Below are 66,903 nucleotides of genomic sequence, written 5' to 3' on the forward strand. Positions count from 1 at the left end.
TGAAAGCCTGGTAAATAAAAGCAAGAGTTGAATAAGCTTACTTCAACTTCATGTCCTCATGTCTAAGGGATGGTTATTTATTTATTGTGCATCCACTGACCAGTATCCATTAATGCCTCAAAGTCTGGCTATGTATTAGTATTACCTCGTAGGTTTCATCTATGCATTGAATACGACCGACCTTAAATTATGATTTATGAACTATTTAATTGTTTTCTTTTTCATTTTGTAATAAAATTAAAAAAAAAAAGAAAGAAGAGTGGAAATATAAGAGGGTGGCATTGATTTATGAACTATGCATTGAATACAACCAACGTTCCAAATTTAGATATCTATCGTATCGTATCTTTTAATATATAATACAAGATACAGGAGAAAATCTAAAGTATTATACTTTTTCCATCATAAATAGGGCTGTATCAGGGGTGTACCGGCAACGTATCGATGAAAAAATATATACAAAAAATGAAAAAAAAATAAAGTTTTTTCCCTAACACCCCAAAACAACTTAAAAACTCCAAACCTCATTCCGACAGTGCTAGATATATAAAAAAAAAAAAAAAAACATACAAAAAACAAGTGTGAATCATAATATCTTGTGATGTTTTTTTTTTGTTTGAATGATTGAAAATGTTTAAATCTATGTTGATGTACATCACAATACTTTTGTGTTATGAGTAGATCTACAAAAATTTTATGAAAAGATTTGCGAAAAATATAAAATAACAAAAAAATGAAAATATATTTTTTATCTGCCTATAAAGACTTAATATGTTTTAGATTTATGGATTATCTATCATATCCATTAAGCAATTAAAATTTCTTATTTAACAAATTTTATTTTTTATATTTTAGAATTAAAAAATAAATCATAATTAATTATATTTTATGATCTAATCACAATTATTAAATATATTATAGATCTATGGATAATCTATCATATTCATAAAGTAATTGAAATTTCGTCTTTAATAGTTATTTTTTTATATATTCTACAATTTTTCTTATTTTTTGTAATTTTTTGAAAATAAAAAATAAATTTTAATTATTTAAATAAAAATAGTTATTAATTATATTTATACTTAAAAGTCATGCCAATGCATGATTTATGATTGGATAGGATAGCCGGGTTTTTTCCATCATTTAAAACTTAAGAATTATAATTTATAAATTATAGTTAAACATAGGGTTTTTAATGAAATTATAATTGACTACGATGTATTTCTTCATAAAACCATTAAAATATATTAATTTAATAAACGTATACCTCATTGACTTATATTTAGTGTTATTATTATATTTTATATTTTATTAAAGTATTTATAATATTTTCATGTGTATCTTAATTTTTCATGCGTATCCAAGGTGTATCCCAATATGTCTCTTAAAATTGCCTTTTAGATGCACTTATCGTTTCTGATACTTTGAACCTTATCTCCAACATAAGCCACAAAAACAATCAGAGTCGAGATAAGGAAAAGAAACCATCTACCTCTACTGTTTCGAAAACCTCTAGTAGTCTTGGAGCCTCTTCTAACTTTTTTACACCACCATCAAGATATAAGCCCCTGATTTCATTTGATTTCCTAGAGTTTGATATACTAGGCCTATAAACGGATCGAATTCAAACTGAATCAAGTTATATTCAAATTTGAAACTAATTATAATTCATAATATTTGAATTCAATTCGATATCTGATGGATATCTGAAACTCAAATTCGATTTGGTTGGAATTTGACCAAATAAAATTTTCAAGCTTCTATGAAGCAGAACCCAAAAATAGATTGTTCTAACTTTTAGAGAAAAGATATAGAGAGAGAGAGAGAGGAAAAAATGGCTGTTGGATTAGATTTTTGAGTTTCTAATTACCTGAGAAAGGGAAAGTGGAAAGAATTCCCTTTTTGAACCAGAGTTTTGGATTAAGAACCCCATTTCTACAATTTGAAAAGCGCCTTGATGTCAGAATAGGTGTGTCAGTGCGAGTGTACGACAGCAATGGTTGATGACTAGTTCTGAACGGCTAGACTGCTGGAATGGTGGTTGCTTTTTTTGAGTTGGGCGGCGAAGAACTAGCGAATTGGTGAATGATTGATGAAGACTCAAGAGAGACTAGTTGTGGTGTTTGTTTTGGTTGGGCAATGACAAAGGGTTAGGGACTTGGGCGGCGTTCAGTAGTGTATTCATCTTTGGGATGGACCATTTCAGTCCATGCCACGGGATGAATATGCAGTTTGGTTGGGCATGGATGGGACCACTCTATACTATATCGTGGATCGGTCCTGTCTATACCCAAAATATCGGCAATGGGTATTGATGAAGGAAGATTTAGCCCGACCTCGTAATCACTCAACACGTGGTAAAGGCAAACAGCTCAGCACAACAGCGCACCCAGTGCGCAAGCACCAAAGGGAGGAAACCAGCAGTTCGAACTCCCTACTAGGAGCCTGAACTCCCTATGAGGAGCCCAATCTCCCTACTAAGAGCTCGAACTCCCTACGAGGAGCCCAAAACTCCCTACGATGAGCCCGAACTCTCCCTTCGGCCCCGAGCCACACAAGGCAATGACCCGAACTAGCCCGCCTCATGGCAGTTCGGGAAACTCCCCTATCCGAACTCAAGACCACCTCGCTCGCCACTCCAACACTTCGCCTCCAGGACGCCGAATTGACCAAACGTACCATACCTGACACCGAGGAGGTCCGTATCCAAGGGCAGCGCACCTGACTAACTTGGGATCTGACGCTTGACAGCCACACTTCAACGGTCACCTGCCACCACCACCCGCCACCGTCATCGCCAGTCGTAGAGACGGCTCCGACAAAAGGGAGCAGTGGCGGTTCTATCCATTAGAGGGGATGACACCCGAACTGGCAGGAGCCCAGAGGCAATCATACCCGACCTGACAGAAGCTTAGGAGTGAGTGCACGAGGTGGTTATAAAAGGCTCCCAACCCCCCAAGAACAAGGTACGTGAACTTTGCGCCATCTGGTTTTATCTTGCCTAAAAATTCTAACTTGAGCTTCGGAGCATTCATACCGGGTTCCCCCCGGAGCTTCCTCATCTTCTCTGTTTCAGGCTCCCTGTAGCTCCGTTCAGAGGCAAGGTCGTTGATAGATAGGACCAGCCGGATTGCGCATCATCAGGTATTTATCGTGGAAGGAATCTATCCACAATCTATTTTTTATATTGTGTTTTACATTCACAATCGAAAACCTACATTTTACCGTTAACCTCTCCACCACCGAAGTGCTCTGCCACTCTGCTCTGTCGCAAAAGGAGGTATCCTCCACCGAAGTGCTCCTCCAGGCTTTCTCTATCGTTTCTTTTTCCTTCGTTTTCTGTTGTTGATATTGATTTTGGTAGTGTTACTCCCTTTTTTTCCACTGCCGTTTCTTTTTCTTTCCAATTCTTCATCTTCTCTTGCGGTTCTTCTCCCAAACACCCCCACCGAAATATAACTTCAAATCTCCAAGTTCTGAAACCTTTTTGTCTAGAGGCACAATCAATAACGCTTTTCCAATTCTAGAAGTCGGAGTCGAATCCTTTGAACTCTTATTCGAAGGACAACCCTTTACAAATCACCGGTTCTACACATTAGTAGAGAAACTACTAATATAATGATTTGTGATATGGATTACCAGGCATGATCCATCACATTAGTAGAGAAACTACAGTCTATGGATAGATGTTGTTTTTCCTTGATAAGAGGGAAAAAGGTAACGGGAATTATGAATGAGGTCGGGGAAGGCTAAGAAAAACCTAGATTTCAGAAGTGAGAAAAAGATTTGATAGATCTCGTGTTTTATTTTCATTATTTAACAGAAGATATGTCCCTAGATTGTACTGAATGGAGGAAGTGGACTTTTGCCACTTACACCACTTAGGTGAGATCCAACATGAGTTGTGGTAGACAAGGTGAGGAATTTCCATTTCAGGAGAAATTTTAATTCTTCAAAATGAGAAGTTTCATCAGAAATTCTGAAATAGAGGAGAAACATTAGGGAAAATGGAATGCTTTCTAAAACTTAAAAATTTGTTAACATGTGCAAATTAAATACTTAAAAACTAACACCAAATAGTAGTCAAGGCAAGTATCTTTGCTGAAGGGTAAATAGAAGATAAAAATAATATTTTTTATTTTTTAATTATTTATTACTATTTTTGTTTAAATTAATATTTTTTTAATTAATATTCAATTGTCAAAGCCTTTTTTCAATTTATTTATCATATAAATTATAAAAGTTAGACATTTATAATCAACTATATAGATTACGTCATAAATTGTATATGCGATATGTGGAATCGAAAAGTGTGGCATGGATTGGTCCACACCACACCTACAGAATGCCACTATGGCTGTGGACTGGTCCAATCCATACAGTCTGTCCACAATTCAGAACAGTTGTAAATTGTAGTGTGGTGTGGACTAGTACACACAACCCAATTTCTCATCCACACTACAGAACACCCCCTTAGTGTTTTGGGGATTTTAGAGAGACAAATGAGAGGGTAGAGGTAGGGTGAATCGAATGTCGATTGTCAAATGACTTAGTCAAGCTGGGTAATCGGTAATCCTAACTCCTAATTGATTTTACCTCTATATCCTCATTAATTAAAGAAATTGTTATTTATATTATATCATAATCAATTCGGATATATAACGGATCGAATCAATATATATATATATATATATATATATATATCTGAATCCGATCTGATTACTTAATAAACCAAAAAGTATATCCAAAATTGATTGAATATTCAAGTTATACTATCCAAATTCGATTTGGTTATGCTAAATCTCGGATTCGAATTCAGACTTTCAAATACCGTTTACACCCCTATGAGATACCCCTTAAATAATAAACAAACTGAAACCCATCTTCACTATCAACAAAAAGTCTATCACCTTCTCTCGAACTAGGGCTGTCAAATAGACCAGATTTGACCCAATCCGATCTAGTCCAATACGAGTCCATTACAAATGGACCAGGTCCAATGTAATCCAATGAATACTTTAGACCATTTTGGACTGGTCCAATTTAATGTCTGAACTGTCTAATGTGTTCAAATTAATTTTAATTTAGATTGATTCTAACCCAAACCTGGTCCATTGATACCTGCGTTCTTAGTAGACCAGATATTGTTGAAATCTTACATCCCCCAATCCAATATAAATCTATTATGGATGAACCAGGTCCAATCCAAATCCATAAATAATTTTGAACTATTAAATCTGGCTGTCTAATCCGTTTAAATTGATTTTAATTTAGACGAGATTGAATCCAAAACCGCTTCATTAACACCCCTACTTTAAACTCAATCATTAACAAAATATAATGTATTTTTTCTCAGCCAATCCATACCATGATTTGTTAGAGCAATTTGGCATAGGATGCTATTGCTCCAACTTAGGCTTAGTTTGGAAGAAGTATAAATGCAAATATATAGAGTGCAAAACCTTATATTTTATATTATTTTGTATGTATTTATATTGTACATATTTGCATTTGTAGCCTTTCCAAATTGAGGAAAAATTTGCGAACCCCTTTTGGTTCAATACTTACAGCTGTTGAATGAATTGATGTTAGCTTTCAATTCATTTAATTTGATCTTTGAAAGTTGAAAGTATCTCGAAGTTGTCATAATCTTACAAGCATGGGTCAATTCCTTCATTGCCAAAATTTTATCTGGACGAGTTCATTTTATTAAAAAAAAGCCTGAAATAACCATTTTTACAACAATCCAGGATGGCTCAAACTTTTAGATATGGAAATTGTGTTATAAAATTATCAGATAAAAGAAAAGAATCATTTCATGTTACTTTGACAAATCAGACTTAATGACAGGTCGGTCAATTCAATTGTTGTTAGCTAATATTTATGCCATGCATGTACTTAAAAATCCATCATCCCACTATGTTCTCCTCTCTGACTGTGGCGTATTTGTGACTTTGGACTCTCTTTTTAATTATTTGTCTCTACTTTCCTTAGCCCTTTACCAAGAAAGTAGTCCATTCCATCTATTGTTTTCGTAAACTTAAGGCATTGCTTTTGACTTAAACACTAATGCATATATAAGATATATAGAATGGTAGGTTAGTGGTACAAGAGTTGAGTTGACTTGACCATTTCATTCACAAGGACAAGGTGGCATGAGAAGTTCTTGACCAATAAAATTACGAAATAAATAGTTAATTAAGTTATGTTTCGTTTGATTTTGATTTGATAAAAAATAAGAGAAGTAGAAAATTGAGAGAAAGTTCTTAAAACTTTAGTTTGGCTTGGAAGGAGTACAATTGTACAAATACATACAAAATACAAGGTTTTGTCCTCTACATATTTGCATTCCAATGGTGAATCGTATGGCATCTATTGTTTGAATTAATATAAAGATTGTAAGAAGATTATTGACTACATTCAAATCCTACATGCATATATATGCTGCTTCCGTAATTTAACATCTTGCTAATTAATTATGACTTAAGAACCAAGTGATGGGCAAACTCAGTCTTTTAGCTTTGCAATGGAATCCTAATCTGGAATTCCCCCCAATTCTGGTCCAATTTGAGGGAAGTGCTCAGTCCCATCAGTTCCTTGTAATAGGAAAAAGATGCCCATTCTTGCAAAACACTGATACATTATGTATCATAGAAAGAGTTGGCATCAAGTAACTTACCAACTTTTTAAACACTAATGGTGAAATCTATGAGGCTCTATTTGCTTGAATGAATGACTTAAATCAATTACTTTTGGCCAATATAGTTATTTTCCAATTTTTCTTTTCATATCAATTGTTACCGCAAACCCAAAATTTTGTGAGATAGGATTAGCTTGTATGCAATAGCTGTTCAGCAGGCTGTGAGACTGATATAATGCTCCACACCAGTCTTTTAATACATAGAACCCACAAGCATTCAACCTCTCACTGTGGGTTCTATGTATTTTATCACTGACATGAAACCTTATCTACACAGCTAACGCGTTCTGTAAATCCACAGTAGAATTTTATAGCCAAGGAAGGCATGTTAAGCAAAATTTGGGTCATCTTTGCAAAGGATACAACCCAAGCCCAAAGCGAGAGTCCTTTACAAAATTTTAGGCCCAAGCCTAGTTGACTTCTGATTTCTCACCTTATTGTAGTAGTTCTGATCATTGGGCCGGATGCCATAACACCAATGCATTTAGTCCATGCCCATCGGAAACTATGGCCTGGTCAGAATTAAGTCCAAACTTGAGTTCTGAGGCTGACTCCGGCTCAAACTAACACAAACATGTAAAGCATATAGGATATATCCAGTATTATGTGTTATTAACTGATATATTAGATATTTTTAAGATATTTTCAAGACGTAACAAACGTTAAATACAAAGGTCTTGTGACACAGGGGCCTGGGGACTGTACTACAGACTTTAACTGGACTTGGGTCCACCACATTGAGCTGAATTAGAAATCTGTAGTATGTAGGGCGGACAAGCCCAAGACTCGCACTATTTTTTTGGTAAATGGCCCATACTCACCCTTATTCGTAAGCTAAAATGAAACGATATTGGCAGTTTGGCACCAAGAAAGCAAATTTTGCATATATTGGGTCCATTTGGTTTACAGTCAATCAGAATTGGAATTGGAATAGTCTATTCTCATAATCTGTTTGATTCATACAAAAATTTGAATGAGAATTAGAATCAATTGTAATACGATTTCATTTCCAAAGGTGAGGGAGGGAATGGTCATTCCAATTCCAATTCCAGACCCCTATTCATGAAAACCAAACAGGCCCATTGTTCTTTGACTTTGACTTCCAATTTAAGATTCTAAGCATTTATTTCTTTAAGATTAAAAGCATATAATCAACTATCAAAATTCACATTTAAAATTGGTGTCGATACAAGAAAAATGCTAAGTTTTAAGAGAATCCACTTACGGTGTATTTCAAATATTTGTTGTATGTAAAAAATCAATTTTCCAATCAATCATATTAAAGATGCTGCATGATCTATTTGCTTTTCATTGGTTCACGTTTTGCGATATATACTTATTATTAAAGACTTTAACAATGTCAAAGATTCAACTGTATCATGTCACTTATTAATTAGTTTTGAGTGTTTTTTTTCATTGTGCAATTCATGCACCATAAATTTTCCCTAAGACCTAACGACCCAAAGTGAAAGGAAGAAATTAGAATAAACTCCAGATCTTCTACTCACATGACACTACAGTTATACATTGGGAACATCTCCCATGAATGGTAACATGTAAATACTGAAGATGTTCCCAGTGTATGGCTATAGTATTATGTGGGTAGATGTGGGTAGGATTCTTGTAGGCAAGAGATTCAGAATCTATTCTAATATCTTCCTTTCACTTTGGATTGTTAGGTCTTAAGCAAAATTTATGGCGCATAAACTGCACGATGAAGAAAAACACTCAAACTAATGATAAAGTGATATGATACACTTGAATCTTTGACATTGTCAAAGTCTTTATGATTTCATTCAAGAAAGAACAGAAGAAATCATCAAAAGCATTCAACAAATGGAAGTTGTATATGCCTACCGTCATATTGTGGATTTTCTTTTTTTTAATTTGCACGTTACATATATCTCTTAGGCCATGTTTACTTTGCAGGAATAGAGATCTGGAATTGGAATCCAAATGGGCTATTCCAATTTCAACTGTTTGGTTGGGTGGAATCAAAATCACATTTCCATTCCTAGTAGAATGGCATTCCCCCATTTGAGGGAATGACCATTCCCTCCCCCTCATCCCTTGGGAATGAAATCCCATTCCTGTTGGTTCCAATTAATTTTCATTCTCATTCCTATCTCAACCAAATAAGTTATAGGAATAGACCATTCTGATTCCAATTTCAAAAGATTTGGATTCTTATTCCTATTCTAAATGCAAAGCAAATGGGCCCTTAATTCCTAATACCTAATAAAATTTATTAATTGACTCAATAGTTGATATGTTTTACAAGCATTATCTTAGGACAAAGTGACATCTCATTGATGCAGAGTATTAACTCCTTTTTTTTTTGACATATACCACCAACTCCTTTTAAATTTAGAGGCTCACTCTTTTAGTTAAGTTCTATTTCGAATTAAACGATTGTATGGAGTGGGCAGATGCATCTCAATCCTGTATTGAAATGTCCTTTGAATAATAAATTTATTTTCAACATTTTAGGCCACATTTGTATGCTTTCTCTTATTAATACTATTAAACGAGTAGCACATGCATTTCAGAAGAAGAGAGAGATGAATGGACTAAGATTTTGTGATGGTTGGTTCTATGGCAAGGCAAATATATGGTAAAGATATCAACTAGAAAACAAATAATAATAATAATGATTTGAACATTAAATTTAATGATTTTAAGTATCAAAGAAAATTATATTGGATTTAGGGATCTTGAATGGATTCAAACTTAATCTGTTTAATTAAGCACTTAAAATAGTAATTTGCTTTGAAGGGTCCAGAGTAAACCAGCAAATAGTCAATCAGTTATTTTGATGGGAGCATCTCACATACATCATGATGAAGAAAGATTTGGCCCGACCTCGCAATCACTTCACGTGGCAAAAGCAAATAGCTCGACACTTAAAACAGTGCACCCAAGGCGCAAGCACCAAAGGGAAGAAACCAGCAGTCCGAACTCCCTTCGATGAGCCTGAACTCCCTACGAGGAGCCCGACCTCCCTACGAGAAGCCCGACCTCCCTATGAGGAGCTCGACCTCCCTACTAAGACCTCAAACTCCCTACGAGGAGCCCGACCTCCCTACGAGGAGCCCGAACTCTCCCTTAGGCCCCGAGCCACACAAGGCAGTGACCCGAACTGGCCCGCCTCATGGCAGTTCGGGACACTCCCCTATCCGAGCTCAAGACTTCACCTCGTTCGCCACTCCAGCACTTCGCCTCCGAGACGCCAAACTGAACAAATGTACCATACCTGACACTGAGGAGGACCGTATACAAGGGCGACACATCTGACTGACTTGGGATCTGACGCTTGACAGCCGCACTTCAACGGTCACCTACCACCGCCACCTGCCACCGTCATCACCAGTCGTAGAGACGGCTCCGACAAAAGGGAGCAGTGGCGGTTCTGACCAGTAGAGGGGATGACACCCGAGCTGGCAGGAGACCAGAGGTAATCATACCCGACCTGATAGAAACTTAGGAGTGAGTGCACGAGGTGGCTATAAAAGGCTCCCTACCCCCAAGAACAAGGTATGCAAACTTTGCGCTATCTGGTTTTATCTTGCCTTTGAAGGATTCTAACTTGAGCTTCGGAGCCTCCACACCGAGTTCCCCCCAAAGCTTCCTCATCTTCTCCGTTTCAGGTTCCCCGCAATTCCGTTCAGAGGCAAGGTCATTGACAGCTAAGACCGGCCGGATTGCGCACCATCAATTGGCGTCGTCTATGGGAAATCGCTTCAAAAAGCCTCCCTCCAAACTCTCATAACCAATTTTCTTCAAAAAACCCAACACTCATGGCTTCTTCCAGCAACGCCGGACGTGGCATGGAGACAAACACCACCAGGGAACAACTTCAAGTCCCCATGGTGTGCATCGAACAATTCACCATCCTCCTTTCGGTGGATGAGATCCCCAGCATGAATGCGCCACAATTAGTGGCGCCCGTAAACCTTCCTGCCATGAGCATCCCCTTTCCTCCCCCTATCGAGACAACCTTTACTGAACCAACTGTTGTCCCCCTGGCAACCAGCCAAAACCGGTTGGACGACCTGATGTAGTGCATGCGGGCAATGCAAGCCCAAATGCAACAGCTCCATCAGCACCAAGTACTGCACAACATCTCCCAGTATCACTATCAACAACAGTTCCCCCAACTGCCGCTGAACCAACCACTACTTCCACCTCGGCACCCTGCTCCGAGGCCGGTTAAGGCCTCCCCACAGGATGGACGCCCCCACCAGGGAAAAGCCTCCCGGCCCCAGAACCCCCCTAACAGCCAGGCCTCGTCCCCAGGCAGAAGAGAGAGAAAAATCACCCCCGCCTCGCAGCTCGCAAGCAGGTCAGGAACCTCGCCCGCAAGGTTGACACCGCGGCGAGGAACCTTGCCCGCAAGGTCGGCACCTCGACACTCCAGGCCCGAGTTCCCGCTCACGGAAAACCGATTCAGCGCCCTGGCAGCAGACTACGAGCATTCCGGGCCCATCGAGCTCGGAAACACTTAGGCCAGCAGTGCCAGTACTAGGCCCACTCAACAACGAAGGCGCCTGCGATGTCGCCGAACTGCCACCCGTGTCCTGCCAGAGCTCAAAGGCAAGGAAGAGACGAGCTCGAATGAGGTAGGAGCTGCCCCGATTCTCTTAGTTCCTTCCCCCCTCACATCGGAACTTCTGGCGGTCCCCTAGCCCAGAGATTTCAAGCTCCCACCTTTGGACAAGTATGATGGGTCCTTCGACCCCAACGACCACGTTAACGCTTTTCAGTCCCAAATGCACCTCGCCAGAGCCAGTGAATCGTGCATGTGCATGGCCTTCACCACCACCTTCAGGGGGGTAGCCCGCACTTGGTACAGGAACCTGGCCCCCGGGTCGATAAGATGCTGGGCCCAGTTCGTGCAGGTCTTCACCGCACACTTTGTCACCAACAAGCGGTGCCCCATAACAGAGGAAAGCATCTTCGGAGTAGTCTAGAGGGAAGGAGAATCCATCCGGGGCTACATCAAGCGGTTCAATGAAGCATGCTTACAGATACCGCGATTAGACCCCGCGGTGCAGTTCACGGCGGCCAAGAGAGGAGTAACGCACAAAGAGTTCAAATGGCACATGGTAGCTAACCAGCCCGCAACCGTGGCCGAATTCCTCAAGCTCGCGGATAAGTTCATGAGAACAGAGGAAGAAATCAACCAACGAACCGAAAGCGGGAACGAGAAAAGAAAGAGGGAAGGCGAGCCCTCCAACCCAGTCGATAGAAAAAATCTGGCCCGGGAGCCGAAGCCAAACCAGTCATTCCGAGCTCCCCTAGCAGTTCAGACGGATTACACGCCGTTAAACACGAGGCGGACCGAGATCTTAATGACGATCAAGGACGCCCCATACGTAAAGTGGCCACCTCGCCTAAAGGGAAATCCGAACGAGAGAAATAAGATATTGTACTGTAGTTTCCATAGAGACCATGGTCATAGTACCGAACAGTGTAATAATCTCCGGGACGAGATAGAGGGATTCATCCATCGCGTATACTTAAGGAATTTTGTACAGCACGACAATAATAACAATAAGGCAGGTCGGCAAGGGGAGCACGGAAAGGATGCCCCCGAATCTAGTAGCAGACCAGCCGAACCGTTGCAGCAACAGCCTCTGGAAGAGAGGCCAGTTCGGGGAACCATCCATGTAATTGTGGGAGGTTCTGTGGTAGGAGGGTGTACTTCGGCAGCGGCCCGGACGTCATTTCGCGAAGCGACCCTCGAGGAACATAACCCCCCAAAAAGACCAAAAACTGAAGAGCCGATCTTCTTCACGGAAGACGATGCGCGAGGGGTCCACTACCCCCACGATGACGCGCTTGTCATTAAACTAAGGATCAACGACTACGAGGTCAGGCGTGTACTCGTAGATTCGGGCCTGACTTCCTCTCCGCTGAAACCCACCAGAGGAGCGAGCTGAAGCCTGCGAACACTCCTCTGGTGGGTTTCAGCGGAGAGGAAGTCAGGCCCCTCGGAAAAATAACAGTACCTGTGGAAATCGGCACATGGCCTTGTGCGGTCAGACTCAACCATGATTTCCTGGTGGTCGCGACCCCTTCCCCATACAATGCCATAATAGGGCGGCCAATTACGCATATCCTGCGGGCAGTGGTCTCCACATACTATTTGGCAATGAAGTTCCCTACAGACTTCGGTGTGGGGGTAGCGCGGGGTGACCAACTCGAGTCCCACAAGTGTTATGTTGCCGCCCTGAAGGGAAAAACCAAGGTGGCCGACGACCTTGAACTGAAGCGGCCTACGGAGCAAGGCGAGGAACGAGCTTCGCCCACAGAGGAAATAGTCATAGTCCCGACTTCGGCTACAGACCCAGCTCGCACACTACAGATCGGTGCTTCCGTCGAGGAACCACTACGAACCGAACTGGTGAGTCTTTTACTTCAAAATTTAGATATTTTTGCCTGGTCCGCGGCCGACATGCCCGGTATTAACCCCAGCCTAATAACTCACAAACTTAATACTGACCCTGTAGTCAGACCCGTTAGACAGAAGAAACACAACTTAGCCCCAGAGCGTTGGAGAGCGGTCGACGAGGAGGTCGAAAAACTCCTCGCAGCAGATTTCATAAGGGAAGTTCATTACCCGAGCTGGGTAGCCAACCCAGTGCTGGTGAAAAAGGCAAATGGCAAGTGGCGCATGTGCGTCGACTACACCGACCTGAATCGAGCTTGCCCGAAAGATTACTTCCCCCTCCCCAGAATTGACCGCCTAGTGGACGCGACCTCAGGACATGAGTTGCTAAGCTTCCTGGACGCCTACTCGGGCTACAACCAAATCAGGATGGACCAGTTCGATGAGGAAAAAAACAGCTTCATAACCAAGTTCGGCCTGTACTGCTACAAGGTCATGCCCTTCGGATTAAAAAATGCTGGGGCAACCTTCCAAAGACTTGTAAATAGGCTATTTCGGCCCTTGATGGGCACGAAGATAGAATGTTATGTAGACAACATGGTCGTCAAGACACAATTTTCACAGGAATTAATACAAGACTTAGATTCTGTCTTCCAAATCCTGCGTCAATTTAGCATGAAACTGAACCCTAACAAATGTGTCTTCGGTGTCACATCGGGAAAATTCCTAGGGTACATTGTCAACCGGCGCGGTATTGAGGCCAACCCGGACAAGATAAAAGCCATCCTAGATATGAGACCACCCTGGAAAGTAAAAGAAGTTCAGAGGCTAAACGGCCGCATAGCCGTTCTAAGTCGCTTCATGTCCAAATCAGCAGACCGCTACCTGCCCTTCTTCAAAGCAGTCAAAGGCAAAGGGTTCAAATCGACCCGAGGCTGCCAGCTCGCGTTCGACGAGCTAAAAAGCTACCTCGCTAGTGTGCCAACCTTAGCCTGACCCGAGGAGGGCGAGGTCTTAGAACTGTACCTCTCGGCAAGCGACGAGGTGGTCAGTTCGGTACTAATAAAAGAAGCAGACTGGGTCCAACGACCCATCTATTATGTTAGTAAAATTTTGCAGGGAGCAGAGACAAGGTGCCCGCAGATAGAAAAGCTAGCATACGCACTAGTGATAGCAGCTCGGAAACTCCGCTCGTACTTCCAGGCTCACACCGTCATCGTCCTGACTGACAAACCTCTGAGGCAAGTTTTACTCAAGCCCGAGGTTTCCGGTCGACTAATGAAATGGGCCATCGAACTCAGCGAGTACGACCTCCAGTACAAGCCAAGAACTACTATTAAGGCCCAAGCCTTGGCAGATTTTATTGCCGAGTGCACGTTTAGCCTCGAAGCCTCTGAGCCGAGCGAGCCCGAGATCCCCAGTTCGGGCGAACTCGGAGCTCCCAAGACAATAGAGTCCGAACCCCGTGAAGTAGCAGCCAGTGTAGCATCTCTCCTAGTTAGGCCAAACGCGAACTGGGATGAAGAGCCTTGGATCCTTCACGTAGATGGCTCCTCGAACCAGCAGGGCAGCGGGGCTGGAATAGTGCTACGCGGCCCAAACGGAACGAAATTGGAATACGCACTACGCTTTGAGTTCACGGAATCCAACAATGAGGCGGAGTACGAGGCACTGATAGTCGGGCTGAACCTAGCGCACAAGGTCGGAGCAAAGCACATAGTTATCTGTAGTGATTCCTAGCTCGTGGTCAACCAAGTTACAGGCGAATACGAAGCACGCGAGCTCACTACGATTGCATACTTGGCAAAAGTAAAGGAGGCTCTGCTCAACTTCCAGTCACACTTCATCAGGCAAATCCCGAGATCAGAGAACACTGAGGCTGACGCCCTGTCCCGGTTAGCCAGTACGAGTCACAACGCCATGAGAGCCGTGTACATAGAGGACTTACCTCGGCCCAGCATTCTCGATGGGGTAGAAGAGGTCGCTCCCGTTCTTGAAGCAGAGCCGAGCTGGATCGACCCACTCGCGAGCTTCCTGCTAGATGGAACCCTCCCTGTGGACCGCAATGCAGCCAAGAGGGTGCAGTGTCAGGCAGCCAAATACGTCATAATAGACGAACGGTTGTACCGACGATCCTACACGCTCCCCTACCTGCGTTGCTTGCGACCTGCCGAAGCCAAGCTCGTACTCCGCGACACTCATGAAGGTCTATGCGGCGGACACCTGGGGGGCAGAGCCCTCGCTCAAAAGGCACTTCGACAAGGATACTACTGGCCAACGATGAAGGCAGAAGCCGTCGAGCTCGTCAGAAAATGCAACAAGTGTCAGAAGCATGCCAATATCCACCATCAGTCTGTTGCCGACCTCAAGTACCTCACCAGTTCATGGCCCTTTGCACAATGGGGCATCGACCTTCTGGGGCCATTCCCGCCAGCAACAGGTGGGAGAAAGTTCCTAGTGGTGGCAGTAGTTTACTTCACAAAGTGGATAGAAGCTGAACCTCTGGTAACAGTTACAACCCGAAACACACAGAACTTCTTTTGGAAGAACATAGTATGTCGCTTCGGGCTACCTTGGGTACTGATCTCCGACAACGGAAAACAGTTCGAGGATATCAAGTTCCAAGAATGGTGCCAAAATATGGGAATTCGTCAGAACTTCACGTCGGTCGCACACCCGCAGGCAAACGGTCAGACAGAAGTAATGAACAGAGTCATCCTCCGCGGACTGAAAGCACGACTAGACCGAGCTAAAAGGTTGTGGGCGGACGAGCTACCAAGTGTCCTGTGGGCTCACCGAACCACGGAAAAAACCGCTACGGGAGAGACCCCCTTTAACCTCACCTACGGCATCGAAGCGGTAATCCCGACGGAAATCGAAATACCTACACTGCGACTATAAGCATACGACAAACAGAGACGAGTTACGCACCAACCTCGACCTACTGAATGAGGTAAGAGACCTCACGCACATCCGAACAGCGACCTACCAGCAAAAAGTAGCTTGGTACTATAACGCCAGAGTAAAGAAGAGGAGCTTCCGCGTCGGCGACCTGGTTCTCCGTAAGATCATGGTACCCGAACCCGGCGTGGGCAAACTCAGACTAAATTGGGAAGGACCCTACAGAGTAAAGAAAGCACTCGGGGGGGGGGGGCATACAAGCTCGAAACCTTAGAGGGTAAGCAAGTACCCCGAGCATGGAACATCGTCAACCTAAGGCGATACTACCTATAGATCACCAAGCAAAGTGGATAAAATCACCACCAAAACAAGCCGCGCAAGTGCGGTAACCTGGGCAGGAAACAGATCAGACGTATGGTCAGTTTGGCAAATACGCTCCATTCGGGAGAAAGAACAACCAACACTTAACCAAAAGAAAGTCATCCCATTTCAAAGTAAGGTAGTACATTTCAAAAAAAAAAAATTTACAAGCCCGGAGCTACTTCTTCATTATCAGAAGGCACTTCAACGATACCCGAAGGCCCCGCCTCGCCCTCGGAGTCTGGATCACCATCAACAGCATTGGCCATCTCCTAAGTTATGCGCGAAGTGGATATGGCGCTAATGTCGAGCTCGGGGTACGTATTCCGGATCATCCGCCAACAGTTTAAAACCTCTCCTGTATGAATCCACCATCAGATCATCAAAGCCCGGTGAAGCAATGTACTCATCGACAACCTTCTTTTTGGCATCTTCAATACCTTGAGAAAAGATCTGCGTCCTCTCCCTGATGTCCTCCTAAAGGTACTCAACCTAATGCTGCAAATCCAGCCTCAAGTCCTCCATGTGCTTCACCACCACTCCCATAGCCTCGGCATCTCTCTGAGACCTCGCCTGCCTGACCCGTGCAAAACGAGCAGCCTCCTCGGCAGCACGAGCAGCCCCTTCAGCAGCTCGCGAAGTCGTCTCAGCAGCGCGAAGAGCCTCTTCGGCAACTCGCGCCTGCCTCGATCTTCTCTCCACCTGGGCCGCCAAGGCGTGAATAGAAGAGTTCACCTACCAAAAAGAACCGAGTGATCAAAAGAACCAACAAAACGAAAGCCAAAGAGCTTTAAAAAAGGGAGATCACTTACCACCATGGCATGGGAAACGACACGACAGGCTACTTGATGCAGAGGGAGATCAATCCACGCCGCGACCTCCTCGGGGAAAATGGCCTCTTTACTCTTTTGAAGAGCATGGGTCGGTGACAGCACACTCCTGAAATCCCCCGGGGCCCCCGAGCCTGAGGGCCCAACTCGCGTATGAGCAGACCCAGAGTTAGCAGGAGCACCGGAGTATGTAAGAGCCCCTGTGTAAGTAGTCTCAGCATAAGGGACCCCTGCCGGCTCCTGCATTGTTGGAACCATCTCGGGCTCCCTGGGCAGATCTTCTGACGGATAGTCTGGCACCTTGGGCTCCGCATCCCGGGGCAGCTCGGTGCGAGTTCGCTTGGCAACACGCTTCCTCCTCTTCATGCCTTGGAACAAGTGCCTACCACAGGTCCCTCGAGAGTCCATCACACCTGCGAAAAGAAGTTCGCCATTAGTAAAAAGCAAGAAAGATAGCAAGACAGAATCTCTAAGTGAAGATCCTACCCGAGCTCAAGCCGGCCGCAATGAGCTTGGCCTCCGTCAGATACTGTTGACACTTCAGCCCATGCCGCGCCCATTTCCAGAGGCCCTTCGCCGTCTCTTTGTCAAGCGTGACCCCAGAGTCAGGAGCGGTCATCCCCCACCCGGTCTGAAACGGCCACCCCAGCACACTTCGCACCCCGAAATAGTCCCGCTTCCACGTCGGGACCTTGTTGGGGAGTTCATGTAAAAGCTTAAAGCCCGGGTGAGGAGACAGGTAATATGCCCGCCTACGCCCGGGGAGGGGACCCGCTTGCTTCTTAAACATTAAGATTGAAGAGAAGATCTCCAAGTCCAAAGGAAAGCTCTCTTCGCAAAATAAGGAGATTGTCCCCACCAAATTTCGAATGGAGTTCGGGTGAAGCTGGCCGACCGTCACGCCGAAGTCGTTCAAGACTTCGACAAGGAGGGGATGGAAAGGTAATCGCAGCCCCGCGGTGAGCTGCTCCCGGAATATCACGATCTCATCAGGACCGTGTTCCCAAGGAAAGCTACCCGAAGGTATGAAATAAGCGTACTCCCCGGGTAAGTTATAGTAGGTAATAAGGGATTGGAGCCCCTCAGGTGTCATGGTCGAAGGGCCAAACTTGTCTAACATCCGACCCCAACGAGAGGTGGACGCCAAACTACTCGAAGCGCCTCGGCCTACGAGTTCGAACTCTTCCTCGAGCTCTACCTCCGGCTCGCTAGAGCTATCAGGGGATGCAACTCGGTTCGTAGAACCTGCATCAGACCCACTGGAAGGACTATCTGAGCTATCCAAGCTAGACATCGGGGAGTAAGATGGATTCCAGGAAAGTACTCACCCGGAAAAAGGTTGTAGATCACGGGAGCTCGGACGAGCAAAAAAACCTTGAACGCGAACTGAAAAAACCTGGATGCGAGCTGAAACTAGGAGGCAAGCTCGAGAGAAATACAGAAGTGACAGTGACTAGGGTTCCCCCCCCCCCCCCCCCCGCTATTTATACACAGTGATCGAAAAGTGACGGCTTAGATCAAAGCCAATCCGACGGCCCACAGTCGCACTGACCGCACGTCCCCTGAGACCGAGGCGTGATTTGCGCACGTCTTCCTGAAATTGATAGAGCGCCGACGCACTTCTTTTCGAAACTAACGGAATGCCAGCGCACGTCTCCTCACAATAAAAGCGGCAGCGACACATTTTCAAATTTGAAAAGACGCCTGTTGTCGCGTCTCCTAAGTGGTGTGCTTTTTGAAATTTCAAAATAAAGCACGCGTCGTCGCATCTATCAGCGTTCAGGCAGGTCGGCACGTTTCCTGCCTTTTGGGCACTCGAAGAAACCCAAGGAACCCTGACAACGCACCTCGCGCCATCAAAACCAAGATTCAAAGTACATGGCAAATCTACCTGATACCTTGCGAACTCCCCACGCCAGGGCAAGACCCTTAGCACGAGGAGTGGGGGACAATTGATGAAGGAAGATTTGGCCCGACCTCGCAATCACTCCACGTGGCAAAAGCAAATAGCTCGACACTTAAAACAACGCACCTAGGGCGCAAGCACCAAAGAGAAGAAACCAGCCGTCCGAACTCCCTTCGAGGAGCCTGAACTCCCTACGAGGAGCCCGATCTCCCTACGAGGAGCCCGATCTCCCTACGAGGATCCCGACCTCCCTACGAGGAGCCCGACCTCCCTACGAGGAGCCCGACCTCCCTACTAAGACCTCGAACTCCCTACGAGGAGCCCAACCTCCCTACGAGGATCCCGAACTCTCCCTTAGGCCCCGAGCCACACAAGGCAGTGACCCGAACAGGCCCGCCTCATGGTAGTTCGGGACACTCCCCTATCCGAGCTCAAGACTTCACCTCGTTCGCCACTTCAGCACTTCGCTTCCGAGACGCCGAACTGAACAAACGTACCATACCCGACACCGAGGAGGACCGTATACAAGGGCGGCGCATCTGACTGACTTGGGATCTGACGCTTGACAGCCGCACTTCAACGGTCACCTACCACCGCCACCTGCCACCGTCATCACCAGTCGCAGAGATGGCTCCGACAAAAGGGAGCAGTGGCGGTTCTGACCAGCAGAGGGGATGACACTCGAACTGGCAGGAGACTAGAGGTAATCATACCCGACCTGACAGAAGCTTAGGAGTGAGTGCACGGGGTGGCTATAAAAGGCTCCCTACCCCCAAGAACAAGGTATGCAAACTTTGCGCTATCTGGTTTTATCTTGCCTTTGAAGGATTCTAACTTGAGCTTCGGAGCCTCCACACCGGGTTCCCCCCGGAGCTTCCTCATCTTCTCTGTTTCAGGTTCCCCGCAATTCCGTTCAGAGGCAAGGCCATTGACAGCTAAGACCGGCCGGATTGCGCACCATCACATCACAAATGCTAATTGCCTCTGGTTGGAGGTTGAGTGTGTTCTTTTGACTTTATGCCATTTGTAGAGATTTTCTTGAGCTATTTCACTCTTGGTGCTCGTGATTACTGCTTTGCACAGCAAGTTAGTTTGTCTTACAATGTTGCTTTCTATTACTCTTCTTGTAGTCTGTTCTCCTTGTAATTGTAATCTGACCATTTTATTAATGAAACTTTGCCTCTTTGGCTTAAAAAAAATGTTAATTGAAGGAGAAGCACTGTAGAGAGAAAACTGGTTCTTTACAAGTGCAGATCCCATCCACAAGCCAGTCCTGGGCCACTTTTTTTTTTGAAGAAGAAGAAGAAAAAGAGGAAGAAGAAAGGCTGTTTAAAGCAACAATTCATTCATATTTAATCATGGAGTTAGAATACATCTCTTTATTAGCAATGCAATTTTATTTGCATTAATGCAAAGATGAAAATAATGAAAATTCTGGTTAATTTTGTTTTGGGATTTACTTTATTGTGCTTCATGTTCAATTTTATATTACTTGTACTGCAATTTAAAAAATAACATAAAATTTAAAAATAATAAATCAGAATTTGCGCCCAAATCATTGGAAGTACATAAATTTAAACTGCAATCAAACGCAGCATGAACCATGTCCTTGAAAATCTGGAGTGAAGGACTGGGTTGTGGAGGTTGGTTGTAGAAAGAGCAAAGTTGACAAGCAGATGGGCTGGCCCATTAACCATCCTAAGAACCCAATTAATTGAGAAGTGAGAGAACTTCTTGACAGTTGATAGTGGAGCCTGCAAAGCGCAACAACAGAAGTAGTGATGCGTGAAGGAGACAGCAAATGCAAATCGTCCTCCACCTTCCACTCCAGACTCCAACAGACGCTTGATGATTGATTGAGAATCTCCTTCTAACACGAGATAGTAGATGGGTTGGGGCCGCTGGGGCCAGGTCCATCCATAAAATGAAAAAATCATTTATGTAGAATCAAAAGGAACCGCTTATCTTATATTGTGGATTATTGATGTGGATCCGATCAATCATCAATGGATGGTGTTGGGCTTTGGCAATTCACAATTGGCAGGGTTGAAGTGTCGCCGTGTCGGTCGGCTGAGAGACTTGAGGCCCTCCTAGTCCTACACACTTGACACTACATACAAAGTAGAGTACTCCACATCTTCGGAAGTCGTGCACTGAAAACCAAAGGACAATAATCCAACGGTCTATTATTAACGGATGCATATGCCCATCAATCACCCTTACCCCTTTTTCTTTTCTTTTTTTTCAAATTCCATCTTTTACGAGGGCATTTTCGTAAAGAAAATTTCTATCCAACGGTCGCTCTCGCTGATGTTCTCATCATTCTTTCATCTGGACTCAAATAAAACAAAAAAAAAAAGGTAAAACCTCTGAAAGAAAAGAAGAAACGAGAGGAAAGCTTTGGGCAAAAAGTAAAAAGTAAAAACGGTCACCTTCGCTTGAATGATGATCTTATCTTCATCTGCCAAACATATCTTTTATCTTTTTCTAATTCTACGGGAACGGCTACTTGGTAATTTGCTTTTTGCTTCTCCTGTGGATGTTCTGTTGCCATCCCACATGTATATTTTATCAGTCAATCGACCATCGTCGATTTACTACCACCGCCCTTTGATGTAATGTAGTAGACTAGTAGACCTTTTAGGCTTTTACTTGGAAATTGGAGGGCCCACTTTCGGACATTTTACATCATTTTCTTTTCTTCCCTATTTATATTTATATGGTTCCACATCACACTGATACACCATAGAAGCTTTAAGCCTTTAACATACTTCCTATCTCGGCGGTGCTGGTGCCGGTGCCGGTGCGCACTGCTTAGATGTAAGTCATCTTAACTTTAAGGGCTTTACTGGAAAACACATTTTTCGAATTACCACCTAGGATCCAACGTCTCTCCTCTTCCAGTCCTCGCATCAGACAAATTCATAATATCACTGCAGTAGCCAGTAGTGTGGTATATCCACTTTCCAGTATTCCAACAGCTTTCCTTTCTTACTGTCTCGCTGCTCTTACTCTGTATTGCCGCTGCTTTACTTTCCCTCACTTCCACTCCACTATCTCCAACATCATCAACGCTATCATCTCTCTCTATGCTTTCTGTTTCGGGGATACTTTTTTCTTTCTTTTCCTCCCATTTTGTCTTCAAAACAATGACCCTAATAATCTAAACTAGAAGAGGGCCATTCGAATCGGCTACCATTGTTGAGTGTATTCATACTTCTGCTCATTCCCTGAACCTTGCTGTTCAACTGCAATGGACCAACCACCGGAATCCTGCACCCAACTTGTTTCACCCACATCCATTGCCCCAGATTCAGGCACCAAAACTCCACCACCCCAAACCCCAAAATCTGGCACCAATCAAACCCTCGTTTCCCAGAATGCGCAGGACAACAACAAGGGCACCAGTTTCAGGGCCGAGATCGATACGTCTCCGCCGTTCGAGTCCGTAAAGGAGGCCGTTAGCCGCTTTGGTGGTAGCGGTGTTTGGAGACCTCCTCCCAAGCTCATTCAATCTGGGGTATGAGTTTTTTTTTTTATTTATTCCTTAATTAAATATTTCATCTTTGTTTTTACCAAAGTAGAAAAAAGAAGGCACATTGTCATTCCTGCTCTCTTTTTCAATTTTCATCCGTAAAATCTTGAGTATCATGAATTTATAATTTATATTTTGTACTTTTCTCCATTTCTATTTCTGACGTTATTCGGCTGGGGAAGTTTCACATGTTTTAATTTCATTTCTATTTAAGAAACAAACTATTTAGTATGTAATTTGAAGCTTTGTTATGAGCTTATGATAGAGTAAATGTAATTCCCCTTCCTTTTCCAGTTCCAATTGTTTCTTTTTTACATTGCTTAGATATATGGTTCTGCATTATGAGATCTGCGTTTGAATTTACTGAGTTTCTAGAAATATTTAAATAAAAAAAATTTCTCCTTCTAGAGATAGCAGAGAAAAAATGCATGCTACATTCTGCTAATTCCAAGCTTTTAGGCATTCCACTTAGTCTCATCTTAAGGATATGGCTTAGTTGAGTTGTGGATACCCAAGAAGGCCTAGATTGTTATCTCTACTGCGCCTTCATTTTTGTAAGTGTAAACCTGGATATACTATGTATGTTCCTCAGTATCTATGATACTCCTAGTAAGACTGTAGTTATGGTAGACTTGCATATAACAGCACACCTGGCAAAAATGCAGGATGAATGAAGCCCATTACTGTAAAGAACTTTGTTTGCTTCTTATTGTAGAAAATATCCTCATCTTCACAATTTACTTCCACATGTTTTCCTAATTTTATTTGTCTAGATGATCTCTTAATTGGAAATAAATGAGAATGGCATAACAGATAACACACTGATTGTACACCAGTGTACCATAAATACAAGATGGATACCGTTAATTTACTCTTAGCAAATAACTGTTTATAACAAAGAGGACGTTTCTGTCATATGCAGCATGGTCCCGAGGAGGTTGATATAGCAAAAGTAGAGGAACAAGCTGTCCAGTTAGAGAAAGATTTGATTGTCAAAGAGCGGGAAACACTAGAGGTCTTAAAAGAACTGGAATCAACAAAAAGGATTGTTGAGGACTTGAGGTTGCAGCTCCAGAGAGAAACATCCCAAGGAGCTGCAAACCTGGATTCAAATTCAGATAGCAAGAAGATAAATATAGGTGCTGAAGAAAAAGAAAACCAAAATCCAGAAAATGTTTTAGGGATGCATCAGAATCCAGTGGAAGGTGTGAGCCTGCATGCCTCTTCGTCTCCAGGTACAATATTAATGGAATTAAAGCAGGCGAAGGTGAATCTAAACAGGACAACAAGTGATATTGTTGAAATTCGTTCTTCTGTTGAAGAATTCAACAAGAAGATAGAGAATGAAAGAATCTCACTAGAAAAGACTCGCGAGAGGTTGACGTTGAATTCTGCCAAGATATCTTCTCTGGAGGAAGAGTTAAACAGAACAAGGCTCAAATTACAACTGACTAAAGATGCAGAAATTAAGGATGGTTCTGATAACCCAACCGATATTTCAAGGGAGCTCCAACAATTAAATTTGGAGGTTGAGAAGTTTAAGAAGATGGCAGAAACTGCTCAATCTGAAGTTTTGAAAGCAATGTCAGAGATCGAACAGACAAAGACGAGTATAAAAACAGCTGAGATCCGGATGATTGCAGCCAAAAAGATGGAGGAAGCAGCTAGAGCAGCTGAAGCTGTTGCCTTTGCAGAGATCAAGGCTCTAGCAAACAGTGAGAGCTCATCTGGGGTTTTCCAGCAAAATCCTGAAGGAGTAACTCTTTCTTTTGAAGAGTATTCTTCCCTAACCCACAAAGCTCAACAAGCTGAGGTGCGCTCAAAGAAGAAGGTGATAGATGCCATGCTTCGAATAGATGAAGCAAATATATCTAAGATGGAGATATTAAAGAAGGTGGAGCAAGCAGCAGAAGAAGTTAAAATCAGTAAAATGGCTCTTAAAGAGGCTCTGAACAGAGTGGAGGCTGCAAATAGGGGGAAGCTTGCTGTGGAAGAGGCTCTGAGGAAATGGAGATCGGAGCATGGTCAGAAAAGACGCTCAGTATACAACTCTACCAAGTTCAAGAACTCCTACCCATCTTACCATCGCAGAGATTCAAGGCTGCTTGATCTAAATGGACTGAACATGAGTATTGATGGGTCAAAGCCTGTCTTGAGACCAACCTTGTCAATAGGACAAATATTGAGCAGGAAGCTGCTTCTCCCAGAAGAGTTTGAAATGGAGGAGAAAGATAGCATTGAGAAACCAAAGATGTCACTGGGTCAGATGTTAAGTAAAAAAAGTGGTGTTCTATCTCCTCCTTATAAGCCTGTTAAAGAAGGAAATGCTCACAAACAATTTTCTGCCAAGAGGAAGAAGTTTGCTTTTGCCCGGTTTTCACTCCTGTTGACGAAACAAAGTAAGAAAAAAAAGCAGGCACTTAAGTAAACTTACTTGGTCGTTTTATTTGTCCATCAACTCTTTTGTAATTTTTGTCGTTCGTTTATTTCCTTCTAGTTTGGACAAATTATGGTTATTTCTTTATCATCTGTTTGTAAAGATGTTTGATATACTGTTATATTTTCATATATATTTGTCATTTCTCAAAGCTGGTATAGAATGGTGCAATGAGAATGGGTATTCCAATCCTCAATTGAACAGTTTCCTGATGCGCAGCTACATCAAAACTAGTTGTAGACTTGTAGAATTCTATCCCCCCCCTCACACACATACAAAAAAAGGAAAGGAAAACAGAAAATAAAGAAAGGAAAGGAAAGCACTGTGACATAGCCAGTTATCACCTGTTGAATGTCGCTTGACCTTGGGCAGGGGAGGAGCTGAGGAGCTGCTAGTAAATTCCAAGTCCGTAACTGTATGCGATGATGCCAATGTCCGTAGTGTTTTTTTAATCTCACATCGAGATTGGTGTTATGCATGAATGATGACGCCTGTTCAGAGTACCATCTTTAATTAGTGGTAACCTGGGATTCATCATAAGTTGCTCTTAAAAGGTAAATTCTAACTGAATGCTAATATCTATTAACTATGATACCAATCTCATGGAATTTTGATCTCATATTGAGATTGGTGTTGTGCATGAATGATGACGCCTGTTCAGAGTACCATCTTTAATTAGTGGTAACCTGGGATTCATCATAAGTTGCTCTTAAAAGGTAAATTCTAACTGATTGCTAATATCTATTAACTATGATACCAATCTCATGGAATTTTGATCTCATATTGAGATTGGTGTTGTGCATGAATGATGATGCTTGTTATGACTTATGACAGGATTCTTTTACAGAGTAGCAGAGCCAAATCATTAAATTCTACATTCCAGCTTGCAAAAAGCAAAATGAATACCTTCCTTCTCTACCTTGGACACCCTTGGTAAATAGGAATTCAGGTATTGAATTCTATAAATATGAGCTGGTTTTGGTAATATTATCCACAAGTTTTAGAGATGGAGAACAGGAGGTGATTATGGGGTGCTATGTAGTGTGGACCTATGGCATAGATGAATCCACACTACACCACCACAGAAGAATCGTTCTGCCCTGTAAATAAAATGGGTGGACGGTAACCACATTACACCCTTATAGGCGTTCTACATGGTGTGGTTACAGTTCAATCCACACTGTGTTTTGGTTTCATATATCTCACATACAACATGTGAGATAATCTACATTTTTAATCAATAATGAAAAATATGTTGTTTTTTAGGTAATACATATAATAAAAAATAATACAATTTAACTATGGCAATGCAAAATAATGCATTTTATTTATAAGATGAATAATTAAAAAAATACTGAAACCCATTTTATAAAAAGTAATAAAAAAATCTAAAAATTAAGAATAAAATATATGCATATTTGGTAAAATGTATAATCATAAGTATTATATTAATTAATATAAATCACTGTCTTCACCTGTTAATTAGATACTAATAATTGATTAAAAATATGATAAAATCAATAAAATTGATAAATTTTTAACATATTAAAAATATTACAGTGTGGTGTTTTTAACAAAATAGAATAGTGTGGAACAATCATGAGATAGTGTAGATCAGTCCACATTACAGTTCAACCAAACATAAATTTAAGGTATGTCAAGTTTTAAAACGCTATATATCTATGATTCTATAAGTAGGTCACATCATCACATCACGTATATACATGGACCTTACTAGTTTATTCTTTATATGGAAGAGAAGCATCTCGGGCATTTTAGCACACCATAATGAGTAGTGTTGTCCGTAGTTGTTACTTGTTATCTGTATTTACCATGAATATACTGAATATAACCTGTGCAATAAACTGACTAAGCTCATGAGGAACTTGTAAACAGAACAAGCTTTTGCAATTATAAACTACTTACTAGTGACATCCTAAACTAAGACTAATGAATCAAATTCACGACTCGAATGACTAAAATGCTGAATCAAATTTAGCACTTGGTCATTAGTGATTAACCAAGAACTTGATGAATCTCTAATAAAACTACGGAATCCACAGTTTGGTGAACGTAGGGAATTAACAAGTTTAGCGAACCCCAGAACAGAAGGTAGCTGTTAAGATGGTCTATCTGGGTCAATTAATGCTAAATACCGGGGTCATATGGAACAACCAGTGGACGGTCCAATGACAATGTTTGAACTTTAAACCACAGAGAAATTTCCTGGAACTTTCAACAAACAACTCGACTCGTTTCTTGTTCATTCATATTTCTAATTCCTTGTGATGATAAAATAAGTAATGCAACATGCTTCACGAGTGGCACTGTGGCACCAACGATATAAAATGACAGGCTACAAATGTCTAGTGGTTACCCTTTACAGGGACCATAGTCTTTATGTCGGAGGGTCTGAATGTACATGACCTGATGTAGCCAAACTCTTTTTGTCACATCTTTGCCTATTTAGGTCAAAATTCAGGGTAATAAGCCATCAGCCATCCTATGATTCCCAGTTCCCACTTGAGAGAAGCCTGCATCCCCTTAACTTGCCACCTGTCCCATGTTTTAAGAATCAGGGCCCATCCCTATTCTGTATGGGCAGCTGGTAGACCACTTACGCCAAAATTTTAGAATTAGCATGTCTTGGGTTATTATAACCATTCCATTTCCATTTACTAGTTACTGAATCAAAAATTCAAAATTGGATGATGGAAGAAAAAAAAAAGTTGGCTGTGCTTGGACGGTAATTGGCATTTTCCCATTCAGTTCAATGTTGAAGAGGATATTCAAGCTCTGGCTAGCAATTCGAACACTAAGTTAAGCAACGTAGGGCCTGTTTGGTTCACAGGAATAGAGGTCCCGAATCAGAATCGAAATTCCATTTTCATTTCTGTTGGAATGACATTCTTTCATTTGAGGGAATGGTCATTCCCTCCCTCTCTCTTGGGAATAAAAATCCATTCCTGTCAGTTCTGATTCCAATTCTAATTCTAGTCTGAATTAAACAGGTAAGGGGAATAAACCATTTTGATTCCAATTCTAAAGGATTCTGGTTCTGATTCTGATTTCAATTCCGATTCCAATTATGAACCAAATGGACCCTTAATGACAGACTGGTTTGGACCCCAAATTTTAATGGTCTTTTTACTATTTCTTCGGCTTGGAATCAGGTTAAGAGCTCAAAAAACACCCTGATTTAGCCCAAGTATGTATGGAATGATAGACTTCCGATGGGCGATGAAAATTGAAAATAGCAGTATTTATGTGGCCGTTTATGCAAGGCCTAATTGCAGTGGATAAGTCTATCAAAAGATTTGGGGTTTCCTTGGCCTCAAAATGCACTTGTTGCGGGACCCCAAACAAGAAAACTTTAATAATATCTTATCAATTGGTATCCTTGCTTCAAAATCTTGGAACTTCTTTGCTAATGCTTTTGACATCCAAATTCATATCTCCTCAACATGTTCATGACCGAGTTATTGATTGGTGGCACCTGTGTGACAGAAAGTCAGAAATAGTCAAAGAAGCCAAGTTCTCAAATTAGTCCCCTTAATTCTTCTTTGAGAAATTTGTGTGGAGGGCAAAGCTACTACCACTAACCAAGTTACAATTCGCATAGAACAGTGGCTGTTTGAGCTGAATAAATAGGACCCTCCTCGGGTCATTGATAGCTCCTGCACCATGAGTATTCATGTTTTAGCCAAAAACTTAGTCCAGCTTAGGTTAGGGAGATATGGGTTAAATGAACGGCACCCTAACGCACGGGGCTTCATTAAATTGAAATCCCGGTTTAGGGAGTGGAGGAGGCATTATCCGGAATTGTAAAGGAAGATTTTTAAGCTGGATTTCACTCTTTCCATGGCCATTGCACTTCGATACAAGCTCAAGTCAAAGCTCTATATGACGGTCTTCAACTTTGCTTATTGCAAAGTTGGGTGTTGTTGATACGGCCTTCAACTTTGCTGATTTATGAGCAAAATTGGATGTTGATACGGCCTTGAAAGCAATTTTTCAATCCATTAATGATCTACCCAATCATATGAAACAGGTGGTGAATAATGAATTGACTGGTTTATACATTCTCAAAAGCAATCTTTTTTGGATTGGGCTGAATGTGAGGTAGGTGAGGGAGAGAATATACATTCTCGAGTTTGGGGTAAGGCGGGTTATGTCCTCCCTCCCCTGTACGGCTGTACTTTCTCAGGTTTGGGGCATGTTGTCTGTGCTTGGTTTTCTGTAAAATAACGGAAAATAAATTATTTTCTTAAAAATGGCAATAAAAAAATGATCTATGTTCTTACTTTTCTTGAACTTTGGATTAACAAGCTGAAGCTTTTGAGATGTATACCGGTCTCACAAGATTTGAATGAAGAGGAGCACAAATGCACAGTCATGAATCAACCCTCTAATCGAAGAATGATTTACATAAAAATTAAAGAGATGTCATTTTCTTATAACTCACTACTCTTTCTTAACTGGAAAACGTTGGTTTTTGAATGTGACTAAAATCATGTCAAAGTCAAGAAAACAGCTTTACACTCAGAGGGTTAAAAATCGTTTGATTTCACTTTTCTTTGGCAGAGACAGGGCCCATTCTATTAGCGTAGCTTTATCCTTCTTACTGTATGAGTCCCATCTGGTGTATGAATCTTAATTGTTATCTTAGTTGTTCTTTGTTTTGGTTTTCATTGTCCATGTAGGAGTTTGTATCCTAATCGCAAGAGGGAGCTAACTCTATCTCTATATATATCTTGTAATGTTCGATTGAAAAGACATACAGAGAAAGAAAATCTTTTCCTTCAAACTCGAGTGTCTTAGTTTATCACATTCAACCCCATCTATGAGTTCAAAACCTTTCTAAGAAGTATGGTTGAATGGTTTAATTGATTAAGAATGATGAAGGTGAGATTCAACATTTCAACCCCAAGTTTGGAATTTGATCTCCCAATCAACTTTTTAAGTTTTTATTTCAGAGAAAATTACATCTACACCTTTATGTTTTTGGAGAACTACACTGAATTCTCTATTTCTGAATTATGTTCTTGACATTTATGATTTTATTTTTCAAAACAAAAGAATTTCCAAATCAGCAAATTAAAGTGCAAAATCATATTACTTTTGCTGATGTTAATAGTGATAGTATAGGATTTTGGATCGGAAGCTCTTTCACTTAGAGTCAATACCTACCCCCACTATTCTTCTAGTGAGATCAAATTGGCACCGGCGGCCCACAGCACCTCCTACCCGTGTATTGGGAACATCTCTCCATGATAAGTATTCGAGATGCTCCTCATGCATGACGAGATGTGCATGTGGGAGCGCCAATGTGATCTCTCTCTTAGGGATCGGCTCTAGTATTGGTGGACTGCCCATGATGGTACCAGAGGGGAGTCAAAGCCAACATATACATTGGCCCGATGAGTTGGGATCTTCTGCCAACAGAATATATTCCAAGTTCCAACCCCTGCCAACATGATCCGGCATTATACATCTCACCATGAGACTGAGACCCACCATAAAAGTGGGATCTGGCAGGTATGAGATGTGTGGTGTTAGATTGTGTTGATAGGGTGTTGGAACGTATTTTGCTGGCAGGTGATCCGAATTCCCTTGGCCCTTCTTATGCTGTGTGGTGAGTACATATCTGCTCTTCGTGGAGTGCTTCTCACACTAATCTCACATGGTATATTTTAATCACACATTGGGAACATTTCTCATACTTGTATATATATTGTTATTTATGGGAATATGTTCTTAATGCACGGTGAGATGTGTTGTGAGGAGCACTCAATTGGGAGCAAATCCGAATTGACACATATGGTAGGAATTAGCTTTTTATTTGAGAAGAAATATGTGCAACCCTGGTCCATCATTGAAGATGATGATATTGATCTTTTTTGAAGAAGAAATATGTGCCCTTCGTATGCACCTCTTGCTGTGTTATCAAAATTAATACTAGTGTTTTTGAACTGTCGTTGACCTGGACAGTCAAACCAGTTGGCCCGGGAACCATCCAGACAGCCGGTTCTGTTTCACCCTCAACCCATTCCTTGGCCAAAAACCATTGATTTGGTTAGTGATCCACCGACATGAGTGGTTGAACCGTTAATTCATTTGACCCATTTAACGTTTTTGGCCATATTTTTATTTTATTTTATATATTTTTAAAATTTTCAGTTGGAAAGGGCCATCTGTTTGAATCGGATGGTTGAATTGTCGACCCAAAACCAATGACTAGAACAATTCTGGTTCTGGGTCAATTTTAAAACCTTGATTAATACTAATAAATCAGTTTCTCATCCTCTTTCAGGGGTGGGCGTTGAAGATAGCATTATCCCTCCAGCTTAATTTCTAGCATAGTTGTTGAAAGTAATGCAAAGTTTATATTCGACCTTGTGTTAATAGAGCATAGTGAACCACTGGTGCTAATGCTACCAAAGATAGCAGCAGGGGTAATTTCTATGCTTTGGTAGTGGTAAGGCCAAGGGTTCTACCTACAAATAGTCGAAAGACGTTAGAGGCTCAGATATGGTCTTTCAACAGTCAAATTAGCTAAGGGCTCAAGAGGGTCGAGGTCTCAAGAAAGCAAGAGTAGTTAAGTGTAGAGGGTTAGTAAGAATATACCTGAAGTAGTCCCCTAGTCGCAATTGCCCAAGTGTGAGCATGGTGGACGCTTCATAACAACTCCGCACATTGGGTGTTATTAAGCAGGAGGCAATTAAGACGCAAACCATGTGGACGAGCGTTACCTACCATAAATGCATCGATGAGGTGATAAGGGCTTGGCCAAGGCCATAAATCATAATGCCTATCATTAAAGCCCTTCATTAATTTAGGTAGGAAAGAATGATGATGCCCCCAAGAGTTGTAATAAGGTTAGGGGTGGCCACGAGTTGAGTTTTTTTTTTATGAATTATACAAGTTTAGCTTGTAAAAAGTTCGGTTCAACTCGATTTAAATTGAGTATCAAGCTGAGCTTGAACCTAATGAAACTTGACCCGTGAGGTTTATGAGTCTAGTATAATAAATAAATAATTTTTATTATACACACATATTCATATATACATACATACATACATACATATATATAGTTGAACTTGAACTCAAATCTCTAGTTCGAATCGAACTTCCACCCCTAAATAAGATGACTCAAAATCATCAACTAGTAACATCCTAAATTGGTAAAATTCTTGGTCCTCCCTACTTTCATTGTCAACGTTTTTTTGGGAGTAATGTGTAACTCTTTTTAGTTGAGTGGATTTAGCCTAAGGCCTTAAAAGAAAATTAGAAGTTACTTGTCAGCCTCACTAATGAACTCCGGATAGAAGGGAGTAAAACAGTAAATGACGTGACAAAGTATATATGGCAAGTGAGGTCAAGAATATGAACATTTTTCAAAAACAGAATGTTAGGTGATTTTTTCAAGCAAAGTTTTGGCATAACTTCAAATTATAAATGAGCCAAGAAATGTAGCACGAGGCAAAAATAGGAAAAAACAAGGACGAGAGATACAATATAGCGACATGTGGACCAAATCATAAGTCCAAAATAGAACCCGGTCTGAGCCAAGATTGGGCCCAATATATTATAGCAGGAAACTAAGATATGGGGAGAGAGTTATTACCAGCGGGACAAGCAAGAGGGACGAATGAAGCTTCCACTGGTGTGGTCAGTTCCATTTTCGAATTGAGACTTTTAGGCAACAAAATACGTTCCAACCCTCTATCAATATTATCTCACACCGCACATCTTAACTTGAGACTTAAACCCATATCAGATTTGCGGTGTGAGATGATGTTGGTAGAGGGTTGGAATGTGTTATGTTGACAGGTAATCTGGTCACTCCATTTTCGTCCTGTTGTGGCCCGATGGGAGCTGATAAGTATTTGCTTATGCTTGCGACTTTCCCCAACTCCACCGCACCGCAACCCCAGCAAGGGAAGGCTAATACCCTTTTCTCTCCAGCTCTGATTCCTTTCTTCTGGGTAAGGTAATTGTTCTTGCTTCCACTCTTCTCTCCGCGCATCGGACCATGTTCATGTTTGGAATTTGATCTCTCTCTCTCTCTCTCTCTCTAAGTTTTAACAACTAAAGGGTTTTACTTTCTTTATTTACAATTGTTCAGGTATAATCTATTATTTCCATCTGTTTGAATTTGAGTTTTTTTTGGGTTTCTTATTTTGATTTTGATCTATGTGAAAATTATGCCTTAATCTTCCATGTTTTCTCTTCACAGCTATGTTATTTGACTATAGTTATTAGGATGTTTGGATTGATTTGTTGTTTGGGGTATATGAATTCAGGGATTTGTTACGCGTTTCTCTACTTTTAGTTTGATATTCGTGCTATGGAAATTAAAGTTTAGCTTCAAAACTGAACTATTTTGAGTTTTTGTTTCTGCTTTTCCCACAACTAAACTATTGACTAATATGCCTGCGATAGCTGTTTATTATGTATTTCTATAATTTTCTTACCCAAAATTTATATGTTTTTGATTCTGTAAGTTATGGGAAATCATAATGAATTGTACAACAGGATAACCACCAGTGTGTCGGCATAGAAACACATGTATGTCTTTGTTTCGGTGATTCTGTTTTTTCAAATACTTACATGATGGGTGTTCAAGTATGTGAAGTTGGTTAGATCTGGCTGCTGCCGAATACTCTGTTTTGGGTTGTCTCGATGTCTTGAACTGGTTTCCAACCATGTTAGATGCTTGTCATGCAATGCAATTCTCAGATTAAAGATTAAATTAGTTCTCTGATGGGGCAACATATTAGGAAAGGAATAACCACAAACCCATATTAATTGGTATGATCCATGGAAAAGTCTTCAACTAAAATTAACTATTAATATGCCTGTTCTTTTATGATTTTATCCTATTGTAATTTGTTGAATTTGAGTGGCTATTGTCAGTTCTTATCATTTTAAAAGAGCTAAGGACCAGACTCACCTCTAGTTATAATTACATAGAACTATAAGATTTCCTGTCTTTAGCTAATTTGGCTGTGGTGAGATTGTTTAGTTGGGTTACCATTTTTTTTTTTTCAGGCACTGTGAGTGCTATTCACCTATGCTTTTGATCAAATAGAACCGGAAGATTTGTGATATTTATCTAAATTGGCCATGACAAGATTGTTAAGTTTGGTGCTTATTATATATATTTTTTTCAGGCACCATGGTTGTGAGAGGAGGGCTTTTATTTCTTCTTGTATTGGGTATCAGCTGGGTCTATGTTGATGCCAGGGTCCTGGAGATCTCTGATATTTCACAGAGGGAGATGGTCGTCCCTGATGTATATGGTAAGTTTTTAGACTGATTCCAAGCACCATACCCCACCATGTTACTGTTTGAAACTTCTCCTATATTTTCTTCATGAGATTTTAATTTCCTAATACATACATTACCTTGAGCAAAATGGTTTGTCTGTGGTATATAAATGGTTACATAGTTTGATGCTGTAATTTTCTGGCTTCCAGACATTCTCATACCTGCTATGGAAGATTTTTCCCAAATGAATACTTGGGAAAATGAGATCCAGAAACAAATATTTTATTTTAATTGATCTGAGCAAGTGGGGAATCCTCTTAGGCTCCATAGTGCATTGCAACTCTTTGGAGATGTGAAATTGGCTTTTCTTTTATAAATTGATATAGATCATTTTACCTTCTTTTTTTTGACAAAAAGAGTGTTAATACTTTCATGGTTCATGATTTTAGTCAGGCAAATACACTTAAAGGAGCTCAAAAACAAGCTTCAAGCTTTTGATTTGATTCCAAGGAATGAAAGAGTGTGTGATTTGTGTGAACAGTTCACTGCACAGGCATTATACTACCTTGGTGAAAATAAGACCCAATCTGAGGTCATAGACATGCTTCATGTTGCCTGTTCTAGTTTGCACTCTTTCAAACAGCAGGTAACAATGGGAAATTATTTATTTGGTGATATGCCTCTGAGATTCATCTGCTAAACTTTGATTAGTGAATCACCTTTTTCTTTTTTTTTTTTCTTTGATCAATCTGATTAGCGTATCACCTTGTATACTAACTCATGCAAGATTTGACAATATATCATGCATGGTAGCACATAGGCAGGGGGAGGGGCAGGGGCATTGGGAGTGTGGGGTAGCTTATAAGGTTCTTGTGTTGGTTAACTTTTTTGAAGATCTCGTGGTTTATGACCACTTTAGTGAAGTTATCTTTTCCATTGATAAGATATTCTTTTCCTAAATACAGACCAAAAGTTGGGATTTCTTATTGGAGATGGCCATTGCCAGTCTCCTTTTTACTTGGGATATTCTCATCGAAATATTTTAAATGCCTGTTGAGATTAAAATAACCATCTTATTTTATCTTTTTTTTCCTCTTTTGAGACAGTATTGCCTGTTTTTTAAATGCTTAAAACATACAATTTAATATTTATAGGGTTGTTTTAGTTCAAAACTCAAAAGCAGGGAAAATTTTGTTCAGGGACTCTCCTGCACAAAAGGAGCCATGACAGTTGATTGGTTATGGTAAATGCAGCTGAAAATTCCAAGGACCCAATATGTTCCTATATGCCCCATAATCCCACACATGTTAGTAAGCATGACAAGTTTCATGTTGTGAACTTGTGATATTAAATATGACTTAGTTATACCAGTACTTTCAGAAAATGTAGACTTCCATTTTGGTGCTAAGATTGATAATTGGGAATATTTCTAGGTTCCAAAGAAATTGACAAAGTAGGTTCAAAGTCTGCAGGTGCCTTTGGGATTTCTTTCTTTTGTAAAATAGACAGCCTTAGATCAAAATTTGCTCTATATTTATCTTGTTACTGCATTGAACTGTGTTTAGTTTCTTAACTTCCTAAAGAAATTTATTTTGGCAGTGTATCACACTGGTAGACTATTATGGCCCTCTGTTCTTCTTAGAGATTTCTGAGATACAACCTGGAGAGTTCTGCAAGAAAGTGAACCTCTGTAACAAGATGTTAAGTACTCCGAAACAGCATCAAAATAGTTGTTCACTGTGCCATCGTTTTGTGGCAGAAATTTTGGTTAAGTTGAAAGATCCTGGTACTCAGGTTTGTACTTAATCATTTGTTCTACTCTTTTGGTAACATAATGTGGTATATCAGTATAGTTAGACTTAATTTTACAATGTTGCTTACTCTGATATTTATCTGTTTCACCATATGGAACTTTATGTCATGCACAGTTAAGAGCAAAACCAACTGACCATGGACAGACCCAAATATAGGGGCCATTTGGCAAGTCTTTTTGGGAAGATCTTCTAGTAGCTATTGATAATAAAAAAAAAAAGATCTTCTAGTAGCTCTGACAGTCAAAAGACACATTGAGCTTTTGCATGAAGATCTGAGCAGCCCGAAGCTAGTTTGGCTACTGCATGTCTTTCCGTGTGAGAAAGATGCGAAAAGCTCCATCTGGAGCTTTCCGAAACCAGCCCAAAATGGGCTTCTCGCCTTTTTGGCTTACCGACTTTTGGCAGCTAGATCTGTTACGAACCAAATGGAAAAAGACCGCGGCGCGGTCTGCCCGGCTTGTAATCAGCTGAAAGAAGTCAAGCTTAAATGAAATTTAAATTACACCAGTAAACTTGATTGAACTGAACTTCACAAAATTATTTACAGACTATCATTTACCCTTTAGGCTGAGTTTGGAAGGAGTACAAATGCAAATATGTAGAGTGCAAAACCTTATATTTTGTGTTATTTTGTATGTATTTATGCTGTACATATTTGCATTTGTACTGCTTCCAAAGCCTTAAGAATAAGCCAAATTAGTCCTTGCAATCAAGAATTTTCTATTGCTGCATTCAGACTGTTGATATATTGTTAACAGCAGATCAAATCAAACTTAAAAGGCATTAGATGTTTGAATAAACTAATCATAGTATGAAAATGCTGGTCCTGAACTAGTGACACCAGCAGTGAAGAAATTTTGCATCTACAAAAATCATAAAAGAGAAATCCAGATAAAAAAAATTGAGAAAGCCTTTATCATCATATGGATAGCAATGGAAATAGCAGTTTTTTTTCCCCAAATTTCCGTTCTTAAAATAACTTTGAAAACTTGCATACTTAATCTGGGATGCAACTTGGGTGGGAAATATGAAACTTAGGGACTGAGGTCAAGCCCAACCTAAACCAATACACATCTGGGTCTATGATACACTATATTCAGATACCTGAACACACCTAGCATACTAGATTTACTAACAAATTATACTATAAAAATATCTCCACATGTTAGAAATTTAATTAAACTTGGCAAGACATAAGTCTTAAGGGATGGCATCTAGCTTCAAAGTTAGATATAAACACATGATATAAGCATATTAAATGGGATACCTGTCCTATATCTCTGTCCAGAATTTTAACCCCAATGGAATGAAGCCAAGAGCATACTTTGGCCTACATTGAGCTGAGCTTTGATCAGTCCCGGGCTAGTGTTGCATGGAAATGGACATGCGACAAGAACTCTGACTAGGCTGGATGAAAAAGCAAGACTCATGGATATGTCTATAAACAAGTGTAAACTATTAAAATACTCCATATTTATTGAATTTTAACATTATAAACCTACAGAAAGAACTTTTAAAAGGATTATGTTTGTTAATAAAACTTTTGTAGGAAAAATGGCATTCAATGTGTACATTAATTTTTCATTTATGTCAAATAAGCAATGAGAATAGAAGGTGTCCCTCAACAATCTATGAATTGTCAGAGTTTGATGTCTCTGACATGGACCGTTGGGCCCTTTAGGAGAGTTAATGCAACACTGGCTCAGACTACCTGATGCATTAACCCCAGTTCAGCCCAAGTTTTCACTTTTCAGGCCTATGTCCAGCCTGTAGCCTGAAAATTTGGACCCAGGCTTAGGAAAAGATTGTGGTGGGCCGAGTCTGGCCAGGCTTGGGTTAGTTCTACCCTAGCTCTAGTCTAGGTAAATCACATTACAACCTCAATACTATCTTCTCTTATGAGTCACCTTTTTCAAAAAACTCCTAGATAGGGTTCAAATAGCACAAGATACAAACAGAACATGAATGAAAGACTATTAAAAGCTAAGCTTTTGACTTAATCATCAACATCCTAACTTGAACTTACATATGGGCCCCAAAGGCTATATGGTTTCTCTTACAAGAGTGCTGATACAGCATATCACTGGTCCTCCCACTTGAGCCACTAGATGTGCTGACTGACGCTTGTACGTTACTGACAGACCAACCTCAAAGAATCTGAAAAGATGCCAAATATGGTTTTTTTCATTTACTATGTGGTGTTTTCCTAAGTTACTTTATTTCATGAATGTGTCTAATTAACAAAATGTAGCTAAGTTGATAGGACCTGAAAGTCACATCGGTTTTATAGGTAATATTTGAAATAAACAGAAATCTAACAAAGATATTTACCCAGATAAAAGTGTTGTTGATCATAAATAAATGACATTTTGTAACTGACAATCATGAACGATGTCTGACATGGCTTCTTGTACATTTATGATCATGTGATGCTTTTATCAGGGAAGGGCATTGACTGCTAGAATGAACACCTTGTTCAGCCCATGCATTAGTAATGCTCTTGCTAGGGAAGGGCCGAAGGGGTTGAATAGATGCTTTCATTGGGGTTTGGACTCTTACCAGGGTAGTCATCAAAGAATGGTTTCTGTACTTGGGTAGTCTTTTTTGTGGCTGTATTTTGATATTTTCTATTTTCTTGGTCCTTGTACCCAAAGATAGAAGGTTCTTTGTACTTTTTTCTATATTTAGTAAAATGCTTTGATCTTGTTAACTGTGAGAAAAAGGTAAAAATAATCATGTCATGGCCTATCAAAAAAAAAATAATATCATGCTTCTACTGGCATTGTTTCTAAGAGACAACTGGGGTCTTTGTAAATACCTTTGCATAGTATTTAAGGTGTATGCCAGTATCACACACATTTGGAATGCCTTGGGTGTCTACATTTGGATGGCAGGTTTTTCTTTGACGGGTCTCATGATGAACATGTAAAGAAAACAGTTAAGCATTCTGATTTGCAAGTAAACCTATCACCCTTCTCTCCTTACCTGGGCTTGTTCAAAACTGTAAATAACCTGGGGAATAATTGGTTGTCTATCTCAACAAAACCATCTAGTGTATATTTCAAGTCAAGTTTCAACTTTTTGAGGAAAAACTTTCTGAGGATTCCGTTTACCTTTTTCATCCAGTCAGCAGCTTGTATAATAATCTGTGGATGAGGCTCTGTTTGTTTGTAGTGCAATTTCATTTGCATTAGTACAAATTCTTGAGAATGCAAATTCTGGTCCATTTCTACTTTCACTGTGCTTCATGTTTTTCTTTACTTGATCTGTACTCTAAACAAACAAAATAAGGCAAGAGTTGAAGCAAAAATAAGTCAGAATTTACACTCGAATCATTTGCACTCCCATACTTTTTCACCAATGAAAATGAAATTGCACTGCAAACTAGCCAATCCTGAGGGTTCAAAAAGAACATGGACAAACTAGTTTATTAACCTTTTTGTGTTTCAAGGCTATGTAAGCTTTATACTGATGAGAAATCTTTTTTTTTTTTTTTGTGTTATCTCAGTTAGACATAATTGAGATATTTCTAAAGGGATGTGATGCGGTGGAGGGCTATTTAAAGGAGGTAAGTACTATTCAGGAACTCATGTGAAATATCCAGGTGCATTGCTCTTCATTAGTGTATAATTACGAATGTTGTTCCTAGACTATTTAAATGACTTCAAATGCTTCTAGTTTCCATCAAGTTATGGTTACTAAACTGTCAAAATCTACCTTTGGTTTTCAAGATTGATTTTTTTCTATCATTTATTGCTTAAGATAAGCTCCAAAGGGCCACCTCTTTAATCTAGTCTTGTCCAGTTAATGGGCCATTTCTTTAGTTCACCACAAAGCCAAGCCAGTTCCATACTGATAGATAGGCTCTGTAAGCTGTTATTACAATTTGGCATTAGCTGTCCCGAGTCCATTAGGATGTTGCTCATGAATTGTTAAGAATATCTGAGTGACAAGGCAAACCAGAGTGCCAAAATTTGGAGTGTCCTCACAGTGAAACAGTGCACTGAATTACAGAGGTGTGAAAGCATGAAGCAGGAAAGCGACAGATGAATCCATGACTTGATCATGTTATAAATATTTTGAAAGTTGGGTTTTGGTTTTCCCCTCATGTGTCTATTCTTTTTTCAACTATGGCAGTGCAAGAAGCTGGTTTTTGAGTATGCTCCTTTGATCCTGGACAATGCACAGCATATTCTAGAGACAACGGATATATGTACTAAATTCCACGCCTGTCAACCCTCTGTGATTGAGCCAGGAGACATCTTCTATCAACAACACACCCTTATTATCTGAATCTTGAAGTTGACAGCAGGTCCACACAACGGGAAGATTTTCAGTTCTTGGGGAGTAGAATTTATGGGCTTCACTTATTGTTCATAGTAGCATTGTTCTTCCGTGTTAAAAAACAACTGCTAGTTTGTTGTGAGGTATTGCTATTATTGGAAAACTTATTTGCTTGTATCACCATCATTAGAACGGGATAAAATGTCCTTCCAGATCCTTAAATGTGTGAGTTCACTTGTTGGTCTGACCTCAGATTTATTAATCACAATGCCATCTGGTTCTATCAATTGGCTTCATCTCCTATTCTGCTGGTCGATTGTTAACATCAAAAGGAAATTGATATTAAAATATTAAAAAGCATTTAGAAAAATCACAGTTCTCCAAGCTATCTATCTGGGTCTTGGGGGGGTAGACAGAATATACATCTAACCTTTGGCATTTTTTTATACAAAGTGGCCGCTCTTAGAGTTGAAATTGCGTTTCATTGAAACTACCGTTGTCAGTTCAAAATTAGGGGATTGTGAGAGGGGGGAAGTTGGTCAATCGGATTCGCTAAGAAATTCATATTTAATTTTCAGATTAGTGGGGAGTAAAAATTTATTTTTCTAGTGCCATCATGGTTCAAAGTATCGATACGCCTTTGCGTATCGGCAGAGACGTGTCGGTACTTTGATACACATGGAAATATATATATTTTTAGTTTTTTTTTTTCAAAATTTGGTTTTTGAGGAATTAAAAAAAGGGTGGGATCTCGAAACACCTGTACCAAAAGATACCAGATTTTTTGAACCTGGTATCATTTACCCACCATCTCCCAGGTGGATAAGTAATTTTCTTACTTGGGAGAAAGTTGCCAATACTTAAATAAGATAAAAATATCTCTTTTAATAATGGATTTTTATGGTTAAAATGGTTATTATCTTATTGCCTGAGAAATTAAAAAAAAAAACATAGGTAAATGCATTTACTTATCTCGATAAATAACTTACTGAAAAGCCAAACTGAAGGCATAATTGAGTCGTAATGCTTCAAAAAAAGTGAAGCATAGAAACACGTTAGCTTCAAATTAAAAAAAAAAAAAAGATTTTATAACTTATAAAACGAACATATAATAAATTAGGATAGAGTAATAGAACTTAGAAGTATTCATAAAATTAACATATTCTAGACTTTTAGCATTTAATAAAACAACCAACAATGGTTCTTTTTTCCGTATCAAAATCAAATAACTAAATTGTCGGAGGTTTTTGTGGCTTTAGGTCTTTCTGCGCCTCATGCTTGAGACTTTAGGCTTATATCTCTTTCTATCAAAAACTTAAGCCCTTGAGGTAAAACCTCACGGTCTTTTCAAGGCTTAAACATAAAGCAAGGTTGTTCATGCAATCATGCATCTCCTTTCTCCAACCTCCCTTCTTAATTTTTTATTTTTTATTTTTAAATCCATGTAATTAACCATGAAACCAATAAGGAAACAACATAGGCTAAATTATCTCCAACAACCAATAGATAAAGAAATATGACTTTACTTTTCTATTATCTAACCAAGTGGCACCGCTATCCCCCACTTTGTCCTAAATTATCTCTAATTTCTATTTATACTCTCCCCCACTTTTTATCTATATCTATCTAAAGAAAGTTTGAATTAAAAAATTTAAGAATTATTTAAATATTATAACAAAATTATATAATAGATTTAAAATATTTATTAAAACTACAAAAAATAATTATAATGGTATTTAATAATATTTATATTATTAATAATTTTATATTTTGTTCATCACGAAATTATGTACTAATAGTATGAGTTATAATTTTATGGATTATTCAATTAAACTGTTGTTCAAATAATAAAAATTTAACATTAAAAAATATTATCTAAATATTTCAATAACTAAATATCTTAAATAATGAAATATTAAAAATAGCTAAATAATTATATAATATAATATTTAATATTATGTAGTAACTTTAAAATAAATAAAATTAAAATAACGAAACCTTTTAAATACGTTAATAATAATTGTATTTATTGTATTTTTATAACTATTGTATTTTTATTATTAAATTATTTTCAATAATTGTGCATTTTTGCTATAAATTTTCAATAATTATTGGAGATTAAACTATTCTTAGATATTAGACTATTAATTTAAATAAAATTAGGAGTGTTCACAGGCCGGTTCGGTTTGGTTGCAAGTTATTTGGCTAACCAAATCAACTTGGTAAGGTTGGAGAGTTGGTCACCTGAAATTGACTAGCCATTATTGAAACCCGGCCAACTCGGGTTATATCGGTTTGGGTCGATTATTGGTTTGGTTGGTTGAATCAAAAGAGTTAAACTTAAAAGAAAAAAGTAATTTTTATAATTAAATTTAAATTTAAAAAATTATAGTAGTATTATTAAAAAAAATCAATTAATAAAACTAAATCTATGATATAAAATATTTTAGACTAAAAAATATAGGAGTTTTTCCATTTTTTCACACACACACACACACACACACACACACACACATATATATATATATATGTTGGATCAGTTCAGTTTTAGTCAGTTTACAATTGGCCAAACCGAAATTGACCCAACCTACTCGGATTGGAAAATTGCTAGCCAAAGCCGATCGGAAGTATTAAAAAATCAACCAACTTGCATTGAATTGGATCTGATTAATCATTTTGATAAACAATCCTAACTGAAATTAATTATTATTATTTTTGTATTATAAAAAAAATTATTAAAAATAATATATAAAATATAAATAATTATTAATTATTTAAAAATTAAAACATAAAACAATTAAGGTTTGGGGAACCAGAAAATAAACCATAAAGCATAAGCAATCTAGCCCGACCCACATCTTATTTAATCAACTACAAATAAAACTGATGCGGTGAGCGTGGATCGAACACGCGACCTTCAGATCTTCAGTCTGACGCTCTCCCAACTGAGCTATCCCCGCTGGATGGAAGCGTTTGGTAAAGATATATCAAATTCACAAGAATATACAAAAACACAAATTGACAACCATGAGACTGCCCTCGCATAAGATTTATATAGGAAGGTTGTAAGGCCTGAAACCCTCCACATTCTTTGTTGGAGATGTTGGCAGGTAATGTGAATGGAACATGGGTATTTGGGTAGGTAAGGTATGGCCATCGCAAATAAAATAATCCTTGTGAGTTGAGTTCTGAGTTCTAAATATGATGCTCTAGCATTAAGTATAGATTGGCCGTACATGTTTTAGGTGTCTCCGTCCAGTTTATGAACTACATTTATTTAACCTGATAGAAATGCTGGGGTCGAACCTACCGCATTTAAAGTTTTGTTTATCTTCTTAGATAATCCACGAACGGTGGTCTGAACATAAAAGAAGATTGTCTCAACTCTCAACTCAACAACGTTGCGATAGAAGATATATCATGTTCGATGTCATTTTTTGGGGACTTGTATACCTATTTTTGAAAAACCAATAATTAATGTATTAATTGTGGGTACGAATGTATCGATATTTATTGATGTTGAGTTACTATGAATATGAATATATTAAAGATGATCTTCTTACTGACGTACCATACAAACTAAACTACAAAGCCATGGGCACCCTGCTCGCCCATCCAAATGGATTGGAGCAGGACCGGAGAGATTGGGATTTTAAATCAGCAAGGTTGAGTGCAACCAGACTAGTCAGTTGTTTCTATCATGTAGACTTTGAAATTTGGATGAAAAGTGACGAGAGAAGATAGAGATGATGAATTAGTAGTCCCCTCGTCTTCCCTTTTTGGGTAGGCAAAAATTTAGAATGGTATTGTTCTTACCATAACAACAGCTTTGCTAATTGCTGGTGATCCAACAAGCCCCTAGTGTCGGCCTTACCCTCTCATTGAGAACTTTCACACAACAATACTCCTATGCCACGAGGCAAAATGATCTCTCTTTATTTTGACTTGTTCTTCAATTTTAATGTAATACTTCAACAGATAGAGCCTACTGATTTGTGAGCGAAATAATAATAATAATAATAATAATAATAATAATAATAATAATAATAATAATAATAATAATAATAATAATAATAATAATAATAAAAAGAAAGAATCTTGTATATGGTAAGTCATAAAACTGACATGAAGAGAACTTGAGCCTAGATCGAGGACCATCAATATAATAGAGAGTTCAGGTGGCGTTTGGTAGCACGATAAGATATGGTATTCTGCTATGTATGGACGGTAATCTTGTATATGGTAAGCTATAAAATTGACATGAAGAGAACTTGAGTCTAGATCGGGGACCATCTATATAATAAAGAGTTCAAGTGGCGTTTGGCAGTGTGTAAATATCATGGATGGGACCGTTTTAGTCTTATCCATGGTAAGATATGGTGTTTTGCTATGTGTGGACGGTAATCTTGTATATGGTAAGCCATAAAACTAACATGAAAAGAACTTGAGTTTAGATCGAGGACCATCTATATAATAAACAGTTCAGGTGGCGTTTGGTAGTGTGTAAATATCATAGATGAGATCGTTTTGGTTCTGTCCATAGTAAGATATGGTGTTTTGCTATAAAGTAGCATGGACAAGGACGTGTCACACCCCAATTTATCGTTCATAGTATTTTCTCGTGGATGGTCCACACTATGGTATGGACTATTTGTGGGAAGGTTTCAATTTAACACACTTATGCTACACTAGTCCAATTACTCTCATTTTATTTAATATTTTAATAATTTTTAAATTTTTAAATTTTTAAATTTTAATATTTTATCAATAAAATAGTAAAACAAGTCCGATGGTTCTCCTTCTCCACTCTTTTTTTATTATTTAAATATTAATTTTTTAATATTTTATCAATAAAATAATATTTAAAATATAATTTTTGTAATTTTTAAAATAATATTTTTAATTATTTAAAAAATACAATTGTTGCCTACATATTAATTTATTGATGCCTTTTTTTTTAAATTTATTTATCATATAAAATGCAGAAATTAGATATTTATGATTGACTATGTAAATCTTCCATAAAATGTATATGAGATACATAAAATCAAAAAGTGTGGTGTAGACTGGTCCGATCCATACAATCTATCCACAGTTAAAAACAACTGTGGACTATGGTGTGATGTGGATTGGTCTCTGCCAAAGGCGTGATGTGAATTAGTCTACACCCACTAATTTCTCATCCACACTATAGAACACCCCTTTAAACGAATCGTTGTCAAATGTGACTGAAATAGAAGACTTCACCTAACAAACAATCCATAAACTTTTCCATATGTGGGCACAGGCAAGACAGGCTTAGCCTATGAGTCTCTTTTTCTCTTTTATAGCAGGAACACTCAAATTACCCAGTTATAAAACTGAAAAAGCTCTATCTTTTCTCTCCCTTCCCTGGTTCCCTATCCCGCGAATGGCTAACTAAATAAAATATGAAGAACGGCTCAATTTTAGCCCATTTCACCGCGTTACTGCTATGAGTTGAGTTCTGGCTGCTGTGTAATACTGGGCTGGAAGAGCTAAAACTGAGCAGTTTGGGGGGAATGCCTTAACATTTCATGCTGAAAATTTGGCATTTTGGAAACACAATCTGTTTCCTGTTTGATTCTCTGGGTCTCAAAATCCATGAAAACCAAAAACCAATAGTAGGACAGCCCTCCAAAATCCAAATGGGCTCAGAGTAGCTAATTTATGAAGGGTCCATGCCCAGCCCAAAGAATCTCTCCTATGGATGGACTGTCCACATTGGCCTCTGGCAGAAATGCCAGAAAATGCCATCTGATGGAAAAGAGAGAGGAATTCTGACCACGTAGATTTATCAATATCAGCAGTGGAATTTTATAATTTGTTTTTCTTGGAAGTGGGGACGGTGGTTTTACGTATAAACCATTATGTAAAATAAACTGTATTAAGCAGACTCAAGCAAGGTTCAAAATATCAATATGTTTGATACACCGGTAGGGTGTATTGGGTTATATTGGCATTGTCTTTTTTTTTTTTTACTTTTTTTTTATTTTTTTAAAACTGGTTCGGGGGCGGTTTAAAGCTCCTCTACCCCCTGAATCGGCCAGAACCCCGATACACCCTTTATAAAAACGTATTGGAGAACTTCCAAAACGATACATATCAATCAATACAAGTCGATATGTGTCAATACTATGAACCTTGAACCCAAATTTTTCTTCTTTGAAAGAAAAACAAAATTCAAGACTATAGTTTAATAATACCCGTACAGGCTACAGCACAAATACAATGTGAAAAGAGTTTGTATATATTCAAGAACACAAAAATATTAGGTGAAAAATTCAAACAAGTATACATAGTATGGTAGAAAGATCTAATTCATCTTTATTAAAAAAAAAAAAAAAAACAAATGAAAGGTTTAACATGTTAAAAAGTGAATCTAGCTACTACTTTTTTTTTTTGAGTTATAATTTAATCATCATCATCATCTATGCCTTATTCCCATATGGTGATTGAGATTGATTACATGAATCTTATTTTCTCATTTCAAGAGTTTGGCAAAATTTTAATGCTAATTGCCTACTGATAGTATGTGACGAATTCACACTAGCAGAGTATTGGAGTTGCAATTTGATAGGCATGAATAACTTTTGAACGTATGAAGACGTAGAAAATATAATCATATTTGTATAAGCTTTATTAGAAAAACAAAGTATTCTATTTGTTTATTTCATATATTTAAAAGTTCTTATTATTTGTGTGCAAATGTATTTATACAAAAAAATTACATATTTTTCCACAGTGATTTTCCATTCCATTTTTTAATACAGAAACGAATATATAATATTTGTATCATGGGCATAACTACTATGTCTGCAATTTAGAACTTTTGTATTATTGGCAAACGTTCCCTTAATTGTATTTGATTTTGGTGGAAAAATCATCCATCAATGAAAAAGTCAATTGATACGTTTAAAATTTTAATGGACCATTGGAGGTTTTTTGATATAAATAAATAATGTATATGAAAAAGTCAATAGAGTAAATGATTTACATCAGAATTTTATACCGGTCTGTATTTAATGAAAACAAACCAACAATCGTCCGCATTTAAACCAAAATTAAACACAGCCTCTCATTCTTATTTTCAGTGATAACTTTTTTATTTTTTCATTGGATGAAAACTGAGAACTACAAAATAGAACGAATACTATAACGCCATTGGGGAACACCTGGAAAGTCTTACATAAATGACAAAACCTCTATGAAGGAGGACGATCTAGATAGTTATATAGAATTAACCGATTTAAAGCTATATTAGTAAGCATGTCCGCACACCTAGCTTCCTTATAACAGTGAGCAAGTTCAAAACATTGAGATCGACCCATTAGTTGGTTGGTACTTGCTACTTCATTTCCCCACTAATCTAATATCAGTCGCTAAACTTTGTTTGGTATTATAAACTATAAACTACGTTTTCCTTCCCTTTGCACTCTGATATGGGTGAGTTGTTAGATACTTGGATTAGATTTTAGTTAGGAGGAACTGATTTGGACTCAAGTGGTGGGTGGTATTTGTCAATGTAAGATGAACGGTAGCATCATCATGTGTGCATGTATGTTACCCTTATGTATACAATGATATATGTATGACATCATTGAGTAAATTCTATATTAGGCTGCGTTTAGAATCCGTGTAAAAGTACATTGATAATGTTTTATATGACCGTTATTAAGTGATAGTTGTATTTTTAAAAAACGTGATGCAATCAATATAAATATTAAATCAATATAGAATTTTATATTAATTCATGACATAGAATTTCACTCTATTCAAATATACACACAATTGAATCAAAATAAAATTTTACATTAATCATTATTATACATTCCTTCTAAACAATAATAAAATCAAACCAATATAATTATTTACATCGTTCTTCATTTATTCCCGATTCCAAACAGAGCCTTTGACACTTTAACAGGAATGATTAAAGGAGGGAGTAGAAAAAGGCCTTAACACTTTAAAAGGAATGATTAAAGGAGGGAGTGGAAAAGGAAGGTTCTTGGCTTCTTGCCTCCCTTTTGAAGACCAAAGTCTCCTAAAGTAATAAGCAGGTGGGGATAGGGGATGGGGAAGGTTGGGCCCCCATTTGAGGCTTCAACAATTAATGCTGCTCTGCTTTTCTAATTGGGTGCATAGTGCGAGACAGCTGCTTTGCTATCTGTCCTCACCCTCCCCCTGTCATCATAAGTCTCACGAGAGTCAATGTGTCTATCCATCATTTAACCAACAATCCAACTACCTCCTTTTTTTATATATTTTTCTTTTTTGCCCTTTTCCGAGTTTCTCTTCTCTGCAACATCTCTTTAACTCAACCATGGTCCACTGTTTCATCCCATTATCCGATGGACTAAAATTCACACATACGCATATAAATTATAGACCAGCTTCAGACATAAATCCCCACTACCTTAATTAAATAATTTTTGGACGGTCTGGATGTCATAGATGTCCGCGTGTGCCAACTATTAAAATCTTTGATCATCCCAAATTGAGGGGAAAGTATTGATCAGACGGACAGGATCATTTGGAGACACCAACTTGACGACCCCCATTTGGATGGATCACGTGGTAACATGTGTAAGATATTAAATCCCTCGTGATTCCTGTAATCCTGTTGGGTGGAACATCGAAAAAAATTCAGAAAAGAGAAAAAGAGGGCATTCAGGCTTCAGCAACATATTGATGGTTGATTCCTACAATACCCCCTCATTGTTAGCAGAATCACATTTTTGCCCTTGCCTTTGAAGTTCGTATATGCTGCCGTCTGCAGATAAGCTGTTCGATCCCATGGTCCTATGGAAGATCTGATCTGCTCTTCACATTTGGCGCTTCACAGGCGCCTCACATACACACATCCTATGATTCCTATCATATATTGAAACATTTCCCGTATTATTCACGAGAGATGTTCCCAATGCACGGTGGATGTAGATGTGAGGCGCCCATTAGTGAGGAGACAGATCCCGTCACGTCCTATGGGAGGAGGAAAGGAGACTGGACTAGTCGAGTCGACTGGAGATGAGAGAAATCTGAACTGATACATGGTGTTTATCAACAACTCACTGTATTCATTTCAACATGAAAATCCCAGTTTTTTTCTCTTACATATAATGAAGAAAATTAAAGAACACACAAACAAAAATAATCCTTCAATCCGCTGCTTCCCATGACCATGAGGGGAAAAGAAGAGGAACAAATTTTCTCAGGAAAAAATTGAACACAGAAGGAGGGAAAATTAAACAAAGAAATATAGAATGAAAGAAGAATCTTCTTTTTTTTAGTGAGCCATGGCAACCGGAGGCGAGAAACTGATGCTTTTCTGGCTCGGTAATGCGAGCATTGCAGTGTGATCCAAGAAATCTTTAAGTGCAACCACAGATTGTAAAATTGTTCTCAGGTCATCCGCACACGAGAACCCAGGACTACCCACTTGCCGAACTGCATACACGTAGAAGGTGATACATCCTTTCCTAAACTTGAAACGAGCCATCTCGGACCCGGTAAGACCCCTTATAAGCTTCCGGTTCACTTCTCCAAGGGGAATCTCAGGCGGCCATATACGGTCGACGCTGGATTTCATGCTCTGGGATTCAAAAACGAAGAGTATTACTTTAGACTTCTTTGTGCCGAGGCCGAGCGTGAGTGTGTGCCACGCATGATGTGCTAAGATGGTGAAGTTGGTAGGCAAGAAGGCTGTGGTCGATGGAAAGGGCTGACTGCTACTGTGTTGATTGTGGTGGTGATGCTGGTAGTGGTGGGCGTTAGGGGGTGGCAGAGCAAGGAGGCGTAGGAACTCCAGAGGTGAGGCTCGTCGAACGGTGAAGGATTTTACGATGAACTGGCCGCCAAAACGGAGTCCTTTGACGTCGGAGCTCGGCTTGAAAGTAGGATCTGATGAGGATTTATTAGAGTTTTTATGTTTCTGTTTCTTCTTCTCTTTCTCTTCCATGGCGGTGGGTTGCAGTTTCTGCTTTCTAACTGCTATATAGGCGGCAGGTGGAGTGGCGATGGATGTCTGCGTTTTGTTTGAAAACAGACCAATCTGGGTCTTAGGTGATATATTGGTTGGTGTTTGTTTTGTTTCTTTCTCTGTCTTTTGTATGAGAAATTATGGTCCAAGGTAAGGATTGGGGTTTATTCACTTTATATGAATCTGTTTAATAATTTTCTTTATTCACTTTCTATTTTCTGAAAACTCGGTGTGAGGATTGTGGTTTTGTACGTTGATCTATAGTTTTGGTTAATTGCAATCTTTTTATTTGTTTTGTTGCGTAAGTTCTTTTCTGCAATTAAAACAAATCACTGAAGTAGTCTGGCATTAATGAGTAGTTGAATATTTTAATAAAATACCAACTGATGTTGCCCTCTTTTCATGTGCATCCAACTATGATTTTATGTATCCATGATGCATTTCGTTATTCATGTTTACATCAGTACACAAGCCACATGCGGATTTAACGGATGGCCATTTAAATTGAGATGACCAAGTTTTGCATCAAGCATTTTGTGAACGAAAGTCTTTTTGTCATGTGAAAGCATGCAGAGATCTGCAGTTCCATAACTGAGTCCATGTGAAGTGGATCAGACAGCAACACTTCTGCTTTTGAGAACAACTCCACTGAGAAAATAAATGAAAACAAAGTAACAGTCTCATTCCAAGAGTTCACAAGTTAAATGATCATACAGGTGTAACACAGAGGATTGACTTGATTATAATTGTGACCCAATTGCAGAAGCTCCTCTACAAAACTGTCCACAATCAAAAGGTCCCATTTGATCTTTTGCAATGGCATTTACACAATCCAGTTACTTTTACTTGTTTATAGAGCTTATGGTAACAATCTTTTTGATTCGTTTCACTGGAAAACAGAGATTCAATTTGCGCTGTTGATTATGATCTACAAATCTCAAATTGTAATGGAAATAGCCAGACTAACTCCGGCTGCAGACTGGCCACCCACCTGCCATGTCCATTGGTTTGGTGAAAGTCTCTATAAAGGAAGAAAGAAGTGGTCTTTTCTGACTTTTATAGTTGGGAAAGATACAGTTGGCTTGCCACATATGACAGCCTACATGTCTTCTGGTTAAAGTTATTTCCTTCTAAAGGCACCTTAGCCTTTTGCATTCTTCACTTCTTGAAAAGAAGTTTCAGAGCCCAAAAGAAAACCAACCATAAGCATTTAGACTTGATGGACCGTCATCTCCATGGACCTAATGAACATTCCCGAAGTCTTATGTCCTGCTGTTCTGCTTTTCCTTTTTTGTTGGGATAAGGCATGGATGGTGATGATGATGACATTATATTTTGTTCTTTAGCCCTTCACCCTGTTCCACTCTTTCAATATCAGGGACCAGCAATGTGCATATTTAGGAGGCCTAAGGTTGTGTTTGGTACCATTGCTGTTTCTACCTGAAATTCTCTGGTTGATCAATAAAAATTGGCATACAACTGCTATTTTAGGCTGTTTATAGTTCAAATTCAAATCGGCATGCCTTAAAAATGCATGTGTAGGAGGATGTTTGTAGAAATGTCAAATTGATGTTTCTTACTCCACAGGTGATGAGGACGGATTTTTCCCTTCAATGACATTGTGACACATGGCACCTCAGAACAACTAGGTGACACCCGGAACCACTCAAGCAACAACTTGCCAAGTTGATCTCGGGGGGCGATACTTAAGCAAGGCCTATATAAAGGCACCAACCCCAATGGCAGAGCAAGCAAGTAAGCAAGTTCTAGCTCTCATACTTTGTGATTTTTAGCTTGCAGTCTACTATGAGAGTTTTGACTTAAGCATTGGAGCGATCTCGTCGGGTTAGCCACCCCGGGTCTTCTGACATTTGGTTCCTTGCAGGTCTCTAAAGAGCAACAAAGCTCATCAACTCAGCTCAGCACCTGGTCAGCCCGACACATCACAGGCAGCTTGGCACCTGGTCAGCCCAGCACCTCACAGGCAGCTTGGCACCTGGTCAGCCCAGCACTTCACAGGCAGCTCACCACCTGGTCAGCTCGGCACCTCATAGGCAGCTCGGCACTATAGTCAGCTCGCCATCTAGCTTGCCCATCTTGACTCAGCTCGGTAGCCAAAGTTCTCCACTTCGGCCTGAGTCATCGGCCACTTGGAAGCAGACCAAATGACGAGGTACCTAGCCAAAAAATCGATACTTAACCAAAAATTGATTCTTCAATTGGTGTCGTCTGTGGAAAACGCTACAAAAAGTCAAGTTCTCATCCTCTAAAAGGCTAAATCCTCTTCTTCCAGAAAGCTAAGTCCTCACTTTTTAGAAACTAAAGCCCTCGCTTTATAGTTTCCATTTTTTATGAACTCAAAGACTATGCAGGAAGTTGATAGTTAACAGACTAAGCAACTCTATCAACTTTATTTCAACTCGGATAAAGCCTCATCAGTCATCTCCACGAGGTCCCCTCTACAAAGATGAGCTTTTCGTGGCTTCCGCAGGAGTTGGCGGCCAACAGACTGCATGAACGCCCTTGTTGATCGAGCCTTCCAAGGCTCCTGTGCGAGCTGGCGACCTAAAGTCAGTAGTGCTGCCCCTGTAGGTCGAGCTCCTAGTAGCTTCTTGTAGGAGTGGATGACCGGTGTCACGAGGCTGATGCAATGCAGCCATAGCACTAAAGTACCGAACTAGCGAAGACCTCGGTACCACATAAGACCCAGTCGCCTCTTCGGCATGGGAAAAATCAAGGAGAGTGGACTACGAGTCGCTCCCAGAGCCTAAGGGCCAAAATACTGAACTAGCAAAGACCTCATCACCACATAAGACCCAGTCGCCTCTTCGGCATGGGCAAAATCAAGGAGCGGACTGTGAGTCGCTCCCAGAGCCTAAGGAATTGAATCGACGCTTACGAGCTCATCGAATTATTCATTCCGGGCCAAAAGGAGAAATCTACTCCCTTCGCCGAGTTACTTTCAGCTCGGGAGTGGGGGGCAAATGATGAGGGTGGATTTTGCCCTCTAATGACATTGTAACACATGGCACCTCAGAACAACTAGGTGACACCCGGAACCACTCAGGCAACAACTTGCCAAGTTGATGGTGTCCAACCTGGCGACCTGACACAAGCACCGACCTGGCGGTCTGGCACATGTTCCGACCCAGCGACTTGCAAGACGTGCTCACCGACGAATTCGGCATGCATATCCAAACACTCCCACGATCCTTGGAAGTTGGCCCACGTCGAACGATCTGAAGGGTGGTCAACGTGCATGGCGGTTACTTCCAGGAATCTCGGACTAGTTAGACACGACCTCCCGGAGATCTTGGGGGCGATACTTAAGCAAGGCCTATATAAAGGCACCTACCCCAGTGACAGAGCAAGCAAGTAAGCAAGTTCTAGCTCTCAGATTTGGTGATTTTTAGCTCGCAATCTACTATGAGAGTATTGACTTAAGCATCGGAGCGACCTCGCCGGGTTAGCCACCCCAGGTCCTCTGACATTTGGTTCCTTGTAGGTCTCTAAAGAGCAACGAAGTTCATCAATTCAGCTCGGCACCTGGTCAGCCCGGCATATCACAGGCAGCTCGGCACCTGGTCAGCCCAGCACCTCACAAGCATCTTGGCACCTGGTCAGCCCAGCACTTCACAGGCAGCTCACCACCTGGTCAGCTTGGCACCTCATAGGTAGCTTGGCACTATAGTCAGTTCGCCATCTATCCTGCCCAGCTTGACTCAGCTTGGCAGCCAAAGTTCTCCATTTCGGCCTGATTCATCGGTCACTTGGAAGCAGACCAAATGACGAGGTATTTAGCCAAAAAATCGATACTTAACCAAAAATTGATTCTTCAACGGGGTTGACGTCTAATCATTCTAGAAAAAGTCTCATATGTGATGTTACAAAACATATCTCTCACCAGTCACCACTTTGTATTGGTCAACCCAAAACCTTTCAGGTAGAAACAGAAATTGTACCGAAAAAGGTCAGCCCATTGCATGAGGCTCTTGCCAATGCGGGGTCTGGGGAGGGACAGATGTATGCAGTCTTACCCCTACACATACAGAGAGGCTGTTTCCGAGATTTGAACCCTAGTCACCCAGGTTGCAATGGAGCAACCCAACTGTTGCGTCAAGGCCCACCCTCAAACAGCAATCGTACCAAACACAACCTAAAATAGAGGAAGTTAACACGAACCTGCCTTCCCAAATTTGTCAACTACCATGTAACAGTACCATGACCCAATTAAGACCCACCTACACATTGAAAAAACTCGTCAATTTAGCAGATACTGTGGTAGTTAAATCTAGTGGTGATGTTACTTTAATGTCACAAATACCCTAGATTTGGTCTCAGGAATTGCAAGCATGAGAAATCCTTAACATTGGACAAGAGAAATATGTTAAAAGAATATAGTACATTTCTCTTGTCTCTGTGAGAACCTGTATAAGAGTAACACGTGTAGTGAAAATGCAGTTTACTCTGTACCTACAAGATGCCTTGGGTACTTATAGATCAACAACTAGCTCAAAAGGCTATATTAACTACTAGATCTTATGCAAGAATTTGATATGTCAAATCTTTCGTGTTTTATAGGGTAAATAGCCACCAGGTCACTTACCATGTAAAGTTCAGATTTCACAGGATTCCTCAACAAAATATGAGTTGTAAACAAACTTGGTGAGAGCAACGAATAAGAATGCTTTTCTATATCAAACAAAGGTAAAGAGCTCTATTGTATTTTTAATGTTCTTTTATAGTATTTTTTTAGTTGCTTTAATGTTTGTTAAATTAGATTTCTTATTTCTTGAATAAAACTTGTATCATTGTTAAATTTTGCTCTGTCCTCTGCACATTATTAGTACCAGTGTAAGAGCACATGCTATGCATGTTTGCAAGTAAATATTAACCATATATATGATATATGGTATTTGGATTTATCTTTTATGATCTGCATGGAACCCAGGGCAAGTATCTGCTTTATATTAGTAGTAGATGTTGTATCATTAAGATAAAGATCACTCCACCTGTCAATTGGACTGAACTAAGGAACAGTGGTCACTAGTTCACCACTATCCATTTCTTGTGATGAAGACATGATCAAATGCCTGGAAGTTAAAATTAAACACTAAATTTAAAATGATCTCCAACGAATCTGCAAAACTACCAATAATGTTAATTGTCAACTAGCAAAACTTGAAATCCATGGCTGAAAACATTGTGAGCGATCTATGACCATACTAATGGAACTAAACACATAACAAACCACCTGATAGTGTGTGTTTATATACATCAAATGCAACAGAACTCACCCAATTTTTTCTCTAAAAAATATGACCTACCATTATTGTAAACTTGCCATCTTGTAGAGCACAGCAGATGGCGGCCATTTAATGCCCTTCAAATACCAAGGTGTCTCCCCTGTTTCTGCACACCACATTTCACAAGTTGAATCTGATGAAGCATCATGTGGAAGAAAAACTCCATGCTTAATGTTTGTGCCTCCAAGTTCTAGCGACTCCCACTTTAGAAGGGTAGGTATACACCTAACACCTTGACTAGTTCTACCTTAGGGATCTAGCAAAATCTGATCCTGTTGGATGAGACTAACCATCATATCTATTACATTTTTTGATAGGTTAGAAAATTTCAGTATGGGTCTGAAGAAAAAGGACTGCAATGGCTATGATCATTGGGTCATATCAAGCTTTTGGCCCAAGTAATATCCTAGGTTCCAATAAATGGTTGTTCTACTTAATGTCCATCTTATTTCAAGACAATGTAGGCCAAAGTAGGATGCTCATGAAGGCATACTGACTGAATAATCATAAATTAGAGAATAATTTACATTGCCATTTAATTAAGTATGAGCCATCTGTTGAGAAATTAAAACACAATCCCATACCTGATGATGTTCATATGCTGTGGCATATATGTATTATGTATGGCATTATAAGGAGAAAAACGAGTGTCATCACTACTAACCTGCTAATGATGGAAATTCAAAAGATAAAGTAGATATTTGTGCTGAAAGTTACATGTTAATACTTTTTCCAAATTAAAACCATCGACATTCCATAGCTTGACAGTATGGTCTGATGATGCAGTGACAAGGTACCTTGAAGAACTCGTTAAAATGGTAAATATTATAATAACCCCTCCCCCAATGACCCAAAAAAAAAATAAATAACAAAACTAAAATAGAGGTAGGAATTGGAAAAAAATTCAGGAAGTATGTCTTCAAAGCAACATAAAACAAACATATTATAGAATAATTTACAAAGGCCAGAAACCTGTAAGAATCAGATTTTTCTGGGGATAAAGGATATTTAAGCATGTGACTACTGCTATATGGTTTTAATTTATAAATAGGTTCAAGTTTTCCCGTGTCTGAAGAAGATTGAGAATTGATTACTTGAAGAAATAAATTTGTAAGTGTCATCGTTATCAAGTTAAAGTTTTTACCTGGTTCTGGCTCTGCAGATGTCAGATTAACATGTTCCATGATCATTTAAAGCAACAACTGAGCTCTGATCCCACATAACTGAGAGAGGCTTTGCTGCTGTGTCTACCTTAGGAAACTGTAGTGCATGTACACTATGAGCAAATCTAGTTGTTCCATTCTCAGGTGCAATGAATTGTTTAGGCCCATAGAAGGTAGCATGTGAGAAGTTTCGTGCCAGCATCTACTGGAAAGCAAAAGAGTTCATGTCACAATGTGAAGTGGGTTTAAGATCCACAATCCATCCTAGTGGACCTCCTCAATGAAAAACCGGTCTGTTTGTGAGAGATGATGTCAAATATGTTATTATTTTGGATGCTCAAAAACAGATGCAAATTTGATAGTAAAAATCTACTAGTAGAATTGTCATGTTTATCTGCTGACCCAGCTGGTTTAGAGATCTCCTGGTTGGGAACCTATTGAGTACTGAATAATAAGTCCTGTTTTGAATCTCAGACTGTCATGCATACAGATGCATAAGCAGAGAGAACGATAAATGTATACATATTGGCAAAAATCCTCTAAATTAGCTATAGAGCCTAGAATATTACAACAGCCATGCCCTAAATTAACTAGCCAGTCCCGCTTATTTGCTTCTCTATATACACAAGTATACTTGACTCAGACCCCATACTTTGAACCTTAGTTGAAGGTCATCTAATCTGAGATCATCTGATTCTGACAGGAAATGCATTAATTGAAGAATTTCTCTACAGCATATTAGTGTGAAAACATGTTTTCCTTGTATGAGGGTAATGTGGAAAAACTAAGGGGGTTTTCTACAATGTGAATTTTTTTCTTGTTGCCAGTTGTAAAAAGAAATCAAAACCATCTGGTTTGAAAACAAAATTGTTTCTCAAAACAAAACACAGAAAACATGTTCTTGGTTGTGCATATGTTTTTTTATCAAAACCGAAACCAAAAACATGTTATTGAATTTCTGGTTTTAAAAACATGTTTTCATCTGGTTATTTAATATCGTGATCCATAAATCATAATAATTTCTATACTACAAAATTTGTTTGTTTTAAAAACCATTATTTTGATGGTTACAAAAACATGTATTGTTTTTTTGATACAAAACCAACTTGTTCTTGCCTTTCAAAACAAAAGCAGAGTTCAAGAACATGCTCTTTTTTCTTTTTTCTATTTTGCTGATGTGATGATTTCAAAAGCAGATGAAAACAAAACATTCATGTTGTAGAACATCCCCTAAATTTCCAGTTATTTTTGAAGAAATTGTTTGACATAATATATATGTCGATCAAGAATTAGCTCCATCAGGTCTGCCAAAAAAAAAAAAAGATCTGTCTAGGCACGAGAACTCTATTGTGTCTTCTGAGGAAGGCTTCAGACATCCTTAGATAACCCAACAAGCGACAGTTAAGTACTTAATCCTACCACATCTTTGAGTTTGACTGCAGGACGATTTTAAGAGCTAAAAAAGTTTAAAAATGAAAACTCCTAATGGTTTCAAACATAAATTTGAGTGAAGGGACCTTTAAGATTATTAGGGAAATGGGCATTTCATGTAGAAAAATGGGTGCACTAGTACCTTAGGAAAAAAAAGAACGTTATAACCAACAACTGGCTAGAAAACTCCCTTTGCAGAGTACTAGATATTTTGGGAAAAAATCACACTGTCAAATCGACACTTCATGAAAAACAGAAAGTGAAATTCAAGTCGTATAGTTGCCTTTCATTCTTCCTTGTTATCCAATTAATTAAGCCCATACGACTTCTTAAGGTTTTCAGAATAAATGAAATTAAAAGAATAGGGTAAGAAGGGTAGACGAGATTGGGGGGGGGGGAGTATTTTCAAGCAGAACGTTGGTACAAGTGAAAGTGAATGCTCAAGTAACTACCACATAAGAAAGTGTGTGTACTTTCAAAGGAGAGGAAGAATAAAAGAACTTTTTAGAAGATTGTTGTTGGGTGCCATGGAACTCCAGAACCTAAGTTGAAGTGCATAAAACTTTTGTCAAACCGTAATGACTACAAATTCTGAAGCATTTAATCAGTGAAATGGTGACATAGGATACATATATTTCAACCTGACCTCATCACCTGATCTCAATTTGTTCTCTATTATTATCTGATGTGAAATACAAGATATAGACAGGTGGGCATTCCAATTTCCAAGCTTAAAGCACACGCTGACTAGTTTGCAGTTGGCAGAGAGTGAGAGAGGTGATGAATACACTTTTTATCTTCACTGTGCCTTCACCGGTGAAGTCTGTGGGTCTTCATCTTCTGTTGCAGAACAGAGAATGCAAGAGGCAATCTGCCGATCCTGTTTTGTCCCAATAGTTGACATGGGCTGAATCTTCAACAGCCGTTGGCTGTTACCAGAAACAGCATGTGGAGTTATTGGATCACCAATATTCCGATATGGCCAAATTAATTCATGGCCTGGTCCTGGTGGCAGATCAGAACTGCTCGTAGGCCGTTCTCTGTAAAATTTGGTATAGTTGCATATGTAAAACAAAACTAATATGGTTTTTTACATACTGATGGTATAGGTGGGAAATATTTTTCCTTCGGATGCATTATTTGAAACGAATACAGCTGATTATATAGCCAATAGTGGATTGTCACTAACCATTTTCATAACATCTAAACGCAATTGCAAGTAAGAAGATGCTTCTGGAGTCATCTTTTAGTTACGCTACGCATACGCAGAATGCATCCAACTTGGATGAATTTAACCATTTTTTTAATACAAATCACAATTGTAATGGATACCGAACATTAATGAATAACGGTAATGAATTTAAACTCAAATGCAGTTGCAGTTCAGTACCCTACTTTATGTTGATAGCACTATCCTCTCTTCAACTTTTTGAAGGGAGACTATCAGAGAGAACACGTTGCTATGTTACCAAGATTCGGAAGCCAGCCGGCAGCTTGCTTTCTTTGTCGCTAAATAAGGGAACATGGTATTTGAAGGTTTTTCTTCAGTTCCTCGCACTCTCTGATAAGCTGTTCACACCTCCGTGACCATGGCAGTTGGTCCTATAAAAGGAGACAATCTATAGCTTTGAATCACCTTTATTCCGGATGTGGTTGGAACCACCCCGAGCTGCAATTCTGCAATTCTATGAACTTCCATAGCTGCTCTGATGGAGGAGATGCCAATGCATCCAGCCTTTGCAACTATCACCTGACCGTGAAATCTCTCCCAATACAACCAAATGAACAAACCCCATTTGATTTCAAAAAGGCATCCAAATTAATTTTTAGAGTTCCTTCAATAAGTTGATTCCATCTAATCCATTTTTGTTTATGGATCTTGCCACCAGTTTCCACTTTGGAGTTAATATTCAAATACTCAAGTTAATGCTCCTGTGGCGAACTCAACTCCGCAATCCTACCTGGATCGTCATCTTTGCCTTGGTAAACTTTGACACGTCTGTTTTTCCAAATATACCAAAGAAGGTAGTAGATCCCCCCCCCCCCCCAAAAAAAAAAAAAACTGCCATGATTTGTGAATTTTTTTTTTCTCTTCAGTTCTATTCCACCATTGGTAAATTTCCTCAGGTTCCTCCATTGGCTTCTGAATTGTTTCCTCTACTATCCACCAAATTTGCTTAACAAATTGGCAATTCATTAAAATATGATTCTTTTTTTTTTGGTAATCCATTCAAATATGATTCATGTCTTCAGGTTCTCCGCAGAAACAATTAATCTTTGTCTATGTCTAATCCTCTTTCGTAGGGGAGTTTAGTGGGTAGTTTTCCTTCCACAACAAGCCACATGAAAATTTTAATTTTTGGGGAAATGATGCATCTTCTCACTCTCCTCCACATTTTCCTTTTAATTTCATTTGGATCGATCTCATTCTAATTAAATCATCTTTTAGAATCCAAATATCAAGTAGTTTGGAATTGCTTTGGTTTCTTCTTTAATTCTTTCAGAGTAGGGGTGAGCATTCAGTTTATTCGGTTAAAAACCGAATTGAATAAACCGAAATTTAAAAAATCGATTTAAAAAAATAAAAATCGAAACCAAAATTTTCAGTTCGGTTTTCAGTTATTTCGGCTAAAACCGAATTGTAATAATATATACTTTATATATATTATAATATATATTATATATATATGTATTATATATTATATATTATAAAATATATATTATGAAATCAAATTTCAGTATATTATATATAAATATATAAAATATTATATATTATATATAATAATAAAAAATTTGGTTAATTCAATTAACCAAAATTCTAATTCCAAAAATTGAAACTGAAAACCAAAATAACCGAACCGATTTAACCAAAAACCAAAAAAAACCGAAACCAGAATTTTCAGTGTGATTATTTGGTTTTAACCGAATTATGCTCACCCCTATTTCAAAGATCAAGTAGTTTAGACGCTCCAAATTCCACCTCTTGGAATTCTCGTCGATAATGTCCCTCACTTCATGTTGAGCATATCTTCATTTAAGTTTCGTTGGTTTACCTGAATGGTGGGTTAGAACCCACTCTGACCCTCACCCACTTCAACCCACACGCTTTGATCTCTATATCCACTACACTCAATATTTTTTTTCAAAAACATAAAAAAATGTAAGAAACACAAAAATTGATAAAAAATAATTATACTAACAAAAAAAATCCAAATTTTCAAAAGAAAATTGATATTTTTTTCAAAAATATATCAACTGAAAAATCAGAATTGCAAACAAAAATACATAAAATGATAATTTTTTAAATATATCTCAAGTAAAAAAGGCAAAGTTTTCAGAAAAATAAAGTAAATGAGAAAAATTCAAAAATATATATTTAATAAAAAAGTAGAAAATACATACAATTTAAAAAAATATATATATATATATATATATATATCAACAAACTAAGAAAAAACACAAATTTTATGAATTTTATGATCAATGTAATAAAGAAGGTGGGGTTGTAATTTTGCCTGCTTCCATCCATTCAAGATAATGGAGGGGTGTAGATGCAATAATATCAGAAAGTTCAGGGGAAGACAATGCTATTAGCGTAAAACTGGGCATTGAAGAGGTTTAAGCAATTTACCCATTCTATTGATATAGAATTTGATGAAGGATGATTTGACCCAATCTGTGAAACGGTGACACGTAGACGCCAACTTAGCATGAGCGACAGCCTAGCATTGGAGTCCGGAGCAACCAAGTGACGGGCCCACGAAGTAGTCTGCTACGTTACAGCTCACGAGGGGAGGAGTCCGCCGCAAGGCGAACTCTGGGTTCCCCGTGCTATCTTCGAAGAGATACCCCGAGGCAACTGTAGCTCGCGAGATAAAGTTATTAGCTCGCCCGGGCTCCCTAACAGACAAGTCATTCCGAGGACCAATTTCACTAAGGTAATCCTGGAGTATCCCAAGCTCGCCACGAGATAGCTCGCGAACGAGCCACACTAGCGCCCTCCAGGAAGCTTCCAACAGACAGACCGTACTGGTCAGACTATGCCATATCCTCTACTGACGGCGTAGTCCCAGTCCTTTCGACAGTCTGCGTCCACGTCTCTCGACAGGCAAAGGTGTGCTTGCCTCTTTGGAAACGTGTCACTCACCTGGGCGAAGTGTACACCACAACGGCCACCTGCGCAGCCCTGGTAGGAGCCCAGTGGCGGTTATGCCCGACCTAAAGTGAGTGTCCCCATAAAAGCCCTCAGAGCAGAAGGGAAACCTCTCTCGAATCTTCGACCTCTTGAACATAGTGATAAGGCACTATCCTCACTCTTAGCCTTCGTTCTCCTTTCACTTCATGCACACAATACTAACTTAAGCATAAGAGCATTCTCGTCGGGAAACCCCTCGGGAGTTCTTCCTTTTTTCTCTCTTCTCAGGAGCCACGTGAGTGCCAGCTAGGAGTGACCGGATTCTGCTACATCATTTGGCGTTGTCTGTGGGAAATGCTTCAAAAGGCCTTTCTCTCTAAACTCTTTCAGTTCTTTCCCTCCTTGAAACAATCCAACGCTCATGGCTTCCTCTAGCAACGTCGGACGAAGCACGGAAATGGATAACTCCAGGGAACGACCCCAGCTTCCTACTGTCTGTATCGGACAGTTCACCGTCCCCCTCTCAGCGGACGGAATCCCCAGCTTGAATGTGCCCCTCACAATGGCACCTGTCATCGCCCCACTCCCTGCTACAGTCGGAACGACGTTCACCGAACCTTCGGTCGTGCCCCCAGCGGCCAACCCGAACCAACTGGAGGACTTGATGCAATGCATGCGGGCCATGCAGGATCAAATGCAACAGTTCCAACAACTTCAGCTCTATCAACAACACGTACTGCACCAGGTCTCCCAGTATCAGTATCAGTAGCAGTTCCCCCAGCTGCTTCAACCCTAGCTTCAGCAGCCTCAGCTTCCGCCTCAGTGCCCAGCCTCGCAGCAAGCCAAGTCTTGCCACTAGGACGAGTCCCAAAACCTCCCAAAAAATCAGGCCTCCCCCCGCGGTAGACGAGAGAGACCGGCTACCCCGATCTCGCTGCGGGCGGACAGGTCGGGAGGACCCCAGCTCGACAGGTCTACATCACCTCGGCAGTCGAAGTTTGGAACCCCAATCCTTGAAAACCGGTTCAAGATCTTGGCAACGAACTCCAAGCAAGACCCCTCTGTCCATAGCCATCACCAGCAGACCAGGCTACTCCCTGCACAAACCATTCCGGATAGCGTAGAGGTGAGTAGCACGAATGCTGAGCCCACCAAGAAGCAGAGACGCCGCCACCGAGCTCGTCGATCTGTCACCTGCGATTTGCCCGAGCTCATGGGCAAAGAAGAGGTAAGCTCGGCCGAAGTCAAAGCTCCCCTCCTCTCGGTTCCATCTCCCCTGTCTTTCGAACTCCTAGCAGTCCCAATGCCCAAGGACTTCAAGCTCCCCCCTCTTGACAAGTATGACGGGTCGTTCAACCCAAATGATCACGTAGATGCCTTTCAGTCACAGATGCACTTGGCGCGAGCCAGTGAGTCGTGCATGTGTGTGGCCTTCTCCACTACTTTTAGGGGAGCGGCCCGCACGTGGTACCGGAACTTGGCACTCGGGTCAATAAGAAGTTGGGCGCAGTTCGCACAAGCCTTCACGTCCCACTTCGTCACCAGCAAACGGTGCCCGCAAACTGAAGAAAGCCTCCTCAACATAGCGCAAAGAGAGGGAGAGTCCATCCGGGGCTATATCAAGCGGTTCAACGATGCTTGTATGTAGATACCGCGCCTAGACCCCGTCGTACGCCTTGCAGCGGCCAAGAAAGGCGTGACGCACAAAGAGTTCAAGTGGCACATGGTCATCAACCAACCCGCAACCATAACCGAGTTTCTGAAGCTTGCGGACAAGTTCATAGCCACCGAAGAGGAGATCAACCAGAAGGGTGAGGGCACACCTGAAAAAAGAAAGAGAGAAGAAGAGCCTTCCAGTCAAGGGGACAGCCGAAGAAAAAAGGAAACAGTTCGGGGGGCAAAGCTGGGTCAATTGTTCCGAGCTCCTGTAGCGGACCGAGCTGATTACACCCCACTGAACGCGAAGCGGGCTGAAATCCTGATAGCGATCAAGGACACCCCGTACGTGAAGTGGCCACCCCATCTGAGGGGAATCCCAATGAAAGAAATAAGAGTCTGTATTGCAGTTTTCACAAAGATCACGGTCACAGTACCGAGAGTTGTAAAAACCTCCGCGACGAGATAGAGGAGTTCATCCGTCGCGGATATTTGAGAAATTTTGTACAAAATAATAATAACAATAGTAATAGAGCAGGTCGGCAAGGAGAGCACGGTAAAGATGTTCCCGAGTCCAGCAGCAGGCCGGCCGAACAACCGCAGAGGTAGCCTCCGGAGGAGAGGCCAGTTCGGAGGACCATCCACATGATAGTGGGAGGTTCGATCGTTGCGGGTTGCACTTCAGCAGCAGTTCGGACTTCAGTTCGTGAGGCCGCCCGGGAAGATCAGAACCCCCAAAGCGGCCAAAGACCCTTGACCCAATTTTCTTTACAGAAGACGATGCGCGAGGGGTCCACTACCCCCATGATGATGCACTCATAATAAAGCTAAGAATCAACGACTTCGAGGTCAGGCGCGTACTCGTGGACTCAGGCAGCTCAACCAACATCCTTTTCAAAGCTGTGTTCGACCAACTTCAGTTGCAGAGAAGCGACTTGAAGCCTACAGACACCCCTTTAGTGGGCTTCAGCGAAGAAGAAGTCCGCCCCATTGGGAAAGTAATAGTACCTGTAGAGATCGGCACATGGCCTTGTGTGGTCAGATTCGAATACAACTTACTGGTGGTAGCGACTCCCTCCCCCTACAATGCCATAATAGGTCGACCGATCACCCATGTCCTACGGGCGGTGGTCTCCACTTACCATTTGGCTATGAAGTTCCCAACAGACTTCGGTGTGGGAGTAGCACGGGGCGACCAGCTCGAGTCCCGCAAATGCTATGTTGCCGCCCTGAAGGGGAAAACCAAGATGGCCGACGACCTCGAACTAGAGTGACCCACGGAGCAAGGTGAAGAGCGAGCCGCACCCACGGAAGAAACAGTCGCGATCCCGACCTCAGCAGTAGACCCAGCTCGGACGCTTCAGATCGGCGCCTCCGTCCAAGAGCCCCTACGATCCGAACTGGTAAGCTTCTAACTTCAAAATTTAGATATTTTTGTGTGGTCCGCGGCAGAGATGCCTGGTATAGACCCCGAACTCATGACTCACAAGCTGAACACTGATCCTGTTAGGCCCGTTAGACAGAAGAAACGCAACCTAGCCCTGGAGCGGTGGAAAGCGGTCGACGAGGAGGTCGAGAAGCTCCTCGCAGCTGACTTTATAAGAGAAGTCCACTACCCGAGTTGGGTAGCCAACCCCGTCCTGGTAAAGAAAGCCAACGGCAAGTGGCGCATGTGCGTCGACTACACCGACCTGAACTGGGCTTGCCCAAAAGACTGCTTACCGCTCCCCAGAATTGACCGATTGGTGGATGCAACCTCAGGGCATGAGTTGCTAAGTTTCTTGGACGCCTATTCGGGCTATAACCAAATCAAGATGGACCCGGCGGACGAAGAAAAGACTGCCTTCATCACGGAATTCGGCCTATACTGTTACAAGGTTATGCCCTTCGGGTTGAAAAACGCTGGGCAACCTTTCAAAGGCTTGTAAATAAGTTGTTTGCGTCGTTAATCGGTAGAAAAATAGAATGCTATGTAGACGACATGGTTGTCAAAACTCAATTCTCACATGAATTAATACCATATTTGCATTCTGTTTTCGAAATTCTGCATAAGTTTAATATGAGATTGAACCCAAACAAGTGTGTGTTTGGTGTGACATCGAGCAAGTTCTTAGGACACATCGTTAACCGGCGCGGCATCGAGGCCAACCCGTATAAAGTTAAGGCCATTTTAGATATGAGACCACCCCGGAAGCTGAAGGAGGTTCAAAGGTTGAATGACCGCATAACCGCCTTGATCCGCTTCATGTCTAAATCGGTGGACCACTGTCTGCCATTCTTTAAGGCAATTAAGAGCAGAGGGTTCGAGTGGACCCAAGATTGCCAGCTCGCGTTCGACGAGCTCAAAAAATACCCCGCTAGTGTGCCGACCTTAACCCGGCCCGAGAAGGGCGATGTTTTAGAACTGTACCTCTCGGCAAGTGACGAAGTGGTCAGTTCGGTACTAATAAAGGAAGTAGATCGTGTCCAACGACCCATCTATTATGTTAGTAAAGTATTGTAAGGAGCAGAAATGAGATACCTGGAGATGGAAAAGCTAGCATATGCATTGATAATCGCAGCTCGGAAGCTCCGCCCATACTTCCAAGCTCATACTGTTATCGTCCTCACTGACAAACCCCTGAGGCAAGTATTGCTTAAGCCCGAGGTCTCTGGTCGGTTGACGAAGTGGGCCATTGAGCTCAGCGAGTACGACCTTCAGTACAAGCCACGAACTGCCATTAAGGCCCAAGCCTTAGCTGATTTCATTGTCTAGTGCACGTTCAGCTCTGAAGCTCCTAGGCC

The 66,903-nt window shown here is 40.1% G+C and overlaps 3 protein-coding genes and 1 non-coding gene across 6 annotated transcripts; 2 read left to right on the forward strand and 2 right to left on the reverse strand.

The window, feature by feature from the left end:
* Positions 1–21,824: 21,824 nt before the first annotated feature.
* On the forward strand, positions 21,825–25,218 carry LOC104597200 (weak chloroplast movement under blue light protein (DUF827)). Its single transcript, XM_010258640.3, has 2 exons — positions 21,825–22,608; positions 23,546–25,218. Exons 1-2 carry the CDS (start codon positions 22,342–22,344, stop codon positions 25,049–25,051), a joined length of 1,773 nt encoding a protein of 590 aa, XP_010256942.1. The 5' UTR covers positions 21,825–22,341; the 3' UTR covers positions 25,052–25,218.
* A 7,690-nt stretch (positions 25,219–32,908) lies between these two features.
* LOC104597199 (uncharacterized) lies at positions 32,909–40,718 on the forward strand. 3 transcript variants are annotated; one of them, XM_019197765.2, is made up of 6 exons: positions 32,909–33,048; positions 34,237–34,365; positions 34,783–34,979; positions 35,933–36,127; positions 39,656–39,715; positions 40,285–40,718. In XM_019197765.2, the coding sequence occupies exons 2-6, from the start codon at positions 34,242–34,244 to the stop codon at positions 40,438–40,440; spliced, it is 732 nt and encodes a 243-aa protein (XP_019053310.1). In that variant the 5' UTR covers positions 32,909–33,048; positions 34,237–34,241; the 3' UTR covers positions 40,441–40,718. The 3 variants fall into 3 exon arrangements, with proteins under 3 accessions (XP_019053310.1, XP_010256940.1, XP_010256941.1); XM_010258638.2 differs by having other exon boundaries at positions 32,916–33,053; XM_010258639.3 differs by having other exon boundaries at positions 33,042–33,188.
* Positions 40,719–43,318: 2,600 nt separating this feature from the next.
* Positions 43,319–43,391, reverse strand: TRNAF-GAA (transfer RNA phenylalanine (anticodon GAA)). Its single transcript has one exon. It is a non-coding gene; the product is annotated as a tRNA-Phe (tRNA).
* A 6,138-nt stretch (positions 43,392–49,529) lies between these two features.
* LOC104597198 (uncharacterized) lies at positions 49,530–52,179 on the reverse strand. The gene has a single exon (XM_010258637.3). It carries the CDS (start codon positions 50,405–50,407, stop codon positions 49,736–49,738), a length of 672 nt encoding a protein of 223 aa, XP_010256939.1. The 5' UTR covers positions 50,408–52,179; the 3' UTR covers positions 49,530–49,735.
* Between the last annotated feature and the right edge of the window lie 14,724 nt (positions 52,180–66,903).

This window comes from Nelumbo nucifera, chromosome 2, assembly GCF_055504915.1.
Source record: "Nelumbo nucifera cultivar China Antique chromosome 2, China Antique-T2T, whole genome shotgun sequence".
NCBI classification, from domain to species: Eukaryota; Viridiplantae; Streptophyta; class Magnoliopsida; order Proteales; family Nelumbonaceae; genus Nelumbo; species Nelumbo nucifera.

What these genes read in the sequence shown, in the direction of transcription:
- LOC104597199 (XM_019197765.2), top strand. Translation starts at nt 34,242, where the DNA reads ATGGTTGTGAGAGGAGGGCTTTTATTTCTTCTTGTATTGGGTATCAGC. An exon ending in GGTCGTCCCTGATGTATATG is followed by an intron (nt 34,366 to 34,782) that starts GTAAGTTTTTAG and finishes TCATGATTTTAG; the next exon opens with TCAGGCAAATACACTTAAAG. An exon ending in TGAAAGATCCTGGTACTCAG is followed by an intron (nt 36,128 to 39,655) that starts GTTTGTACTTAA and finishes GTGTTATCTCAG; the next exon opens with TTAGACATAATTGAGATATT.
- LOC104597198 (XM_010258637.3), bottom strand. Translation starts at nt 50,407, where the DNA reads ATGGAAGAGAAAGAGAAGAAGAAACAGAAACATAAAAACTCTAATAAA.
- LOC104597200 (XM_010258640.3), top strand. Translation starts at nt 22,342, where the DNA reads ATGGACCAACCACCGGAATCCTGCACCCAACTTGTTTCACCCACATCC. An exon ending in CCAAGCTCATTCAATCTGGG is followed by an intron (nt 22,609 to 23,545) that starts GTATGAGTTTTT and finishes TGTCATATGCAG; the next exon opens with CATGGTCCCGAGGAGGTTGA.